This window comes from Salvelinus sp. IW2-2015, linkage group LG14, assembly GCF_002910315.2.
Source record: "Salvelinus sp. IW2-2015 linkage group LG14, ASM291031v2, whole genome shotgun sequence".
Taxonomy (NCBI): Eukaryota; Metazoa; Chordata; class Actinopteri; order Salmoniformes; family Salmonidae; genus Salvelinus; species Salvelinus sp. IW2-2015.
This window is the reverse complement of record NC_036854.1, coordinates 49891629-49949004: the sequence shown is the minus strand read 5'-3', so window position 1 is coordinate 49949004 and position 57376 is coordinate 49891629. Positions and strand designations below refer to the sequence as shown.

General features: G+C 41.9%; 1 protein-coding gene across 1 annotated transcript; it reads left to right on the top strand.

The window, feature by feature from the left end:
* Window positions 1–40296: 40296 nt before the first annotated feature.
* Window positions 40297–52806, top strand: LOC111972502 (5-hydroxytryptamine receptor 5A-like). Its single transcript, XM_023999501.2, has 2 exons — window positions 40297–41097; window positions 51941–52806. The coding sequence occupies exons 1-2, from the start codon at window positions 40372–40374 to the stop codon at window positions 52268–52270; spliced, it is 1056 nt and encodes a 351-aa protein (XP_023855269.1). The 5' UTR covers window positions 40297–40371; the 3' UTR covers window positions 52271–52806.
* Window positions 52807–57376: the final 4570 nt, after the last annotated feature.

Genomic DNA, 57376 nt, shown 5'->3' with positions numbered 1-57376 from the left:
ACCAGGCTCTCAACCCTGCACCTTAGAGGCTGCTGCCTATATAAGTAGACATGGAATCACTGGCCACTTTAATAATGGCACTAGTCACTTTAACCTTTTGTCAATAGGGGAGCTGTTAGCATTATTTTTTTTTTTACATTTCCAATTAAACTGCCTCGTACTCAATTCTTGATCGTACAATAGCATATTATTGTTATTATTGGATAGAAAACAGTCTATAGTTTCTATAGGAGTTGAAATTTTGTCTCTGAGTGGTACAGAACAATTTCTACAGCACTTTTCATGACAGGGTTCAGATTTCAGAAATTTTTACCTCTGATCTGGGTCTGTTTATAAGGCCACAGTGAATGCTATGAAGGAACCGACACTGCCTACGTCCTCTCTGGGTGTCTGTACGTCATCACGTTTTCAATGAAATCGATGGGACGTTCACAGCCTTATAAATGACAAAAATGTACAGAGACCCCTCTTTTCTCAATGTGCGCCTCAAGCGTGAAGGCCTCGGACTGTCTCGTTCCAAATCGTTTTCTAAACCAGGAATATTTCTGCCGGTTCATGTTTTCAGTCGTTATAGTTGTTTAAAAACATCATAATGTTGACGCATGTGACAAATAAAGTTTGATTTGACTGAAAAAAAAGTATATCTCAAGGCCATCAGACTGTTAAATAGCCATCACTAGCCGGCTACCACCTGGCTACTCAACCCTGCACCTTAGAGGCTGCTGCCCTATATAAGTAGACATGGAATCACTGGCCACTTTAATAATGGAACGCTAGTCACTTTAATAATGTTTACATACTGCTTTACTCATCTCATATGTCTATACTGTATTCTATTCTACTGTATTTTAGTCAATGCCACTCTGTATTTGCTCGTCCTAATATTTAAATATTTCTTTATTGCATAATTTTTCTTTTAGATTTGTGCATTGTTGTGAATTGTTAGATACTACTGCACTGGTGGAGCTAGGAACGCAAGCATCTCGCTACACCCGCAATAACATCAGCTAAATATGTGTATGTGACCAATAAAACTTGATATGATTTGAAAGACGAAAAGGAAAGCATTTTTAACAATAACAATATGAATGACACAGTAATGACTATGACATAATCAGTTGTTGTGGAATTCCCCTTTGCTTCACAATAGATCTTTGCTCCACTGCAGTCCCGTCGATGAGAATGGGGGCGTGCTCGGTCCTCCTTTTCCTGTAGTCCACAATCATCTCGTTTGTCTTGATCATGTTGAGTGAGAGGTTGTTGTCCTTACACCACACGGTCAGGTCTCTGACCTCCTCACTATAGGCTCTCTCATCGTTGTTGTTGATCAGGCCTGCCACTGTTGTGTTGTCTGCAAACTTAATGAACGTGCAGATATGGTTTACAACAGAACAGTAAATTGACATTGGTTTTCGAGAACTCAGATCAGCAGCCTTCCATGGTGTTATAAGGATGAATAGAAAGCGCTCTACAAGGTCAACATTCTGACCAAGTGTTGCATTCTGGTTGTTTTCCCAATCCCAGTCTGACAGCTGGTTAGGGTACACTCGTAGAATTAGTGGTGACTYGAGGAATCCTGGAGATCCTTAAGGAACCCCTGAAATTCCCCAAGGAACCATTGCTAGTCAATGGTTCATATTAGCACCTTCGGTTAGTTGAGGGGTTCGTGGAAGAACCTTTAATGTTTCAATGTAGTAAAGGGTTCATGGAGGAACCCTGGACTAGAGGCATGGCGTAGTTGGGGCGTGGCTTTTAGAGGAGCTCCTCCAAATAGGATCGGACCTCCATTATGGCATCTGCTGAGGGATTCCTTCGTGCTGCATCCCCWGTTGCTCTCTCGTTAAACAGCATCCAAACAGCAGACGTTTGTGGCACCACTGCTGGTGCTTCTGCTCCATCTGATCCCTCTTCTTCTTGTTGCCCTGGTGCCTGAGCCAGCTGACTGCTGGGGCTGTACATCCTTGCTGCTGATGTTATTTTTTGAAGAGCCTCATCAATCACTCTGGCATCACTGAAGGCTTACTTCTTAAACCTGGGGTCAAGTGCAGGGGTTTCTGATAGCACGTGATTATATTCCATTCTGTGGAACCTTCTGTCAATTGATGAACATAGGGTGTCCATCAACTCTGTCACATGTCCTGTGGTTACATTTTCTTCTCTCTGGTGGCTGGCTGTGATTCTCTGCAGACCCTTACACAGGAGTATCATTTTTGAGGCTGTCACATAGCTGAAAAGAGAGAACAGTAACTTATTAGTTCAGGTTCATGTGTGTCTACTGATACTACATTCTCATCTACTGCTCATATACATATATAATACTGGATTAAATAATGATGTAGTAATAACTGCTTACTGTACCTCTCGCCACTGATCTCCACAGTGATCTGCTCAAAGGGTTCCAGAAATCTGCACACACACCTCCTCCACCATCTCCCATTCCTCTTGGGTCAGAGCATCAACAGGTGCAGTGACAATGGCCAGGGTAGAGATGTTGGCATCCTTTGACTCAAGAAACCGCTTCAACATATAAAATGTTGAATTCCACCTTGTACTGCAGTCTTGTTTAGGCCTTAGTTCAGKCATCCCCATCTGGCGTTGTGTAGAGTTTTTCAGCACCTACTGTGCTCCTGTGGAAGGATTCCACAGCTGCTTTCACTTTSTCCACAGTGGGCTTYATCACCTTCAGAGCATCTCTTACAATCAGGTTGATTGTGTGGGCAAGACATGGATGATGGGTCCATTTTAAAATTTTCATGGMTTTGGTTATGTTAGCTGCATTGTCGCTAACGCAACAGACCACTTTTCCATCTACTTTCCATTCTCTGGCSACTCTCAACAGTTCCTCTGCCAAGTTCTCTGAGGTGTGTCTGTCGCTGTACTCAAAGCAGTCCAGAAGACAGYWAGRCATCGAAAAAATCTTCAATGAAGTGACATGTAACCGACATGTAAGAAGTGGTTACTSTTGATGTCYGGCAGTCAGTGGTAARGCAAGCTGCAGTAGCTTTTTGGACTCTTTCCCGCACTGAAGCCTGTTTGCTCTCGTACAGTTGTGGAATAAGTGATTTTGAAAGGGTTTTCCTGCTTGGAATTGTGTACATTGGATTTAGACTGTTGCTATAATTTCTTAAACCTCTGTCCTCCATGATCAAAAATGKCTGGAAATCGGTGGAAATCATTTTAGCCAACGAATTAGTTAATTCTGTTCTTGTAAATTTTTTGATTATTCATATYTWAAWWWWTWWATGTTTTTATAAATAGATTCGGCTCTTCTGATATGCGAGCCGGTGCCCAACGTTCACCTAGAAGAGCTGGCTCTTAGAGCCGACTCGTTCGCGAACGACCCGTCACTAATTGTGAACATAYGTTAATGTTGAACTCTGACAGTTTTGTACCGTGCTGAGGTGTATGAATTCCTCAATAGCCTATGCATATTCCWAACTTGGAATAGTTACCACTTTATTACTATATGTAATCAGTAATATTATATTGGAGTATGTCATACTCAAGACTAAACTTCACATGATGAGCATTAATGACATTTACTCTAATGGGTGGCCAAAGATAACTATCTGAAAGACATACCACCAATAAGCCACACATCCAATCTTCTGATAGGTTGCCACCTCCTACATTTTTTGAAGTTTAATCCAGGCACCTTTACTTCTAAGAGTGTAGACAGAGTTGTGTAGTGACAGTGGGGGGTGACCCACTGAGCACCACTACTCAAGTACATCAGACACTAGACATGGGGTCAACACGGCCAACACAGACACAGCGAAGCAGGTTTTGTCACTATTTTGACATGTGTGTCTCTCTGATAAAAAAGTATTCAGTGCTACATATTTGTACAGCATTGGCTGAATTTGGCACTCTACAGAGGGAGACTTGACTTGGAGTGCTTTGTATGGAATTGACCACCTGCCTATATACTCTAATTTCCCAAATTGTGTAGCTGCACTTTTGAACACTTRGGAAACGTCACCAATATTACACATTTTTGCAAACTTAGAAAGTAATGCTGTGGCCCGGGTGAATCAGCAAAATGCTGATCTTGAGAATGATCTTCAAATGTTCCTAAAAATGCTAATGTAATTTGACACAGATATAAAAGTCACCTGTGTTACCTGGACTTCGCTGTGATTGATGGCTCCCTCAACAGCTTTCTGGCACATAACCTTGGTGTATTAATTTCAGGAAGCTTTTTAGGGCGATACCTCGGGCTATTCACCCAAAAGAGTCAGGGGATCACCACAGGCAGAACAGATGAAATGAGGCAATTTCCTTAAGTCTAAAAGTCCTTCAACAATTCATTAACAATTTCAATTAGAAATTCTCTGTGAGGAATAATTACATTCTCGCTATAATATTAGCTATTCCAATTGATGTGTAAGGTAACCTTTTCAATTATTTGTACATATCTGGTAAGAACAGGCATAATGATTCACGCAGAAAGATTACATTACAGAGATGAGATGAAAATGTATGAACTGAGATGTAACGTTATCTGATTATTTTAGTTCGAAAGGGATATCCATTTTCTGTCATGGCCGCTCTCCATCTAAATGTTATAATATTACATTACAAAAAGTAAAGTCATCCTCAGATTACCCAACCCTGTTATGGATGTGAGGTAACTAAAAGCATTAAAAGCTTATATGGCATATGCAGACTAAAAAGCATTAAAAGCTTTTATGCCATTTCTCCAAGTCCAATTCATGAACATGAAAAACACACTGTGAACCACTTAAGGTTCYAGTCTAACATAATTCCCCTCAAGGACATCGATTATAATTGGATTTGGAATGGAGTCGAAAAGGCACTTAATACGGTCATTTGTGTTCAAGAGACAAGCCTTTGCTGGCAGACAAACAGTCCCTTTAACTTCAAGATCACACGACCACTAATAAAACGATACAAAACTACTGCAAGTTTTTTTTTGTTGATACGGTTCTTTTACACACAGCACTGTTTTTGATCTATTTTAAAACGTGTTAAATTTTATTTTCACATTCTTTTTCTTTTCAATTGAGTATATCACTCCTCTCTMAAGTCTGTATATTATGTGTGTCTGTATAAATGGTGTCTGTATCGATCCTGTGTAAATGGTGTTACCAGGGTATAAATCGAGACCTTGGAACWATAAGGTTCTATCTGACATTTTCATCAAAAATGAGTTAGTCACATATAATTGATCTTTAGATGGTTCTTCATATATCTGTGAAGTCWGATTTTTTTCAAAAAATGTTTAAGTACATTTTAACTGAAACAAAATTTTAACTAGAAAGTTCTATCTGCATAAATCCATTTGAGCTTTGCGCTACAGTACACTGTTCTATCTGCAATACAATCACAAGCCTGAGCGAATACAGACGGGCCAATCAGAACACRTCTTTGCCATCTCCGTCTAAGTATGGTCTAAGCTAGTCTAGCCAGAAATAATGGCACGCGGGAAAAAAGACAACACTGTTAGACATCTTAAAGGAAATGATGTTATCACATCTTTGCTCAGAGATGACAGTAGTATGTCTGATGACCATAATACATTTATTGACTTGTTCTGACTGTCTCTCTTTTTTTTAAATAGTGTTATTTTATGATGTATGTATTCAAATAGCTACAGTTTTCCTAAAAACCGAACATGTCTAATTCAGAAGTGTGAGAGAACCTCATGGCTGAACCCAGGTTGACATTTCAGAGACATAAGGTTCTATCTGCGATTGCACCCCCCCCCCCCACAAAATAAACTGATTTACAAATGTCTCAGTATTTTAATACTCTGCACTTCAGGTACCTTTAAGGTGAAGACTTTAATGGGTTAATGAAAGAAGAATTCACCCCAAAACAATTCTGAGATCTAGGATGTGAAAACGTTGATACTCAATATCTCAAAATTATGTTTTGCGCAGAGAGAACCTCATAGTCTCAAAATGTAGAATTAGCGGTGTTAGAGATGGGCAGACGAAGATGAGATATTGTCTCCACTGTACAGATCATTTGTTKTCAGAATTTTAAGTGGCATAATTGAACCTTCAGCCCTTGGACCAGAGTAAATGCAGATGCAGTGAGACTGTGCCAATTGCATAATGACTCTGCGAAGACATTTGAAGCACTGACCTGTATAATTTGTCAAAACACTGCRCATTTACTAATGCAAATAACACTTGACTAAATTAAAAAGACATTACTTGCGTATTTGGAGTGACATTTTCACACTGCTGAGGGAAATAAAAACAGCTTCCATCAGTAATGAAAGACATGACATTCCATACTGGCGAGAACGTAGGAGTGGGTGGTTTGATTACTGTGAGGTGTTAGGATGGATGGAAATAAAGCCCATGCCATCACTCTTTATACCTTGTATTGCTTCCTCATATGTTTCAGATKAAACATCCAACACTCCAGTTCAGATCACCGTATCTAGACCAGGTCTGAGTTTGGGGAAACCCGGTTCTAAACGATCAGCTGTGTGGGCAGCAKTGGAGGCTGGTGGGAGGAGCTCTAGTAGGAAGGCTCAATCTAATGGCTGGAATTACTGGAACGGAGTCAAAGGTGGTTTCCGTATGTTTAATCTGTTCGATAACATTCCATTTATTCCATTCCAGCCATTACAATGAGCCCGTCCTCTTRYAGCTCCTCCCACCAGCCTCCACGTGTGGGCAGCCACATTAAAAAGGCCTGGGGGACACATCCTATTACTGATCTAATTGACATAGATGTTCTTCTACCACATTCTATCCKCCCAAATCCTCTTGAGCCTCCCTCRTTCATTCCATACCGGGTTGACGCACGCTTGTGACATATGAAAGTCATATTTCCTGCTCCTCCTGTCAGTGAGAGGAGTTCACAGCGCCTCTGCGAGTCAGGACCCTWCATCTCAAGCACAATGACACCTCCATCTCCCTCCTACATACGTGTCGCATCTCAACACTCGCTGACCTRCATTCTACAAAGGAGCAGGAACGGGTGGCAACACGGCTGACTACAGACAAAAAGGTGGACCGACAAAATTATACGACTCCATTGCGCTGAAATTCAAACAACAATTTGTGTCAGCCGTACGTTTCACCTTGAAATATTTGAATCTAGTGCAACACCAGGATAATGAATATGTAACCTGGGTTGCTGTCTGCCTATGTAAAACCACAACCTATCCACATGACACCGAAAGAGTAGTATATTCAAATGTTGTGCTTCACCACTGCTGCATTTGAATAATATATCTATTATATATGCATTAAGTCTGTRGACATGGATATAAAGATATTAATGTAGTAGTGAAGTCCCTATTGTTCATATACACTGCATGATTTGAACTCATGTTGTCCACATACAGTATACAGCTACTGTTGGCTTTTCTCCATTTCCTACCAAGAGGCAATCTCATTCTCTCCACCAGACATGGTGCCTACTGCGTACTCAGCACATCACAGCTTACCACCTGGAGTGTGGATCAGGAGGATCCTCCCTAGGGGGGTACCATCCCCACAGAAAATAGCCTCTTTATGGGGATTCATTCCCTCTGCTGACGCCCTTTTCTCCATGCCCGTTCTCCATCAATGGCTGATTTTTCTCCTCTGCTTTTCTTCATGTTTCACCTTTYTTTTTTGCAGACAGGTCAGCAATTGGCCTGATTCATCCTGAGGATGTTTTGAACCATTGGGTTAGAAGACAGCCTTGGTTTTGATTTCCTATTGTGTAATATTCAAGTATCTGAACACTACATTCACTTTACCATGAATCAATACTGTGGCATGGCACATAAATAATGGCTCCACACTGTGTTTAATTCCTCTCATGACCACTCCAACCAGAGGTCTTTAATMATTTAAAATGTTTCTCAATGAGAATGGAGATGAGTGAGTGGCTGAGTCGTGTGTCAGCAACACTGTCAAGGTAAAGGCTGAACGAGCTTTTTATTAGTCGTTCAAAAACGTTTATTCGTCCTTCCAAATGGGTTCAAGCCACATTCCTTTCAGGAATTCATCGTGGTTCTTCATAATACACCATGATGCGTTGACAACTGGCTGTTGATTTGTTTATTTATGTGTCCTTTATACAGATAAGARAAATCTCTTACGCAAGAGAGATCGGTCCAGGTGAGTATAGCACCCATCTGAGAGTAGAAGTAGCCTTGAATGAGCTCCTGTTTCTGTAGTGTGAGGGAGCTCGATGGACAAGTACACCCCCTAAACGGGACGCTAGTCTATCGGAGGACCTTACCCCAATACATCTCCCTAATGCTACGTGTCAAGAAGAGAGCTATGACTCAACACGGGATCAAAACCCCCAACCTCCCCAATCACAGGACAGACACTCTGACCGCAAAGCCAATGAGTTGGTCAGAGATACACGTCTAATATTCTGGACCAAAAACATCACTGATAGTTCTGATAGTTATGGTGATAAGAGCGAAAGTATGGAATGAGGGGGATGGAGGGTAAGGTTAAAGAATAGATTTAACATGTTGTAGAGGGATGTTAAGACCTTGGGCCGGCGAGAGGCAGGGATAGGACTCTTAAGTAGTATGTTTTCTCTATCTGACGCTTGTTAGTGTCAGACAAGGGAGATACAGTGCATTCATGAAGTATTCAGTCCCCTTTTTTCGTGAATGTATTAAAAAAATATGTGTAAATATTACATAACTATTCAGACCCTTTACTCAGTACTTTGTTGACGCACCTTTAGCAGTGATTAAAGCCTTGAGTCTTCCTGGGTATGGCGCTACAAGCTTGGCACACCTGTATTTGGGAAGTTTCTCCCATTCTTCTCTACAAATCCTCTGTCAGGTTGGAGGGGGAGCGTCGCTGCACAGCTATTTTCAGGTCTCTCCAGAGATGTTTGATCGGGTTCAAGTCCGGGCTCTGGCTGGGCCACTCAAGGACATTCAGAGACTTGTCCCAAAGCCACTCCTCTGTTGTCTTGGCTGTGTGCTTAGGGTTGTTGTCCTGCTCAAAGGTGAACCTGCGCCCCAGTCTGAGGTCCTGAGCGCTCTGGAGCAGGTTTTTATCAAGGATCTCTCTGTACTTTTCTCTGTTCATCTTTCCCTTGACCATGACTAGTCTCCCAGGCCCTGGAGCTCTGTCAGAGTGACCATCGGGTTCTTGGTCACCTCACTGAGGCCCTTYTCCCCYGATTGCTCAGTTTGGCCGGGCCGCCAGCTATAGGAAGACTCTTGGTGGTCCTATCGTCTTCCATTTCAGATGGATTGAGGCCACTGTGTTCTTGGGGACCTTCAATGCCGCAGAYATTTGTTGGTGTCCTTCCCCAGATCTGTGCCTCGACACAATCCTGTCTCTGASCTCTACRACCAATTCCTTYGACCTCATGGATTGGTTTTTGCTCTGACRTGCAYCGTCAACTGTGGGACCTTATATAGACAGGTGTGTGCCTTCCCAAATCATGTCCAATCAATTGAATTTACCATAGGTGGACTCCAATCAAGTTGTAGACATATCTCAAGGATGATCAATGGAAACAGGAGTTACCTGAGCTCAATTTTGAGTTTCATAGCAAAGGGTCTTAATACTTATGTAAATAAAGTATTTCTGTTTTTCTATTTTTTATAAATTTGTAAATATTTCTAAAAACCTGGTTTTGCCTTGTAATTACGGGGTATTGTGTATAGATTGATGTATAGATTTCTTTTTTTAAATCATTTTTAGAGTAAGGCTGTATCTTTACAAAATGTGGGAAAAGTCAAGGGGTCTGAATACTTTCCGAATGCACTGTAGCTATGTGCTGGATAATCATGAAACAAAATGGACCTCCTGCCAAGTCCTACACATAGCAGTTTTGATAACTGCTAAGATTACCCCTTGCGAGAATAGGCCTAACATTGCATTCCCTATTTAGCTTACATCAACATTTAATGTTTACTTAAGATGACAATTTATTATCGTTAAAGTTTGCTTTTGCAATTTTAGCAAAGATAATCATTGGAATCTAAAAATGAATTACGTTGCACCTCATCCAGCTGACTCACAGCTATATGGTACACGTGATTATTAAGTAAACACTTACACAGACATTTTAAGTAGTCTACTTTAATTCTCTTATAACTCTGTCATCATAAGCGAGCCAAAATGATCTAAAATGTTTACTACTATGCATAAAGTCAGAATGAAATCAGGATGTTGCTAAAAATTCTGCTGTGCTGAGATCTCTTGTGCGTCACCTGCACTCKTAGAAAATATGTGTTATTTTTTAACACATCCGTGTGTCTAGTTAGGGACAACAAATGTTCTGTTGCTTTTAACACAATCACATTTTCAACACATTATGTGTCTGTCAGGACCCGGTTACAAACTCGGGTCTCCGGTGAGAGAAACAGTCACTTAGCACACTGAGCCACTAATAGTCGGCAGAACCCAGAAGATGAGGCAGACACAGCAGTACTTGAGACGGTGTTTTAATAAAGTAAAAAGGAAAGTACTTCAGCCAAAAATATAAATCCACAACGTCAAAAGTAATTCCAAGAGAAAAAAGGTATATCCTCCAAGTCACAAGGTAAATCCACAAAAGTGGTAAGTACAGCAGGGAAAAAACCTCAAAAGAAAAATCAAAAATAAATAAATGAGAACAAAAACAGAGTACCTCAAGAGAATCCAACTGGAGTAACAAAAGTTCACAGCATGGCTGGGGCTGGGTGCTAACATTCAAACACAGAGCAAAGAACTGAGGAAAACTAAGGGTTTAAATACATACAAGGGAAACGAGGCACAGGTGCAAATAATAACTGGAAATAAGGGAAAACAAAAGGGTCAAAAAAGCCCAATGGGGGCATCTAGTGACCAAAACCGGAACAATCCTGGCCAAATCCTGACAGTGTCAATTCCTGCAATTAACGTGTTAAAATCTGAAAACCATACAACACACCCTAGATGTGTTAGATTATCATCATGCATTTACGCTGTGGCCCCACACCCTGGCCGTCACATGCTGACCAAACCGGACGTGCACGTGCGTCCGCACGTTGATTTTGTTCATCCAAACCAGAARCAATCAGGACACGCAGATTGAAATATCAAAACAAACTCTGAACCAATGATATTAATTTGGGGACAGGTCTTAAAGCATTAAACATTTATGGCAATTTAGCTAGCTAGATTACTGTTGCTAGCTAATTTGTACTGGGATATAAACATTGTGTTGTTACTTTACCTAAAATGCACAAGGTCCACCACACCGACATYGTCTGTCCTTCTTTTGGGCTTTTTTCTTCTTCTTTGGACTTCATATGACGGTTGGCAACCAACTTTACGGTGCATTACTACAACCGACTGRAGTGTGGACCTCAGTTAGTCTTTCAATCACCCACGTGGGTATATGCTCCTAAAAACCAATGAGGAGATGGGAGAGGCCGAACTTGCAGCGCGTTGAGCATCACAAATAGAACCAATTTCTATTTTAGCGCCTGGCCACGCAGAAGCTCGCTGATGCGCCTGAGCAGCGTGGGTGCAATGATTGAATAACATGTACACTATGTGTACATTTATTTTGCAAYGTGAGCGGTGTGGTCAGCATGTTGCACTGACTGCCTGGAGTGAGCCTCAACCAGCAGGCGCAGTACGGAAGAAGAAACAGGTAAATGTACACTATCTCAATAAAGTGTCCATTTCAGGCTAATGCGGAATGGACACAGCAACATCCYAGCCCTGATCTATAAAAATATTATGCGTCTCAGTTTTCAAGAAGTTACAAGAATTTTTATCATAATCAWTATTATTATCATATTTCTCAGCATGCTCTACTGCAGGTTGATTTTTACATTTTTTTTATATATATGTATTTTTATAGGTACAGTGATTGACTAACTTTGCTACACAAAGATAAACAACATACATTTTTGTAAACCAATCCAATCAGTTAGTTGGATTTTCTGCACCCGTTACTGAAATGGTCGTTCCGGTTTAAATRGCATGGGTCGTCTCCTCACAATGCTCCTAACCCTGGTAATCAATCTGAAACTGTTGGATTCCCTAATACTGTCTGCAGGCCACAGGGAAGTACCACCAATGACCTCTGGGTGTAGAGCTTCCGTGTGTGTTTTCTTGCTCCTCAGGTTGTCTTTCTTCCCCTCTACAGATCCCAACACAGCACCAGCCCTGGTTCCTGTTCTCTCCCAGGCCCACTGTCCCAGACCCAGCACCAATCCCTGGTTTTCCAACCCTGCTACCAGCACGATTTCTAACCCGATCCCAACCCAGGATTTTTTCAGTCCCATCACCAACCCTGGACACAGCACCAACCAACCACAACTGCCACCTTCATCCAGCAACTGCCAKCTCAGACCCCACCTCTTCCMCTCTCCCAACACAAAGACACACACCCACTGTCAACCACTCCACCAGACCAACCATGACTGACTGACAAATTGACAGACTGATGATTGTTACATGTTAWTTGAACATATGTATTTGTTTTTTTGTGTTGTTTTATTTACTCTGGTTTCTCTTCATTATTCACAACCCTSCATGGTGGAGATTTTCTGGGATTTTATCACTTTATCTACTCTCTCTCCTCTATCCTTTTATTTGGACGGACCAGGAGGCATTAACAGTAACAGTGGCTTGACCATGGMTGGCGCTGCCTTTCTTGTCCAGCGGAAATGGCCGAGAAACACCTGAAAGAYTGGGGAAGACGGAAGGATAACAGTGGCTTGACCTCGGCCTGACCTGACTCCCCAGTCCACGGACCACCGGAACCTCTCAACATCCAGAACCAGCACCCGGCCAGATGCCTGAGGAGGMGACGACGGACTGCAGGTCTTAAGGCRAGTAGAGTGCTGCCGAAGCAAGCCTCACTCCCTCTACCCTTGGCTACCCTTCTTTTTTTCAATCTGCCCTCCTCAGGCCACCACCACAGACCAGACCAGACCAGCAGACCGCCAACCACCCGGAGCAGACGAGACAGCATCTGCGCCAGAACCAGAGGCGCGGAGGACAGACCAAAGACACCAACCTACATCTGGAGCGAGCAGACCACAGGAGTCCCCCCCATTGAACTATGGGTCACAGGCTTCCAGGTATGTCTGCCCGCTCTGAGGTTTGTCCTTCCTCCACCTGCATGACCGGAGCAGACCTAAAAATCTCCCCACCACCTGAACAAGACGACCGTGATGAACCCAGGAGCGATGCGTCGCTATGTCACGGTGAGRCCGAYGCTAAATCCCCAACRAGGAGGCTGCCGAAGACGAAGTCGCCAATCGCCAGGTAGCAGCAACAACCACCGCCAGGTCAAAGACAACATCTGGGCTGGGGAACGAAAATGGCTAGTAATGTTAAGACCGGACCCAACCGGAGTGGGCGGTTGGGTCCAACAACCTCCCCAACACCATCATGCTGGGAAACAAAGACGCACAACCCACCACCCAGATGTCTCAGAAACAGCCCCCACCCCTGTCACCTCCCAAGCCCCTAACCCTGCCGRCCCCTCCAACTTTGCACCCCCAACGAATCCCTTCCTTGCCACCTCCACTCCCTCCAAAGCCCTGGCCTTAGGGGAGACGATTTCAAGAGAGGCCATACAACCGGAAAACCCTCCCACCTCACAACTCCAGTCTGGACCAGGTCTGAAAATGTGCTACCTGACAAGCCAGGAGGTGCACTTCTCAGACCACAGGAAGCTGACCATGTCCGTAGATTGGGAAGGCCTCGTGAGAGTAGGTAGGTGGTCTTGGAGGATGAATACAGTACATATATTCTTCAGGACCCAGCAGTCAAGATCTCCTCCAGACGCTACCTGGAGTGGATAACTTTGAGAGAGCTCTGTGACCAACAGTGAGGACATCCTGGGAGTGGCCCATGACATCTACGGTAGGGATGTTCGACATCAAGCCTGCCAACGAAGCTCTCATGGCCACCTTCCTAGATGGGCTAGACAGAGTCACAGAGGGCGGAGAGAGTGAGATCCCCGACCAAAGCGCAGAGGAGCTCCCTGAACAAATATAAAGCACCAGGACAGGAYGGGATCCCAGGAGAGTTCTACCAGACCTTCTGGGACCTCCTCAATGATGACATGAAGGTGTTGAGAGCAGTATACAGTGAAAGAGTATGACAGAGTATGGTCTCTCTTATCCCCAAGAAAGGGGACCTCAAGAATCTCCGGAACTGGTGCCCTATTAACCTCCTCTCCGTCGACTATAAAATCATGACCAAGACCATAACCAAATGGTTCCAGACACACCTCTGAAGCTTGCTTCAGGGCTCGGGTATTTTCTGTATACCAGGGAGCTAGTTTCTTATGAGAAATGTTTTTTGTTTTCAGGGGTGTGCGACTGCGTCTAGGGTATTACGCAAATTGAAATTGAGTTCCTCAGGTGGTTAACCAATTTTTGTATTCTGACCTCCTTCGGTAGGTGAGGGAGTCTGGAAGGGAATCTAGGAATCTTTGGGTTGTCCGAGAATTTATAGCACGGATTTTGATTATCCTTGGTTTGGGTCTGAGCAGAATATTTGTTGCGATTGCAAACGTAATAAAATGGTGGTCCGATAGTCCAGGATTATGAGGAAAAACAATAAGATCCACAAAATATATTCTACGGGACAAAACTAGGTCTGTCAAAACTAGTATGACTGTGGCAGTAAGTAGGTCCGGAGACATGTTGGACAACTCCTACTGAGTCGATGATGTCTCCGAAAGCCTTTTAGAGTGGGTCTGTAATATTCACATGGAAAAGTCAAGTCACCAAACATTTGAATATTATCTGCCATGACTACAAGGTCTGATAGGAATTCAGGGAACTCAGTGAGGAATGCTGTATACGGCCCAGGAGGCCTGTAAACAGTAGCTATAAAAAGTGATTGAGTAGACTGTATAGATTTCATGACTCAAAAGACAAAAATGCAATCTTTTTTTTGTGTGTTGAAATTTGCTATCGTAAATGTTAGCAACACCTCCGCCTTTGCAGGATGCGCAGGGATATGGTCACTAGTGTAACCAGGAGGGGAGGCCTCATTTAACACAGTAAATTCATCAGGCTTAAAGCCATGTTTCTGTCAGGCCAATCACATCAACATTATGATCAGTGATTAGTTCATTGACTATAACTGACTTGGAAGTGAGGGATCTAACATTAAGTAGCACTATTTTGAGATGTGAGATTTCACGATCTCTTTCAATAATGACAGGAATGGAGGAGGTCTTTATTCCAGTGAGATTGCTAGAGGGAACACCGCCATGTTTAGTTTTGCCCAACCTAGATCGAGGCACAGACACGGTCTCAATGGGGATAGCTGAGCTGATTGTGCTAGTGGCAGACGCCACTAAGCTGGCAGGCTGGCTAACAACCTACTGCCTGGCCTGCTTCCTATCTCATTGTGGAGCTAGAGGAGTTAGAGCCCTCCAGCTAGGACAGTGTCCGTCACTCCTCAGCAGGCCAGGCTTGGTCCTGTTTGTGGATGAGTCCCAGAAAGAGGGCCAATTATCTACAAATTCTATCTTTTGGGAGGGGCAGAAAACTGTTTTCAACCAGCGATTGAGTTGTGAGACTCTGCTGTAGAGCTCATCACTCCCCCTAACTGGGAGGGGGCCAGAGACAGCTACTCGATGCCGACACATCTTTCTAGCTGATTTACACGCTGAAGCTATGTTGCGCTTGGTGACCTCTGACTGTTTCATCCTAACATCGTTGGTGCYGACGTGGATAACAATATCCCTATACTCTCTACACTCGCCAGTTTTAGCCTTAGCMAGCACCATCTTCAGATTAGCCTTAATGTTGGTAGCCCTGCCCCATGGTAAACAGTGTATGATCGCTGGATGATTATTTTAAGTCTAATACTGAGGGTAATGGAGTCGCCGATGACTAGGGTTTTCCATTTGTCAGAGCTAATGGTGGAAGGCTTCAGCGTCTCAGACCCCGTAACGGGTGGAGGAGAGACCAGAGAAGGCTCGGCCTCTGACTCCGACTCGTTGCTTAAYGGGGAACACCGGTTGAAGGTTTCTGTCGGCTGAATGAGCGACACCGGTTGAGCATTCCTACAGCATTTCCTTCCAGAAGAAATTAGAAAATTGTCCGGYTGCGAGGACTGTGCGGGGGGATTTATACTACGTTCTGTACTTATTGGTGGCACRGACTCTGTTTCATCCTTTCCTACACTGAAATTACCCTTGCCTAACGATTGCGTCTGAAACTGGGCTTGCAGCACAGCTATCCTCACCATAAGGTGATCGTTCTCCTGTATATTATGAGTACCGCGACTGCAATTAGAAGGCATAATGTTAATGTTACTACTTAGCTTCGGCTGGTGGAGGTCGTGTAGAACCATGTCCAGATAGTGTCAGGGGTGAAAAAGTTGAATGAAAAAAGTTGAACGGAAAAAATAAACGGTAATTAAACTGTCCACTTAGGAAGCAACACTGATTGACCAAAACATCAGCCAGGAAGCATAGGAACTGAGAAGTGGTCTGTGGTCACCACCTGCAGAACCACTCCTTTATTGGGGGTGTCTTGCTAATTGCCTATAATTTCCACCTTTTGTCTATTCCATTTGCACAACAGCATGTGAAATTTATTGTCAATCAGTGTTGCTTCCTAAGTGGACAGTTTGATTTCACAGAAGTGTGATTGACTTGGAGTTAYATTGTGTTGTTTAAGTGTTCCCTTTATTTTTTTGAGCAGTGTAGTTACGGATGACACATGTCACATTACTGTAGTCGTTTCCTGCAGTCAAATAACTGGTGGCCTCATGGATTTCATGATTTCATGATTTAAAAACATTATTTTTAATAACCAGCCCAAAATCGGGTGTTTCTCTGTCAAACGGTTGTGTTRTATTTCAGTCTTATGTGATGTACATCAAGTGTAATATTGGGATGCAAACTCGACATTGAATACATTTCAACTCTATATCTGACATGGTACAGGTGTCTTCTTTTTCTTAAGCCCATAACCATGTGTGTGAGGTATATGCTTTTGAMATTTGTTTTAGACTACCAAGAAACACTCGGTCTGATTCTGATTTAGCCCACTGCAGTAAAAGATGAACATAATCACTGTGTTGAAAAATGTACACAGATCATGTGTTAATGTGCCAAGACAGTGATTGTGTTAAAAGTAACACAATGTGTCATCCCTAACTAGACACTGTGTTAAAAAAAAAAAATAACACAACATATTTTCTAAGCGACTTAGGATCCGCAATGTGATTGGTCAATAATCTAACACATCAGGGTGGGTTGTATGGTTGTCAGCTTTTAACACATTTATTGCAKGAATTGGCACAAAATGTGTTGATAAATGTACACAAATCATGTTAAATGTAACACAACATTTGTCGTCCCTAACTAGACACATGGATGTGTTAAAAAAAGACCAAAGAGTGTGTAACTAGTCCAAAGTGGAGCCTCAGCACCCGCAGGGAAAGGAGTAGAATATATGGGCAATTACTTGCTGGAGGCCTTTTACAGCAATACCCTAGGTTCCTTGAAGCTGCATGATCCTGGAAGCCACTTACTGTAGGGCGTGTAATGCAGTGCTGTAGGGTAGAACGYAGAGATTGTGAAAGTGGTAACCGGGAACATAAATAGCAGAGTTTGGCCTAAGAGTCATCTCGTTCACCAGACAATTCCTCCCCAAGTCTAAGAGTGGCCAAAAAATATATATATCGTTGTATGTTAACACGTGATTGCTTGCGTGCTGCCAAGTGGATTGTAGAATTTCCATAAAGTGGGCAGTTGTTGAGAGAGACCAGGTGGTGGTGGCTGTCCATGGTGCTGATTTAACAAAGCCGTCTGCTTGTGGTGCTGAACAGACAGCAACGCTCTGACTGATGGCTTGCCTCCCGCGGCACATCCTATTTCCAGCGTGTTTTACTCACAGGGTCGCTCAACCATGTTCAACTCAAAGCTACGGTGTTTTACCGCCTTGAAAGCATGTGGATTGACAAGTACAYGGCATTGTCAAACCAAGTAACAATATAAGATACACTTTGAGTGCTTGATCAATAATCAAAACCTGATTATTCAAAACCTGATAACTTGTGATGTTAAGCTTTCAGTCCATATTGTATTTTGAAAGGTGAATGCTGGTAATGAATTACGTGGATTTAATTAAGCTAAGCACCCAGAGAGATTTAAACAATGTCCAGGACGGCGGGAGAGGTGTCCCGCTGGAGAAGCCTAATTTCGTTCAGTTGTAAGAAACTTGATTATAAATTACATTCACCCACGCGTGTTGAGACAAATGAAATTAAAATTGCTTTTTGTGCGAAAATAAATAAATAATGTAATGTGAGTTCTGGTGAGGGATGGATAAGGGGCCATAAGTGGTCACGTTTCCTTGGCATTTTCAAACTTCTAACCACCGTTCCTCTAAAGCACGATATAGGCTATTTATCTTACAAGATATACAGTTTATTGATCTCTGGATATTGGGAGGGAATAACTGGCAATGGAATGACATTGTGCACACATTATGCAATACARAAACACCCTTCCCAATGATAACCACCGTAGGCTTTAACATATAAGTAATACTGATTAAATGTTGTTGTTTTTTATATATTTTCTGATTGTGGACCACCGCTGTGATGGACTTATCTCCCCCTTTCTTTGGCTATGGTTCATTCCCGAAGCCGCTGTATCTATTCGTAGCTGCTATCATAAACACTCACTCTAGGTCCACACGAGGAGCAACAAAGTGAACACATGGAAAAGCAAAAGATTGAGCGAGAAGTCCGTTCTTTTTCCATGTAGGACTAGTTTCTCCTGAGATGTGGGGTAAGTCATATCTTCTATAGCCTACTGAATGCGTCTTTGGATATCTATTCTAACAAGATCACGCGCTTTTCACCAATCAAAAAATCTGATATTGTTAGTTTATATGATGGGAAACTTGTAGTCATTTTCAGAGGAAAATCTGGTTGGGCAGTTTGACTTTCTGTCGAATTAGTCTCGTTCTGTTTTACTGACCGTTACTGAGTGAGGCAAACGTCCGTTCAACAGTCTCGGGTTGACATTTGCAATTATGTTGTAGGCTACACTGGAAATAATACTGGCAGCACAGAAGCCAGTAAATTAATATAGCTTTACAGGAACTTTACTGAAACACAAACGTGCAGAATATTACTGTAACACCTGACTGACTACAGCAACATGGTGTATTTATAGAATTTGCAGTGCATTACTGGAAGCACAGTGGTTAGCAAACTGTTGCATATTCACAGTGCAGGCAGCTAGTGCAAACAATGAGCACTATTTCTGTGTTTAATATAGGTATTTCAGTAACTTTTGTAATCTGTATTTGACTGGCCTGAAGTACAATTCATGTATTTTGTAACATTTTAATTACAATAAATGGATTTAGTATTTTCAATTTTTTTAAACTTGCATTTATCYCCCCTGCCTAGGGYGGCAGGTAGCCTAGCGGTTAGAGTGTTGGGTCAGTAACCAAAAGGTGGCTAGATCGAATCCCGAGCTGAAAAGGTACAAATCTGTTGTTCTGCCCATGAAACAAGGCGGTTAACCCACTGTTCCTAGGCCGTCATTGTAAATAAGAAGTTGTTCTGAACTGACTTGTCTGGTTAAATAAAGTAGCTACAACAATATTCTTTGTAATGGTCACCATCTTTCTACTTGCTATGAGTGTGGTATTTTCTTGTTTATCTTCCTTACTTTAATGCACTGACTGTAAGTCGCTCTGGATAGGAGTGTCTGCTAAATTACCAAAATGGAAAGGTTAAAAGGAACACTTGCAAAGCACACTGTTGAGTGTTATTCTAATGAGCTCCGCCCCTAACAAGGCCATGTTTGAGGGCGGAGCTCATTAGAATAATACCCAGCAGAGTGCTTTCCAAGTCCTCATTTTTATATTTACATTTTGGTCAGTTTGCARACGTTCTTGTCCAGAGCGACTTACAGTCAGTGCATATCACATGTCATAGCGAGTGAAACATTTCTGTAACCGTTACTGAGAACATTGTTGTAGTTAATGATCCATTGGTATTCACCAAGTTTTTATTTGCAACGAAATACCTTTTCATGTAATTTGTTCCATATCTGGCTAGTGTCAAGTATGATACTATAACATTTACTGTAACTTGCCACCAGCTTCCTGTAAAATACTGTAATATCAGAGACAATGCTATTGTACGTATGTTGGAATTTTACAGTAATTCCATGGGTTTAGTGCAAGTAGGTTGGTTTCAAGTGTTTGAATAGCCCATGACATTTATGAATTTTCTATGTTTCATATCCCCTTGCATKTCTAGAAGCCTAGCTTCTAGAAAAGGCTTCCAAACCGTCTGTGATTATAATGCAAAACAGACCAAAAGGACTTGCAAAACACTCATTCAATAAAGGTCTGAGACTTGCTGTCACTCTGATCTGTCCCCTACAAACGTTTAATCATTAGTGAACTAGTACCACATTTCAGTTAAATTGGTACAGCATTCTCACTAACGGATGCAACAAATATAGCCACTACAAGGCACGCCTCTAAATATGCTAATGCACCAGATGCAACAATACCACGCACTCACTAGTTTTCAAAGGGATTTTAGTGCATTTTTAGTATACAAACAGCTCCCACCACACCCGTAACATAATATACCTCTACCATAGGCCAGTTAAACTGGCACAGCGCTTACATCAGGCCAACAGAACCAACTGAAAGCCAAGCCCCCACTAAGCCACACCTATAATATAATGTACCTCTACCATAGACCAGTTAAACTGGTACAACACTCCCACTTACAGCTGGCCAAAAATAACTAACTGAAAACCATGCACCCACTAAGCCATGCCTATACAATTTTTTACAATCGCTTACACACTAAAAGTGGTACTTGAGGCATGCTCAGTGAAACCATTAACTCATGTACCTAATCTTCAGACCAAGTCTGCAACACTGCAAGCCCATTATCTGCTTTACACTCAGTTTGCAATTGTAAAACACTTTTTTCAAAACACTAAACACAGTTCTCTAAATTAGACACATCATTCAAAACTAACAGGTCTTGTGTTTCGTTTGGAAAACACTGCCATTCCAAATGCCACACTCATTTACCGATTACGTACACCCAGTGAACACGTGTGAAAACACATATAGCTCATTTCTTCACCTAGAAATCAGAGCCTGAGCAGTATAAATAAGCTTCAGGTTGGCTTTCTTGGTTTGGACAACAATGGAGGCTAATGTTGGAGAGCGAGAGAGAGGAAGAGGAATGAGAGTAAGAGGGGGACAAGGAGTAGGAAGAGGAAGAGGACAAGGACATGGAAGAGGACAAGGAGGAGGACCAGAACAAGCCTATTTGTTTATCTTCTACTGTATTTGTTTTGTCTGTTACTGTTCATCCMGAAATCTGGATGAAAATGCAATGTTTTGAGAAAGAAATACATTGCATTGCTGTTTATAGTGTAAACATATACTGAATATGAATACATACCGTGTATATTTGTGCACAGACATGTACATGTGAGTGCTATGACAAACTGCCGTGGACTCCACTGCACACTGAACATGTGTAGTTGGGTGTGTATAAGATCATTTGATGGTTTGTGTGTAGAGTTTTGATGCAAAAACACCATTTTGAGAAGAGTTAAAAGGGTTTCGAATATAGTGTTTGGTTTTGCAAGAGATGTGTGACGTTTTACATGTTGTGTGTGTGTTTTGGGGTTTTGTGTGTAGAGTCTAGAGAAAAGGAGCCATAGTTTCAGAAATAATGTGTAAGCAATTGTCAAAAACTGTAATATAATTTCCAAGTGTGTCTTGCCTTTTTGAGTGAATTGTAGAGTTACCAGCAATTACTTTATTTGTTAGTGACAGAGACACGGTTGTTGAATTAGTTCTTTTTGAAGTCCTGTCGCAATCCCCATGTGAGCTCTTATGCAAATGTTATAATTCAACTCTGACAATGCAGTACATATTACATTTTGAGTCTTAGTCTTATACAGTGGCCTGAAACTCATTGTTTGCAGGCCACACCCGGCCTGAAAGTAGGGTTGCAAAATTCCAGTAACYTTCCCAAAATGTCCTGCTTATTTCGTCCATTTTTCAGGAAGTTTGAAAGTGGGATTTCTGGAAATCCTGGGAAATTTGGGAAAGTTGCCCGAATTTTGCAACTCTACCTGCAAGTCACAATATGTTGACTTGCAAAGTGAAGTGTAATGCCAATTGGAATCCAGCCAGTAGGATATCCAACAGTTGACATTTTTATTCACCTGCAGCCTGCATTCAGAATGACTGCCAGGGTTAGGAACATYGTGAGAGACTACAGTGGGTTCCGAAAGTATTCGTATCCCTTGACTTACTCCACATTCTGTTGTGTTACAGCCTGAATAAAAAATGGACACAATTCCCCATAATGACAGAGTCAATATATGTTTTTATTTATTTACATTTTTGCATATTTACTGAAATTGAAATACAGAAATATCAAATTTGTTGAAGTGTCTTTTTTGGTAAGTCTCTAAGAACWTTGCACACCTGGATTGTGCAATATTTTTTTATTTTTTTATTCTTCAAACTCTGTCAAGTTGATTGTTGATCATTACTAGACAGACATTTTCAAATATTGCCATAGATTTTCAAGCTGAATTAAGTCAAAAGTAACTAGGCCACTCAGGAAAATTCCTGGTAAGCAACTTGGTAAGTGTAGATTTGGCCTTGTGTTTTAGGTTATTGTCCTGCTGAAAGGTGAATTTGTCTCCCAGTGTCTGTTGGAAATCAGACTGAACCAGGTTTTCCTCTATGGATTTGCCTGTGCTTATAGCTGTATTCTATTTATTTTCTATCGTAAAAAAAAGTATCCTAGTCCTTGCCGATAACAAGCATACCCATAACATGATACAGCCACCACTATGCTTGAAAATATATAGTGGTACTCAGTGATGTGTTGGATTTGCCCCAAACATAATGCTTTTAATTCAGGATAAATTTAATTTCTTTGCCACATTTTTTGCAGTATTAGTGCCTTGTTGCAAACAGGATGCATGTTTTGGAATATTTGTATTCTCATTCACAACTTCGTCCTATTTACTCTGTCATTTAGGTTAGTATTGTGGAGTAACTACAATGTTGTTGATCTATCCTCAGTTTTCTCATATCACAACCATTAAACTCTGGAACTGTTTTAAAATCCCCATTGGCYTCATGGTGAAATCCCTGAGTGGTTTTCTACCTCTCCGGCAACTGAGTTAGAAAGGAAGCCTGTATCTTAGTGACTGGGCATCCAAAGCCTAATTAATAACTTCACCTGTGCTCAAAGGGATATTCAGCGTCTGCTTTTTTATTCTTCGCCAGGCATTGAAAAACCTCCCTGGTCTTTGTGTTTGAAATTCTTTACTCGATTGAGGGACCTTACAGATAATTGTATGTGTGGGGTACAGAGAAGGGGTAGTCATTAAAAAAACCATGCTCACCACTATTATTGAACACATTTGCTGAATCTTTTTTTTTACCCCCCTTTTTCGTGGTWTCCAATTGTTAGAAGTTACTGTCTTGTCTCATCACTGCAAATCCCGTACAGACTCGGGAGAGGCGAAGGTCGGGAGATATGCGTCCTCCAAAACACAACCCAACCTGCTTCTTAACACAGCGCACATCCAACCCGGAAGCCAGCTGCACTGTGTGTCAGAGGAAACACTGTACAACTAGCGACCTGGTCAGCATGCACTGCACCCAGCCCACCACAGGAGTCACTAGTGCACAATGAGACAAGGATATCCCTGCCGGCCAAACCCTCCCTAACCCAGACGACGTGAGGCCAATTGTACTCCGCCCCATGGGCCTCCCAGACCGGCCGGCTGCGACAGAGCCTGGGCTCGAACCCAGAGTCTCTGGGTCTCACAGCTAGCTAGACCACTGCGCCACCCGGGAGGCCCTCGTTTGCTGAATCTTTGAGCCATTTTCMCAAAACTCTAAACACAAAACTCTACAAATCTCTAGCTAAAGCAAACACTGCTTTAGCTCTTTCMAAAATGTTTTTTTGCATCAAACTGACACACATGCGTCATTTGAATAGCTCTGTCTACCAACCACTTATGTGCTCAACACAAAACACTACTATGTATATCCCATCAGTAGGTTTATGCATTTTCATTGTTACACTGTAGCCAGTTGTAAAAGATTGTTACAGTAATGTATACCTACTCWAATATACATAAACACACACAAATGCAATACAGTAACAAAAACATTGTCATTTATTTCCAAAATGCAGTCTTTTTGAACATTGTGTTTTGTATGTAACACTTTCCATACCCAACAGGAGAAAACCAGTAAAAACATTCAGTAAGATAAAGGGTTTTCTGTACAACAAGACAAAAGGAAAGTGTCTCATTCATTCAAAACTCTAAACACAAAAAKACCTGCAAAATGTAAGAGAAAAGACATTAGGCTGCATCCGGCCTCCTGTTTTGGTCTGGCCACAGCACCTCATCTACATCACAAGCGATGTTCTCCCTGGCTCAACAGCGGGGAAAGAATCTTCTGGAGTGACGGATCCAGACGCTGAAAGCCCCCACATCAACCTCACCACATCCATCCACCATTGCCTGGAGAAGAGGCATCCGTGCGAGGGGATGGCGGTCATACACCTTCCATCGCCATGCCGAAGAAAAACTCTTCAGTTGGGTTTAGGAATGGGAAATATGGTGGGAGGTATAGAACAATAAATTGTGGGTSGTCGATGAACCAGTTGTGGACCAGAGCAGCCCGGTGGAAACTCACRTTGTCCCAGATGACAACATACCTGGACTGCTTTGGTSCACCCCTCTGCTCGGCTGGATTGAGGATGCCGTGTAGTGTGTCCAGGAATGTGATGAGAATGGCGGTGTTGTAGGGACCAAGGTTGGCATGGTGATGGAGGACTCCTTGCTGGCTAACGGCTGCGCACATGGTGATATTCCCTCCACACTGTCCAGGGACTTTCACAATGGCACGGTGGCCAATAACGTTCCGTCCTGGTCTTTTGGCTAGGTTGAAGCCAGCCTCATCCATGTAAATATAAACATGCTGAATTGCAGCGGCATCCAGCTCCAAGACTCTCTGAAACAGACAACAAGACAGTATGTGACGTAGACCTAAAGCATTYAATATGGTGAGGCACAATAGACTGGATTACAGTACTGTGTCTACACAGTGCTGATATGATAGTAAATTCACAGTATAGTACTTACTTGCACATATTCATAGCGCTGTTCTTYAACCCTCTCTGGGTTTTGTTCAAATGCCGCCCTGTAGACCTGTTTCATCCGGATTCGGTTGCGCTGTAATACACGGTCCAATGTAGACAAGCCCACCTGGTGAATGTTATTGAATATTGTGTTGTCTGCAGTTATGTGGTTCTGGATTTCTCGTAGTCTAATGGTACTGTTTGCCACCACCATGTTCACAATAGCGGTCTCCTGTTCTGGTGTGAACAGCCGGTGTCTTCCACCATGGCCTGGCCGTATCTCAGTTCTGCAGAAGATCCACAAATATGATATGATTGGTTACAGTAAGCTAAAATAATCTATTTTCTTTCAATATGAAATGACATTACTGTAACATTGGCCAACAATCACTGAGTAACATAGGCCTACTGATATGTCGGACTGCAGTAAACACACATAAAGAGCATAGTGTAGATTGTAGGTAACTTACCTGTTCTCATTTCTGAATGTACGGATGATAGATGCAACCGTGTAGCGGCTCAGGTTGGGTTTTGAACTCTCTGCCCAGCCTCCCTCATACTCAATCCATGGTTGAGCACATGGTGAACCAATGTGGCCCTGATTTCATCTGAGATAACTGTCCTTCCTCGCCTCCTCTTCCTCCACTCCTTCACCTCTAGCTCTTGCTTCACCATTGACTTCCTTTTTCCTCCAAAACAGGAGAGCTCATCTGTGGCCTTTTCTAGTCCTAAAGCTCTGATTTCTTAAGTGAACAATTCAGCAACTAGTATTTACACCTGTGAGGAGTGGGTGTTGCCAATTGGTATATAGAGCTTGGCATTGTGATTGTCGTTGCTTTCCAAAGGGTCTAAAGATATTTCAATTTTGAATGTTGTGTCTAATGTAGAGAACTGTGTGTAGTGTTTTGCAAAAAGTGTGATAGAATTGAAAACTGAGTATAAAGCAGGAATTGTGCTTGCAATTTTGCAGAGTTGGTTTAGAGATTTGGTATATGAGTTTCAGGTTTCGGTGATTGCATTTCAAGTTCCAATTTTAGTGTGTAAACAATTGGGGAAAACAGTAAGCACATTTTTACTCCTAAACTTCTTTAGGTTTCCATAACAAAGGGGTTGAGTACTTAATGACTCAAGACATTTTAGCTTTGAATTTTTTATGAATAAAAAACCATTTCAATTTGACATTATGGGTAATGTGTGTAGATCAGTGACACAAACACTAATTTAAACCATTTTAAATTAAGGCTGTAACACAACTAAATAACTGAAATGTATGTTATTTATCTTTGTGTAGCATGAGATTAATCAATCGATGTGCATGCAAAACACAGATAAAAAAACGACTCTATAAACTCAACCTGTAGTAGAGCATGCTGGGAAATATGATGATGATAATGAATATGGTAAACATTTGCCTAACTAGCCTAACTTCTTGAAAAATTGTCTGAGACACATGATATTTTTTATAAAACAGGGCTAAAACGTAGCCATGTCCGCGCCGCATTAGCCTCAAATGGTCACCTCCAGTGGAGGCTGCAGAGGGGAGGACGGCTCAAAATAACAGCTGGAACGGAGCGAATGGAATGGCATCAAACCACATGGAAACCACATGAAAACCATGCCATTACCATGAGCCTGTCCTCTCCAATTAAGGTGCCAGCAATCTACTGTGGTCACTTCGTTCTTGTTTCGTATTCCTCCTGCTGGCTGGCTGAGGCTCGCTTCAGACTGTCAGTTTTTACTTCACTTTTCAGAGCACGAAGGCCAGGGTGTGGGGCCGCGGCATAGATGCAAGATGACTTCGGATCAGCAATGTGATTGGTCAATTATCCACGTTAAAATATACTAACATAAAACATACTATAGTATACTATTGTATAAATACTATAGTCCACAAAACACTACAGTATTATTTACTGTTGTGTTGTGGACATGACTGTATTATATAGGGGTCGGCAACAGGCGGGGAGTGATTTATTTTGCCCCCAAAGTTTTCGTAAAAAGTATAGAAATACAAAACTCACTTAAAAGACTAAAATCACCAGGAATCCAGCTAAAAATGAGTTTAATTTAGGAAATCTGTTCAGCAAGTATTCCCATGAATACAAAATGAGACATAGGCGATCGTGTCTCAAAGTAATCAAGGTATGAAATGATTGTTATATTTACTGTATTTACTGTAGTATTTTTGTGGACATGTAGTGTTATTTACTAAAGTGTTTYTGTYTTATTATCTTTGGCATAACGGTRGRGGCTTTCGCCATTGGAAAGTTACAATAGGTAGGCAGGCAGTCTGAACGGATAGTTGAACGCGTCTGCTCTTTTCTATGACCTGTAGCGACAACGAGGAACTTTGGGACTGGTAGGGCTTCCTGTCCTCTTCTAACCCTCTTCTTCGTGTATCGGTCTGGTGAAGGTMAGGTTTGGCAAGGTACAAGGTACAAGGTGGAGTTYTCCTTTATTTTTGTATTTTTTTCTCAWCTTGATTTTATTAAAACAAAATGTRATGGATTTAAAGTGCAATAACACCTGCGTTTAGGTTGTTAAAATGTCAGCTTCTATTGCAGTGCCTAWCAGCCGGAGTAAGAGTGGATAAAATCACAATAAAATGCATCAGAAATGCACTCTAAAAAAAATTTAAAAGTGGTTTTCTTCTGCAGAGTACCCTCAGGTGGTTCAGTGACTTCCTTCCCTGCCTCTCCAGGCACTCCAGGACCACCCTGTGGGGTGGTTACAGTTTAAGGTGCACTTACTTGGTTCTTTTGGTGTTTCTGGAGAAGAGGACGCACTGGGTTTTCAGGGGGTTGAGCTTGACCCGGTTCTCGATCTCTGTTCAGCTCCCCTGTAGCTTTTTTATAACATAGGCAAAGCTTTCGGAGGAGGACGAATAACAGAGATAATCTGCAAACTGGGCCACTTGTCCCTCTCTTTGGTAATAAACAGTGGAGGACTTGGGCCTCCCAATTGGCACAGCAGTCTAAGGCATCGGAGTGCTTGAGGCATCACTACAGATCCGGGTTCGATCCCGGGCTGTGTCGCAGGCGCCTAAGACCGGGAGACCCATGAGGCGGCGCACAATTGCCCTGGGTCATCAGGGTTAGGGGAGGATTTGGCCGACGGGATGTCCTTGTCCCATCGCGCTCTAGCAACTCCTGTGGCGGGCTGGGCGCATGCACGCTGACCCGGTCGCCAGTTGTACAGTGTTTCCTCTGACACATTGGTGCGGCTGGCTTCCCGGGTTAAGCGAGCAGTGTGTCAAGAAGCAGTGTGGCTTGGCAGGGTTGTGTTTCGGAGGACGCATGGCTCTCGACCTTCGCCWCTCCCAAGTMCGCACGGGAGTTGCAGCGATGAGACAAGACTGTAACTACCAATTGGATATCATGAAAAAGGGCTAAAAGTACTCTGTCGCTGAAAGACTGAGGGAGACTCAGCCTCTTCTGAGTGCAGAGAACCCCATGGACCAGAAGTGGGTATCTATTAGCTCAGTGCTTTATCAGGCCCACTCAATTGGCTTCAGAGGTAGGAAACATCAGGACTTGTTTCGATGAGAACTCTGACACCATCACAGCCTTACTGGACAATATGCATRAAGTGCACAGGGCTACTCTCAACAGCCCCACATCTGCTACCCTCCACCAGCAATGGCGTGCATCACGCAAGGAAGTGCAAACAATCTTGCATGCTCTGCAGAACGAATGGTGGATGAATAAGGCACAGGAAATCCACATTTATGCAGACAAAAATGAAATGCACAAATTCGGCACCTCAACTAAAAGCTATTCGGCCCTAGAAGTCGACCTCCATCACCCCCTGAAAACAGCTGATGGTCTGACTCTCTTGAGGACCAAAACAAGATCCTGATGAGGTGGGCTGACCACTTTGAAGCACTACTCAACAGCGTTCTCCTACAGACCACTGGAACAACTGCCTGTCCGTCCACCCATTCAAGACCTTGACCTCGACCAGATAGGTTACTTTTGCACCAGAACGATTCACCAGTGCATAACTGAGGTTTGGGACCGGGAGATCATCCCCCAACGGTGGAGGGATGAAAATATTGTCACCATCTTAAAAACAAGGGTGACAAAGTCTATCTGCAGTAACAGCCGGGGATATCCCTGGCGTTGCCGGCAAGGTCCTGGCTAAAATGATGCTACATAGGTTGGTTAACAACATCACAGACGAACTGCTGCTTCAGAAATAGCAGGAGTATGGTCAACATGATATTCACAGCAGGCAACTCCAGGAGAAGTGCCGTTAACAACATCAGGACCTTTTCATGGCCTTGTCGACCTCTCCAAGGCTTCGACACTGTGAGCAGGGAACTACTATGGGGATTCTACTCAAATTTGCTCTCCCTACAAATTTGTCAACATCCTTTGCCAGTTCCATGATGGGATGATGGCTCGGATGACCATAGAAGGTCAGGAGTCAGTGCCCTTGGAGTAAGCATCGGTGTGAGGCAGGGGTGTGTGCTGGCACCTGTACTCTTTAAACATTTCCTATGTGTCACCCAGCTTCTCCACAAGGAGCTTGAGGACACTTTGCGGGGTTGCGGTGGACTTCAGCTGGATGGAAACTATTCAACATCAGGAGTCTCCACAACCACCAAGGTTTTGACGGAGCGGGTTCTTGAGCTGCCGTATGCTGATGACTGTCTGAGGCCCTACTCCGGAAGACCTTCAGTCCGTCCTTGTAGCGGCTGTGAGGGTCTATAGCAGGATGGGACTGTCTATCAACACCACAGACAGAAGGTGGTCTGCCAATGGGATCCAGCCCTGCACACACACAATGCCGTCTTTACCATTGAACACAAATCATTGGCAATAGTCCCGTCCTTCAAATATCTGGGCACCTCCTCCTCAGAGGACTGCAGATTCGACCTCAAAATTCAAAATAGGATCAAGCAAGCGTCAGCTGTTCGGGAAATCAGAGCAGGGTCTTCCAAAAACATCTCCACCTCCACACCAAGAGTCGCCGTCTATAAAGGCCGTCTACATCACCACACTTCTTTACAGCTGTGAAGCCTGGGCCACTTACAGTCACCACAACAAGCAGCTCGAGCGAATCCACATAAGATGCCTGCAGCGCATCCTGGGAATCACCTGGTGTGACCGTGTGCCCCATACAGAACTACTTGCTAAGACCAACTGCAAGAGTAGGGAGGCCTTGGTCACCCAACACCAACTATGCTGGCTTAGGCATGTAATTAGAATGTTTCAGGAGCACKTCCTRCGGAAGATCCTGCATGGCCAGCTACATCTTGGCCGGGGGTCTGCAGGGAGGCAAATGAAGTGCTTCAAGGACCAGCTGAAAACGTCGCTGAAGAAGTGCAACATCAAACCCACAGCCCGGGAGGATGCTGCTGCCAACCGTTCCACCTGGCGGCAGTTCTGCCACAGCGGTGTACAGAGGTGGGAGGATGAGAGGAGCGCAAAGAAACAGCAAAAACAGCTCAGGAGACAAACAACCATGCCTGCCCCCGCCAACACAGACTGCATATGCCCCACCTGCAGTCACTGTTAACTCAGAAGTGGAAGTCATCATCAGATACGATGGTCTACCGTAACTTAACGTAACATATTGTTTATAAAAGTGATGGCTGTACAAATGTCAAAATAATCATTTCTATATCCCCATATCACACACTCACAAACTGAAAACATAATGTATGTAATTGTTTAGAAATACAGTATGTCTCAAATATCACTTTCATTTGGGATGCCGTTAAYATCAGAAGTGACTTTTCGTAGCAGGTTAGGATAACTTTCACAGCAGGTGAAGATAATGMATGTAGCAGGTTAGGAGAATTAGGTTAAGGTTAGGAAAATGGTTAACTAAAATGCTAAAATTCCCTTCAACTCGAATATGCAAGTTTTGACGTCACTTTGACATCCCTTCTAGACATGACCCATTTAGAATCGCGGCAAAGTTGCTTCTTTTTCAGTCACGTCTTTTGCCATGTTGGTGTGGGTCAATCAAAAACACCCAAATGATTGGTTAAAAAAAAAATAACTTCCCACAATGCAGGTGATAGCTGCATGGTGCAAATGGTGTGAAGCAGCTGCACCGACCTGAAGGCGACCAAACATAGGTTATTCAAATTTGAGAATACAATTTACGGGTGCCTAGTATTTTTTATTTAAGTGTGATGCGTGAAGGCCTATACTCATTGAAGCCAATTACAACAATGTTGACTGGCAACACTTATTGAGCAAACACAGGATGTTTTTTTTACTGTCGCTTTCTCTCRTTACTGTAGCCTATGSTATTTATTAAACTGTAGTATCAATCCACAATGAACTAGGATGAGAATATTCYGTGCCGCCAGCCGAACTGGAGTTGATGRCAACAGCAAAGACCGTCAATAACCTACAGAATTTGAGATGGGCACCATCCGAGCCAACTGGGGYAAGGAAACCTCTCGAGCCAGCTAGGGCGTGGAAGCCCGACGAGCTGGCTAGGCACCCCGGGTTCCATCGGCGGCGGCCCAGAGCCGATGTCACCACCAACCGGAACGCCAGTACTCCCMGATRCTTCGTATGTAGGCTGCTGCATTCTGTCACATGGATGACGCTGGAGAGACGAAGCAGGTACGGGGAGTAAAACATTTAATATAGAACGGACATGGAACAAGACAGTAACAGCGTCAGCAAACAAGTAACACAGACAAAAAACAATCAATGCAGCAGCGGGGAACAGAGCAAGGGAACTGACAAATATAGGGGAGGTAATTAACAGGTGATGAGTGAGTCCAGGTGAGTCCAATATCGCTAGTGACAAGGGAAGGCAGGAGTGCGAAATAGATGGCAGGAGTGCGTGATGCAGGGCAGTCTGGCGCCCTCAAGCGCCCTCAAGCGCCAGGCAAGGAAGAGATAAGAACGTTGCCAGCCATTATGGCAATGGAACATTTAGAACGAACGACTGGGTCGCGTTCATAGATACAGACCAAAAAGACTGAACGACTGGGTCGCGTTTCCAGCAACAATAGACCAGCAGGCTTGGTTAGCAACCCTAGATTTRTGTCGGGACTTTACCTTGTGGAAGGATGAAATAGAATGAATAAATTCATCAAAATAACATTTTGAATRAAAATATGTCRAYCATTATTTGAATATGTAAGTAAGCAATTAGGTTCAGAATGTACAGTGGCTTGAGAAACTATTCACCTCTTGACATTTTTCCTGTTTTGTTGCCTAACAACCTGGAATTAAAAATATGATTTTTGGGGGGTTGTATCATTTGATTTACACAACATGCCTAACACTGAAGATTATTGTGAAACAACAAAAATAACTTGAGTGTGCATAACTACCCCCATGTCTCTATAGTCTGGCACATCTAGCCACTGGGATTTTTGCCCATTCTTCAAGGCAAAATGCTCCAGCTCCTTCAAGATGGATGGGTTCCGCTGGTGCACAGTAATCTTTAAGTCATACCACAGATTCTCATATGGATTGAGGTCTTTGCTTTGACTAGGCCATTCCAAAACATTTAGATGTTTCATTAAACCACTCGAGTGTTGCTTATCAGTATGCTTAGGGTCATTGTCCTGCTGAAGGTGAACCTCTGTCCCAGTCTCTCAAATCTCTCTGTATTTAGCTCCATCCATCATTCCTTCAATTCTGACCAGTTCCCAGTCCCTGCCGATGAAAAACATCCCCACAGCATGATGCTGCCACACCATGCTTCAACTGTGGGGATTGTGTTCTCAGGGTGATGAAAGGTGTTGGGTTTGTGCCAGACATGGCGTTTTCCTTGATGGCCAAGAAGCTACATTTTAGTCTCATCTGACCAGAGTACCATCATCCATATGTTTGGGGAGTCTCCCACATGCCTTTTGGTGAACACCAAACGTGTTTGATTGTTTTTTTCTTTAAGCAATGTTTATTTTCTGGCCACTCTTTTGTAAATYCCAGCTCTGTGGAGTGTACGGCTTAAAGTGGACAGATACTCCAATCTCCGCTGTGGAGCTTTGCAGCTTCTTCAGGGTGCTTTGGTCTCTTTGTTGTCTTTCTGATTAATGCCCTCCTTGCCTGGTCCGTGAGTTTTGGTGGGCGGACCTCTCTTGGCAGGTTTGTTGTGGTGCCATATTCTTTCCTTTTTTAATAATGGATTTAATGGTGCTCTGTGGGATGTTCAATGTTTCGGATATTTTTTTATATCCCAACCCTGATCTGTACTTCTCCACAACCTTGTCCCTGACCTGTTTGGAGAGCTCCTTGGTCTTCATGGTGCCGCTTGCATGGTGGTGCCCCTTGCTTAGTGRTGTTGCAGACTCTGGGTCCTTTCAGAACAGGTGTATGTATACTGAGATCATGTGACAGATCATGTGACACTTAGATTGCACACAAGTGGACTTTATTTAACTAATTATGTGACTTCTGAAGGTAAATGGTTGCACCAGATCTTATTTAGGAGCTTCATAGCAAAGGGGGTGAATACATATGCATGCACAACTTTTCGTTTTTTTCTTTTTTTGAATTTTTTTAAACAAGTAATTTTTTTCATTTCACTTCACCGATTTGGACTACCTTGTGTATGTCCATTACATGAAATCCAAATAAAAACCTATTTAAACCTATCAGTTTTTTACTATTTTGTGAATGTTTTGTGCAAATAATATGTGTAATGTTGTATGCAAATGAAAGTTCTATMATTTATTTGTAATAGAACGTTATTGAAAATGATCAATACTGTGCATGGTTCTCACATTTTTTCAACTGTTTTGGTAGTGACTAGGGTTGAATATTTTCCTGGTATAAAAAAAAAAAAATCCATCCCGAGAATAAATCACTTTTCTCCTGGGTAACCCGGTATTTCCCACCAAAACCTGAAGTGTCATTCTAAAGCATTATRAAGGATATAAATATGTCTGGATTTGATTAGAGCTTTGATAAGCATGAACATTMCAAACCTGATGCTACCTGAACCCGATGAGCCATATATTCAATACATTTTATGAGCCCTACATTAATGACATTTAATGAGCCCAAGACCAAAAAGATAAGAAATGATTGTGCAGTTATCCAATACATAAATACCAAAACCTGACTGTTTGCCTACCTGTGTATGACCATTGCTTGCCTGTGACCACAATTCCTGCTTTCTGTGAGGGCGAAATAAACACCTGCCGCGCTCTGCACGTGAATCTACACCTTTTTCTCCCTGACTATTCATCACACAATTTGCACCACTTCTGTAGAATCACCCATATAGTATTACTCCCAAAGCAACTCTTAAATTATGGAACAGTAGCTAGGTTTCCACCCAATTGGAGACATATTTAAATGTGAATATTCAGTAATCCACATAAAAACAATAAGCGCATTTTCCCACCATAAATAGTACTTTTCTTTGTTTTTAGAAGATGCCACATAAAACAGCACAGAGGTCACAGACATAGAAACAAAATAAAAAATTAAGAAAAGATCCTATACGATACCAGGAACATCTGCAAAAAGACAGCAAGAGAAACTGGAAGAAAAAAATAGAAGGGAGAAGTGAAACTATCTCTGAGCTTGCAAAGCGAGACAAAGAAGCAAGAGAAGGCAATGGAAATGCAACCAATGGAATAGAAGACAGACTTTAAAGAGAACAGTTGCAATTGCGACCGACCTATCAGGCGACACCAGATGACTTAGCAAGAACATGAGGCCATCATACCTGCCCCTGGTGCATGCCCTGATACCCTTCCCCAACATCTGCAACAGGAATGAGAAGTTGAATACTTGCTGGAAGGAAAAAGGTTGAAGAGGTGTTTTCAAATACATAGAGATCTTTGCATGACAAATGTCAAACCTGATAAAGCTTAACGGAAAACTGAGAAATACAAAAAAAAGGTATGATCAACTGATGAAGAAAATGGAGAGACAATATTTCCCAAAAGCAAAGACAAAATAGAAAAGGATTTTCTTGTTTTAAAATGCCATCATTGCAGAGTTAAAGCAAGTGTCGAAAAATGTGCAGTGTCAAGGATCTTCAGCAAAAGCAATGAGGGCAAATGAAAACAGGCCAACAAGTATTCAATACTCCAGGAAAAAGCAGTGTAACATAATTAGCACAGCCACAGAAGAGAAAATCACTAGATTCTATGAGCGTGATGTCAACAGTAGAGCAACAACAGGGATAAAAGGACACACAAGAAAAAAAAGCAGAAGCGCTTCTTGAATGGCACAATTCAGAACCTTTATCAGAATTTTAAGAGGGAATATTCAGAGATTAAAATGTCCTACTATGAATTCTGAAAAATATGTTGTTTTTGGGTCGTCAAGCCAACAGTCCAGGATAGGGACACATGCCTCTGCAAAACCCACGCCAACCTTCAGTTCCTGGCGGACAGACTACAGCATCACAAAGTGATCAGCTGCAACAACAATGAGAACCTTATTGAGTCTTTGTGCTGTGAGAACCTGAAGAAAGAGTGCATGTACACAGAGTGCTCCCTTTGCCAAGCAACAGAGCTTAAAACATCTGACTTTGATGCTGGTGAGCAGACATGGTGGTTTGAGTGGGAAAACAAAGCTGAAGAGAGAGAAAAGGAAAAACAAAGGGGGAAACATGGATAAATTCACTGTACATTTGACAGTTAAAGAAAAGGTGTGTGGCAGATTGAGAGAATTAAAAGAGAATCTGTGGAAAGAGATMATCGTGCATATTTACTTTGCAGAGAACTCAGGGGTGCAACTTCCACTGGGGACGGGGGCGGGGGACATGCACCCCCCATTCTGAAATTGCATTTTTGTCCCTCCCAGTTGTATCATTGGAATGTGGTACAAAATGAGGCAACGGTGTGCTTTAGGACCATGCAGAYGCCTCCAAGCGRTCGGGTAGGCTGTTTTGAGTGTTTATCCGACTGCATAAAACAAATTATAATAATTATTTCCCCCTCACTTCTAAAACCAAAGTTGAGCCCCTGAGAGAACTACCTGTGTAAATACACCAGTGAAATCCAGGCAGTTCACGTTGGTGATTCTCACAAGCAGGTGACCCTCCACACCTGTTTTGGATATACCACAAATGATACAGTTTCACTTTGCTCACTGAGCTCTTCTATGCGGATGACCCCTCYGCAATCTGACCTCATCTCTCAAAAACACTGGCCTACTTCCTTGAGCTCTGCCCATCGGCTACTTTTCGAATCTTACTTTGTCTTAAATTAATTAAATGTTTGTTGTTCAAAATGTTTGCAATAAAATATTGTTTTCATATGGGGTTTTTTAACATCGATGTCAATTACACCACACCTTGTCATTTCCACCACACCCATATTYTTTTTAGGTAAATTTGTATATTGTGTATAATTACATTGATTGATTTGTTTTAGATAGGGAAATCATATGGTTATCATATTTTCACAAAAAAGTTGGGTGGTATGATAAATACATGTTTTCAGCTGTCACAAAGGCAAGTTTATACATTCAGGCGTTGTGTTGAAGTATTCATTTTAGGAAAACCTTTAAAAGAAATTACATGTTTTTTATTTAACTAAGCAAGTCAGTTAAGAACTTCTTATTTACAATGACAGCTTAGGAACTGTGGGTTTATTGCCTTGTTCAGGGGCAGAAGGACAGATTTTTATCTTGTCAGCTTGGGGATTTGATCTAGCAACCTTTCAGTTACTGGCCCAACACTCTAACCACTAACCACTACCTAACCACAACACTAACCACAATGCAAGTTAATGTACTAATGTATAAGACATTTGATATAAATTAATTGTACGATATTTCATTTTCAACAAAAATTTATGTGAGATGACAGAAATATATAAATTCCTGAATAGTACGATCGCAGCCATTATCAGATGTTATTTCTAGACAAATCAAAAACAAATAGAATACTGGTAACATGTTTTTTTCAATACATTTTAATTTCTGAAAGATTGCAGGGTCAAAGTGCCCGAAGTTGCAGAATCACCCATATACATAAGTATCATAAGTATCAAAAATAAATGTAATTGCTGAAATGTATTAAAGTATCAAAAGTAAAAGGAAATGTAGATATAATGTCAAATTCCTTATATTAATCAAAACAGATAATGTCTTTATTTTAATTTTTTTTAAATTGGGGGGGGGGGGGGGGGTAGATGGGTACACTCCAACACTCAGACACCATTTACAAACAAAGCATTTGTGTTTAGTGAGTCCGCAGATCATAGGCAATAGGGATGACCAGGGGGAAATTGGACAATTTTCCTATCCTGCTAAGCCTTCAAAATGTAACAAGTACTTTTGCGTGTCAGAGAAATTGTATGGAATGTAGTAAAGTAAAAGTAAATGTTGTCAAAATTATAAATAGTAAAGTACAGATACCCCAGAAAACGACTCAGTAGTACTTCAAAGTATGTTTGCTTAAATACTTTAACACAAAGGAAAGTATTTCATCTGTAGCCTTATAAACTGCACGCTTTCCCAATGAGTCAAAGTGGGAGGACCACACAACATGTCATTGCRTGACTCAAAGTTTACTTCTATATGATAGTTATTAGATCAATATTTTCGAAAATAAATCGTTTCTACCAACATTTCTCGCATAATTAATTAGACACCAAAAGGTCCCACCTTGTCTAGCTTATTTTGTTTTGGCGCGATTTGGAAAGTTTATCAAAATATTACGTATGAGTATGGGTTTGTTAAGAACCTATGCATATCACAATATTGGGGTAGCTATCCCTTTGTTATAGTACTTATATAGTATTATTCATTTGATATTAGGATAAGTGATATCCAGAAATATTAAAGGGAAAGTGAAATGACCTTAACATGATGAACTAGAATTGCATTTACTCCCGTAGGGTGGCCAAAAATAACTGAAAGCCACACCTGAAAATAACCTGATTACCCAAACATGGGTTCATTTCAACATAGATTGGGTTTTAATTCACTTCCATGCTGTTTTTTTTCCTTCTTCAAACAGTCATTCTGATTCCCATAAAAAATGGCCTTTTGAGTAAGGAAAATATCACCGATACTATTTTTGGGGTGATAGAAATGCTCAAAATTTGATTAAAAGTACTCTTTCTCTAATGGATTACTACCAGGAAGTTTGAAAAAACAGGCTGAGTGGGAGGGGAGCTCCTTTTTATGAGCTCATCTTGACTGAGAGCTCCTTGAAACGCCTGTGTCAAGAAACTGGGATGCATTGAGCAGTTTGGTGATACATAAAGCAACTCAAGCAACATTGAAATYGAATCAATGATGTAAAACATTTTTTTTTATACATTTCCCATTTGGAAAGTTTGTAAGGACAAAATTCACAGCAGCATTGACAGATGTGTTGACATGATGTGTTGACATGGCTGAAGCCCTAGCTAGCCAGCCCTTGCTACAGTAACACCAGACACAGATGAAAGGGGAAATATATAAGTATCATTCCCATAGATGAATAGTGTATTCTTTTAATTATATTTTCTGACAACTAGCTACAGTAAAATTCTGATATGATGACAACACCACCCCAATGGGTGTTGGTGGGCAGCTTCAATGTGGTGCTCTTATTCTTCTCACTTTGCTTGGTGAGGTAGATGGCTGCTATAACTTGATGACCCTTCACATACCTAATCATTTCCTTGGCTCTCTTGTAGAGTGTATCCATTGTTTTCAGTGCCATGATGTCCTTGAGGAGCAGATTCAATGCATGAGCAGCAAAGCCAATGGGTGTGATGTGAGGGTAGGTCTCTTCCACTTTAGACCAAGCAGCCTTCATGTTCGCAGCATTGTCTSTCACCACTGCAAATACCTTCTGTGGTCCAAGGTCATCTGCAATGTAGAGACCGGTGTGTCTGTTGTCCTAGGTGTCTGTGCTCTTGTAGAATACTGGTTGAGGGGTGGAGATTATGTAGTTAATTATTCCTTACCCATGAACATTCGACCACCCATCAGAGATGATCTCAATACAGTCTGCTTTCTCTATGATTTGCTTGACCTTCACTTGAACTCTGTTGAACTCTGTTGAACTCTGCATCCAGCAAATGAGTAGATAAAGCATGTCTGGTTGGAGGGGTGTATGTTGGGCGAAGAACATTCAGAAATCTCTTCCAATACACATTGCCTGTGAGCATCAGAGGTGAACCAGTTGCATACACAGCTCGAGCAAGACATTCATCAGCATTTCTCTTACTACGTTCCTCCATTGAGTCATAGCTGCTGCTATCGATAAGGTGTCTGATTCATCATTTTCACCTCAAATAGAAGTAGAGGGACTTTTGTCAGAGGTTGCTTGTTGTGAGCGCTGAGGGAACTATATGCACTTGGCCAGATGATTCTGCATCTTTGTTGCATTCTTCASATATGATTTGGCACAGTATTTGCAAATGTACACAGTTTTTCCTTCTACATTAGCTGCAGTGAAATGTCTCCACACATGGTATTTTCCTGTAAAGATTAGATTTTTTTGTTGTTAAAAAAACCAAATACAATTCCATGTACAGATAAATAGTTAAGCAGTTAAACAACTCCTTTGTAAGATAAATGTTTTAAAATTAAACATGTATGGAAACAGGTGAATTAACACTCCTCAGTTAGCAGGCTCAAGCAAGCTAAAACCCACATGGTAGCAAAAACKAACTAGCAGAAATTGTTAACAAGTTAGAAATGATTTAACACACTTTGCTGTAGGCTACTATTTACTAGTTAATCAACATCACATAAAATATATTCACCCCATCCAGTATTGTAATCAAAACTTACCAGAAAGCATGTAGTGTGGGCTCAATAGCATCTCATTAGTGTACAAGATCTTGAGAATCAGCTGTACATGTGATGGAAGAGTGCACTGCACATATGATGGAAGAATGCACTGTGCGTGCAGAGGATTGCAATTCTATTGAATTGGGGATAGTTTAACCAAAATATGCCACAAGACCTAGAATTGGCTTATGTGTATCCCACAAAAAAAAGGTTCACTGTTATAAGTTAACTTTTTTGATGAATTTAAACAAAATTGCCAAAATTCCCATGGAAAAATTCCAGAAATATTCCGAAAATTTACCGGAAAGTTTCCGACCCTTTGTAACCCTAGTTGGCGTAGACTGCATTCACRGTGAACGCTGCATATGTCGGTTCAATCGGAAATTACCTTCACATTTCTATCACGCAATTTGTAACTCTTCAGCGATACTGATTGAATAGAGCCCCTAATAAGCTTCTTCTTCTATCTCTCTCTACACTGCAGGATATCAGAAGCCTTCCCTGTGACAGACCTGTCTGGCCAAATTCAGCCAGCTGGGCTGTGTGACCGCTGCTGAACACTGTTGAACATGACTGAGCCCAACATGAGCCTAGTGACCACCAACATCAGCGGGGCCGGTAGCGACAACCTGGGGTATGGAGCAGGGAACTTCTACCGTCCGTTTTCGGTGTTCAGCGTGCTAACCCTCACCCTGCTAGCCATGCTGGTGGTGGCCACCTTTGTTTGGAACCTCCTGGTTCTCCTCACCATCCTGAGGGTGCGGACCTTCCACCGTGTGCCACACAACCTGGTGGCTTCCATGGCCATTTCGGACGTGATGGTGGCTGCCCTGGTCATGCCGCTGAGCCTGGTACACGAGCTCAACGGGCGGCTGTGGAAGCTGGGCCGCGTGCTCTGCCAAGTGTGGATCTCCTTCGACGTGCTCTGCTGCACGGCCAGCATCTGGAACGTGACCGCCATCGCCCTGGACCGCTATTGGTCCATCACCAGACACTTGGAGTACACGCTCAAGACTCGCAAGAGGATCTCCAATGTGATGATCGTACTCACCTGGCTGCTGTCCTCAGTCATCTCCCTGTCGCCACTGTTCGGCTGGGGGGAGACCTACTCGGAGGAGGGCATGGAGTGCCAGGTGAGCCAGGAGCCCTCCTACACTATCTTCTCCACCTTCGGAGCGTTCTACCTGCCGCTGTGCGTGGTGCTCTTCGTCTACTGGAAGATCTACAAGGCGGCCAAGTTCCGCATCGGCTCGCGCAAGACCAACACCATCACGCCTATGGCTGAGGTGATTGAGGTACTTTTGTTACCATAGTCTTACCCCGTGCCAGGCGGGTAAAACTGGTTAGAATTACATCAAAAATACTTTTTTCAAATTATTTCTTTTTCAACTAGTTTTGCCCGCTGCATGGTTGGTTGTTTCATGTGGGATCCACATGATGAACTACCAGTAGGATAGCATGGCATTAATAATCAGATGATTTCATTACCTTATTATTACTTAGACACACTCGTACAGCTCCTCTGGCATTTTTGACGGACATAATCAACCCTAATCAATGTTCAGATAATGGTTCAAACACAATCTGAATAATTATCTGAACATACCTCAATTATATCAGTGTCATTATAGCTTTCTCATATCTGCTCCTGAGGTGCATATCACATTGTTATCGACTGATGAGGATATGCTGTCGCTCTCATATCGGTTGCTGGGCAATTAGTAGCCAATCATGTCATCACCATAGCGCATTCTGAGCTGTGTTCTGATGGTGTTGTGATGGTGCTGCGGGATGTGTATCGTTCTCTAACGCTTGTGTGTACTGTATCTCACACTCAACGGAACAATTCACATGGAGGCGTGTACACATGTATGTTTGTTACATAGGCCCACACACATGCGCATCCACACACACAAATACACACACACACACACACACACACAAATACACACACACACAGAGGGTGAGAGATAATGTGTTCCCAATACAGACGGACATTTAATCCAGGGAAGAATCAAGAAGCAGTGGCAAGTGAAGAAGCGGCTGGTATTAATGGCTATACTGTAGGCACAGTGGCATATAAATACCCAGCGTGTTCAACAAGGCTAGGGGTCACTGTACCGTCCTCACCACGGCGGCTCTCTCTAATCAGCAAGGCCCCTGGCATAGACCAGACACCCAGGCTGCGTCACAAATGGCACCATATCCTTATGAAGTGCATTACTTTTGACCAGGGCCCTATAGCCTATAGCAATGTATTTATTTTGGTCCAATTAAAGGGATAGTTCACCCAAATTACATATTGGTTTCCTTACCCTTAAGCAGTCTATGAACTACAACATTGTCATTTTGTAATGTGGGTGGACTATCCCTTAAGGATGCCTTGTTTATATACACTGAGTGTACAAAACATCAGGAACACCTACCTAATATTGAGTTCCACCCCTTTTTGTCCTCAGAACAGCCTCAATTTGTCGGGGCATGGACTCTACAAGGTGTCGAAAGTGTTCCACAGGGATGCTGGCCCATCTAGACTCCAATGCTTCCCACAGTTGTGTCAAGTGGGCTGGATATCCTTTGGGTGGTTGACCATTCTTGATACACACAGGAAACTGTTGAGTGTGAAAAACCCAGCAGAGKTGCAGTTCTTGAAACACTCAAACTGGTGTGCCTGGTACCCCCGTTCAAAGGCACACATTTTTTGTTTTGCTCATTCACCCTCTGAATGGCACACATACACAATCCATGTCTCAATTGTCTCAATAAGGGATCATAGCTTTCACCTGGATTCACCTGGTCAGTCGATGTCATGGAAAGAGCAGGTGTTCCTAATGTTTGGTACACTCAGTATATAGGGGCTTAATTCCASTATTGTTTACAAAATTATTCTTTATTGCTTACATTTTAGCTTTGGAAAAATACATTTGAAATGGTTTCAGGCGGCTGATTAACACTTCCCAGCATGCTGTTTAGCAAGTACATTTTTTAAATTATTAGTTTGCACATTTTTTTATGTACTCTGATCTGTTAGTAGTTGGATTTATTGCACCYGTGATTGAGAGGATGGAGCCAGTTCATATAGCTTAGGTTGTCCAATCAATTTCATGCTCACTATCTTCTATAATCAGTCTGAATGGAAAAGGTGGGTGATGAATTATTCCAAATCTTGTAAATGTGCCATTTGGCTGGATATCAATTAAGCAATAATACATGAGAGGCCATGTGTTATGACATTTTTATCATGGCTGTGTGGTCATAGCCATGAGGCGAAACCGCCTCAAGTGTATTACASCTTTTATACAACAGGTTACCAGCATTAAAATCAAGATTATTTCACAAACCATCCATTTTTTTAACAAAAAATGATGCTACATTTACTGAGACTGKATGTYAAGTGACATTTTAGGCGTTCTCTGGTCGTTAGTTCTATTCGTATTGACTGCCATGGAAAGCAAAACTGCCCAAGCGCTGGTTGATAGTTCCAGAACCTTGGTTTCTAGGGAGGCTGTACATGGTTCTGAAAACAGTGCACGTCTGGTCTGTGCGTAGGAAAATKTAATAACRGATCAAAACATTGTATAGGGGCRCTGTCCATGGATCTGAAAACAGCACTGAAACATTGTAGCAAAGACATTGATACAACAGATCAGAATAGAAACCACAATGACAATTTTTTTTCATATAGTCACAGCATCGACAGCTATTTATTTATGATACTGAATTGCACATTTCCACGAGGCAGGGCTCATTCTCCTAGGTTCTCATAAATGCAGCCACAACGATGATTCTCTCCGTCTCTTTCCATTGGATTTTTGTGGTTCTTGGTTTCTTCATTTTTGTCTTTTATCACGAATGAGTCTGGCTTCAGTTTGTGATTTCCTTCATTGCGTCTTTGGCAAAAGTGCAACTGCAAATCAAACCACACCTTATTCAGTAGGTGGTGTATAAACTCCAGAGAATATTATCATTCTCCTGTTTTGAAACAGTTACCAGATCGATGTTTATACCCTTTTCTGACAGCCATTCCAGAAAGCACTTCACTGCCCAGTTGGTTTGTCTTGATGTAGCTAGCTTGTTCACTTTGCTTCTTTACTATGTTGTCTATACCAGTGCTAACATTACTGATTTCTGCATGTCTAACGTTAAAGCTAGGCTCAGGTTGCTGGTCAACTTGCTCTTCTTCTTGTTTAATTTATTTAATATCCTCCTCCTCTTCTTGTTGGCACCATTCATTAAACATTAGTGGATAAAACAAATCAAGAGTAACTTTAAAATCATCCATGACGAGTTACAGGTGCTAAGACTAGTAGTTGTAAAAGTAGTTGTGGTAGTGCGTTGCTAGGTAACAACGTAACGATTCCACTTTAAATGAACGTGGCCATGTGTATGTTGTCTCATTTATCATGGGCAGGAGAGGCTCTAACAATGGGAATTATAAACCACCCGTTGTATAATTGGAATTAAACATCAGCCTGAAGGTCATCATAATTTCATAAAATGGCCTGATGTGGTGTGCAAATAAAATTATTTCTTATTGCTGTGATATGGATATAACAGATAATCAAAGACGGAACTGCTGGTATTTCAACACACTTAAGAACACATAATTTTATGGAACCCTAGATAAAAGCTGAAAAAAGTGAATCCAACGACCTAGTCTTTGTCACTAATAAACACAATCATGGGTGAAAATTCTAACGTCTGTCCAAATACACACAATATTTGCATATATCCCAGTGTGCCTTCAGAGTGAACTTCATAATTACCACTGTGTTTTCTTGTGATAGACATGGTTGTTTCACTCAATTCCCCTTCACTAAGTGAGCGCCTAAGTTAATATTTTATCCATGAAATCAAACCCTTTATGACAATACATCACATATCATGTAAGGCTGTACCTCAACAGCCTAGTTTTACCATAACACACTGGTCTGAAAGTCTTGGTTTGTAGGCCACATTGGGCAAGTCACATTATGCTGGTTTGCAAAGGGATATGTAATTCCTATTGGAATCCAGCCCGAGTTAGGATATCCAACAACTGGGGCCGGTTGCACCAGTTGGTCATAAGTGGGTCATAACTCTACATCAGATGTTAAATGGGCTCTACGTTGGACCGAAAAATGATACCTGTTGCACCACCCGGGCGTAAGCTCTTCTACGCCTAGTAGAGAGCAGGCGTAGGGTTTTACATTAGGACTATCTTCATCATGATACACACAGAAAATAATAGCAATATTTAACAACTTCAACAGGCTTTTCACGTTGCCTATGAGCCAATAGCAAAACAATACACTTGATTTATGCTACGTTACAGCATGCTAAATGTGTCTGATCTGTGGTAGATTAGCAAACGAAGCCAGAGTTAAAATAACCAAATATACAGATTAACATTCAGTGAAGCAAAATCACATTCATTGGCCATCAGACAGGTCAAGGGCTTTTGGTTGGTAAATAGGCTAGGCTACTACACATGTAAATTACTAATTACCCACAACCTGCATTAAAAATGACTGCTAGGGCAGAGTTAATKGGACAAAGAAGACCCACTTAAACATTTAAACTGGAACAACCATCTCAGTAACGGGTTYAATAAATCCAACTACTAACGGATTGTATTAGTTTAGAAAAATKTATGTTATTTATCTTTGTATAGCATAAGATCAATTAATCAATGTACATGCAAATACATGGATATTGAAACAAACAATTTTAAAAATCTACCTGCAATAGAGCACACTGGGAAATATAATAATAATGGTAAGTCATGTCAGAAGCTAGTTGATTCATTACTTACCAACAACAGTTGCAAATTCCAATAAAACTACATCACGTTTTGAAGTTCACTTTTCTTSCTTTGTCTAACAACACCATCATAACTCTAGCGAATACGTTTTGTGGGTCAGAGTGCAGTATTTATTTCATTTCATAGCACAAACGTTTGTTAGCGTGTTTCTCTCACTGGTTTTAGCTCTGGATGAGTTGCCTAGCAACATGTGCCTCAGAGGGAGTCAGTCCGTGTTGCACTACATTCCCATGAATTGTGAATCTGTATGAACCGAGCAGCTAGCGTGACAGGTAAAATGGCTTTGAAAAATGTCAGCTAATAGGGAGAAGTACCTAACAAAATAACAGCATTATGGCATTCACTAATCATAAACTATTCACATATAATTGACATTTCGAGAACATTTGTGTACACATTTCTTACTTACTCAACCTTTAACTTTATACAGAGTAAGAATTACATTCAACTCTGGTTATTAACACCAACGGTTCTTTTACAGCACCGAGTGTTAWTTTWACTCCTGAATTAATAAAGCTCTCATTTATGGAGAAGGAATTTCACTCTACCTTTAGTATTTTTGCTTTATTTAGACATACACATATTATGAAAGGTGGAGACGGGAACTGAACCCTGTTCTGGGGAAAAGCRCACAGGGAGTGTTGCCAACATGCCCACAGCTCTGCAAGATCCTCTAATTTCTATCATGAATCTTGTTTCAAACTTTGCATTTAAGCACTTGACAACATGATGTGTAAATGTTACATTGAAAATAAATAAATGTGTAGTGAATGTGTTTTAGGTGTGTCCCTATCTCATAAAAAAAGGTTTGGTGATTTGTGTATTTGTTTTTAGAGCATGGAGCATTGTTTCCCACAATGTGCCAAACCATTCAGAGACATTATTTTTAACAGCTTTAGCTTATTCATGATATTCAATAATTGGATGAGTTTTTGGGGATAATGGTTTACATCTTTATGATTGTATGTTTTAATWTGAAAACCATCTTATTGTCTTRTTTTATATATTTAACRTTTTAAGATARTTCCCTTAATTCCTGAGAGTTTTCAGAATTCAGGAGACATTTTGAGGTTTACCAGGAATCCCTCTTAGTTCGTTATTAGGTAAAGTTGGTCTTTGAAATCTGCCATGAATTGACGTAATAGGGTTCAGTTTGGATTGAGTTGAAAGAAGGGAAGGAATTTAATTATGTGAATTGTTGTGGCAGAATATTGAATTGGGAATTGTATTTATTTTTTTCCTGACTTAGAATTGATGGAATGTATAGGGAGAGGGAATTGAATTTAAATTGAATTTGTGGAAATGACCCAAACCCTGGCCTCTACTCTCTCTCTGGCTATATTCAATAAGCAAACCCCTGCATACACTTTTAAGTTCCGCAGGTTCGTTAAGAGAATTGKCTGCTACAAAACAGCTCAAATGTATTGCGGCTATTTCACTGATTTGGAGATTGTTGAAAGTAGACTTCTTATAGACTGGTAGGTCATTGGAAAAWATCCTTCAGCTTCCGTATGTTTTATTAAATTATACCGCACTCAAACAATAGAAACTAATTGGCACCTAGCATGAATATTTATCACCATATACACCCTCAGTAAAAACTTCCTCTAGTTTTCACATAAATTAATTAGACAGTCAACTATCACCCTCTAGAACTGTGGTATTTCAGCTGAATTAGTTTAGTCAGTAACATTTTCTATGGAGAAAAGTTAAGCTGTTTTATCTGTGGTATGGTACTTTGTATACATGGGTGTTTGGATCAAGGTCAGCCCAGTTAACAGTGTGCACAAAAGGAGTCGTGAATATTAGCTGTGATAACATCTAAACACAAGGAAGCACGCAGGCCGCGATCGAAGCCCTACTGGAAATTCCACACAGCATTAACACATTCTAACATGTTCCATGGCATAACWTGATAACCTGTTTCCAATACATTTKAAATGTATTTAGGAAGAACAAACGCTAGCTTTTCAGGGGGTTGTGAATACAAACACAGGTTGAATACTTTTTTACGTGGTACAATGAAATTTGTTACTGTGTAATTATTGTACTTGCCACTTGTTTTTATCATGACTGTTTSCGGTAGGGTATCTCTGAGTGCACTTCAAGCGGGCTTACTTTCAACACATGTTTAAACGCAATCCCCAGCCCCCTGGAATGGCTCAGTGGAGTAGAACCACTGTGTTCTAATAGGAAATGATATGGATATGTAGACTACTGCTACTTGTATTAAGGAATACCTAGGATAGGATAAAGTAATCCTTCTAACCCCCACCCCCTTAAAAGAGTTAGATGCACTATTGTAAAGTGGTTGTTCCACTGGATATCATAAGGTGAATGCACCAATTTGTAAGTCGCTCTGGATAAGAGCGTCTGCTAAATGACTTAAATGTAAATGTAAATACTTGGTATACAAAAGGAATCAGCTATGTTTAATCCAGTTGAGACTATCAAACAACATCAAACAGGGTCGTTATTGCTTATGCCTTGTGCATTACCTTCGTTTGCATGTCTTAAAGAGATTCTCCTGTACTTTTGGTTACTTTATAGCCAGTAGTTCTGAAAGTAGCACTCACAGGCTAAATGTGGTCCACGGAAATTGCGTAATATGTCACATACAGTGCATTCGGAAAGTATTCAGACGCCTTGACCTTTTCAACATTTTGTTAAGCTACAGCTTTAATCTAAAATAGTTTTTTTTAAGTTAAAAAAGATCATCATCTACACATAATACCCCATAATGACAAAGCAAAAACAGGTTTTAAGAAATACTAGCAAATGTATTAAAAAATCAAAACTGAAATATCACATTGACATAAGTATTCAGACCCTTTACTCAGTCATTTGTTGAAGCACATTTGGCAGCAATTACAGCCTTGTGTCTTAGGTATGACGCTACAAGCTTGGCACACCTGTATTTGGGTGTTTCTCCAATTCTTCTCTACAGATCCTCTCAAGCTCTGTCAGGTTGGACGAGGAGCGTTGCTGCACAGCTATTTTCAGGTTTCTCCAGAGATGTTGGATGTGCGATTCGGTTTGTTGATTTGTGTAATGGTTTTTAAAGCATTGAGCAATGTGCCAAACCATATGAGAAGAAGAAAAAATGAAACAGCTTTAGCTTATCAATGATATTCAATAATTGGATGAGTTTCTTGGGATAATGTTTTACATCTTTATGATTGTATGTTTTAATATGAAAAGCATGTTATTGCATTTTTTATATATTTAAAATTTTAAGCTAATTCCTGAGATTTTTCAGAATTCAGGAGACATTTCGAGGTTTACCAGGAATTTAGATTGGGTGTTCCGGGCTCTGGCTGGGACACTCAAAGACATTCAGAGACTTGTCCCGAAGCCAATCCTGCGTTGTCTTGGCTGTGTACTTAGGGTCGTTGTCCTGTTGGAATGTGAACCTTCGCCCCAGTCTGAGGTCCTGAACAGACTGGAGCAGGTTTTCCTCAAGGATCGCTCTGTACTTTTCTCTGTTCATCTTTCCCTCGATCCTGACTAGTCTCCCAGTCCCTGCCACTGAAAAACATCCCCATAGCATGATGCCGCCACAACCATGCTTCACCGCAGGGATGGTGCCAGGTTTCCTCCAGATTCAGAGAATCTTGTTCCTCATGGTCTGAGAGTCTTTAGGTGCCTTTTGGCAAACTCAATGTGCCATTTGCCACTACCATAAAGGCCTGATTGGTGGATGCTGCAGTGATGGTTGTCCTTCTAGAAGGTTCTCCCATTGCCACAGAGAAACTCTGAGCTCTCTCAGATTGACCATTGGGTTCTTGGTCACCTCCCTGATCAAGGCCCTTCTCTCCCAGCTGCTCAATTTTGGCCGGGCAGCCAGCTCTAGGAAGAGTCTTGGTGGTTCCAAACTTCTTCCATTTAAGAATGATGGAGGTAACTGTGTTCTTGGGGACCTTCAATGCTGCAGAATTGTTTTGGTACCCTTCCCCAGATCTGTGCCTTGACACAATCCTGTTTCGGAGCTCTGCAGACAATTCCTTCAACCTCATGGCTTGGTTTTTCCTCTGACATGCACTGTCAATTGTGGGACCTTATATAGACAGGTGTGTGACTTTCCAAATTATGTCCAATCAATTGAATTTACCACATGTGGACTCCAAACAAGTTGTAGAAACATCTCAAGGACGATCAATGGAAACAGGATGCACTCTGAGCTCAATTTCGAGTGTCATAGTATAGGGTCTGAATACTTATGTAAATAAGGTATTTCTGTTTTTTTTTATACATTTGCTAAATATCTAAAAACCATTATGGGGTATTGTGTGTAGATTTCTGAGGATAAAAATAAAAAAAAGTGATCCATTTCAGAATAAGACTGTAACGTAACAAAATGTGAAAAAAGTATAGGGGTCTGAATACTTTCCGAAGGCACTGTATGTGCAAATATGTGCACCACGTTATTGCTCTCTCTTTCTCTCTCTTCTGTGTCCACTGAATTATTGGGCCCGCCCTGCAACCTCATTGGATAATGCTGGGCAGGCTTCTTGATAGCTGTCACTGAAATTTGAGGGACTGAAGCTCATTGGCTATAACTCGAATTGCTAGGAGACTGGCCCACGTGGGGGGAAATGTTGTGGCACATCTTCAAGAAAACAATCGCTTTCAAAACTAGGGATTTCGTGGGTAATTGAGGTAAAACAGTCATTCTTCTCATTCTCCAGCCCAATGTAGGAGGTTTCAAAAATATTTTCKTTGTCGCCAAAGTACCCGAGCATGTCTTTAAATTCCACAAACATGTAGTTAAGTCACTTAGGGTCTGATTTTTAGCTACCTTTTTGTCTGAAAATTACATTTCACATTTCACCACTAAGAAAACCTTAATCTATTGACAGGAGTCAGGCTTTCATATATCACAGTCCCAGATATCTGTACTTAAAGTATTACATCCATATACACTGTCAAAGAGGCAATCTTGGATTCAAACAACAACAAAGTGGACACTTGTTTTGGTAAACAACTGAGTGATGGGACTAGAGAAATGTAACCAATATCAAATTCATAGACAGATCTATGGATGCAAGGACTACCATTAATGAGATAAAAAAGTACATAATGTATCTTGTGTTGTGATGTGGTAAGACAGTTGAACTAAGTTTGTGAGGCATTTATAAATTATATTCTTCAAGAATCAATGGCTATATTTCATCAAAGCACACAAATTGATCTAACAATCCCAGATTCCCCTTCAAACTGCAAACCCTTTTWCCACAGTACCTCAGGGTTCAATATGCTCTACCCTTCAATTTGGCATCAGCAACTTCCCCCTAGACACTATGCTTTTAACCCCTATCCTCTGCTGCAAATGGAATACCTCTCTCCATTTGTCTCCCTGGCATCCCGGCCCTTATTGATTTCTGTAAGAATTAACGTCAACTAATTCTGACTAAGCTCTTTATACATCTCTATACTTCAGTCTTAGAGCGCCTGGTGTTGTTGTTGCTGCCAATAGGCTGCCGGCCTACCTGCCACTCTAGTTTTAATAGACCAGGGACTGCGTCCCTATTTAGTGCACTACTTTTGACCATGGGCCATTTGGGACGTGCAACCCAGGTGTGATCTGCTGGGAGGAAAGTTTAGGTTTGTCAACAGCTCGTGCATGATGACCTGCAGCGGTCAGGTGTAGAGACAAACACTATTTCATCAGGCTCCTTATAACAGGGCGGGTGCCTGGAGAGGAGAGATTGACGGAAAGATTGAAGGATGGTGTTTTCATTCCATTTATTCTGTGTGAGGCTGATGGCTTTTGATTTGATTTGATTAGGATCCCCATTAGCGGACGCCAATGGCGACAGCTCGTCTTACTGGGCTCCGACATAGAACGAAAACACATTACAGACAGAAGACTTTACATACGGACAACAAGTAGGTCACATGGGGGAGAGGCGTTGTGCCATGAGGTGTTGCTTTATTTGTTTTTTGAAACCAGGTTTGCTGCTTSAATTCTGGCGGGGCTTGTAGTTCATGACCTGTAGCGTGGCTGATTGATTCATCAGACACTATTTTGCTTGTTTTTGAGTGATACGTTTATTGACTTGCGCACAAGGTTCAACTAGCTGACTAGTTGCTCAATTAACTAATTCATTGGCTGGTTCTTTTACTGATGAGTATCAATTGGTTGACTGTTTGATTGACTAAGTGACTAATTGACTGAGAACAAAACAATTTATGGCTTATGTAAAATGAACAAATGTAAAACTGAACGCCTGCAATTAATAACAGATTGATTGGTCGGTTCTTTAATTTCTTAATTTCTTAATTGGTTGACTGATTGGATTGACTAACTGATTGGCTGACTGTTTGATTGACAGGTGGAGGCATCGCGGCAGCCCCAGATGGTGTTTACTGTGCGCCACGCTACRGTGACCTTTCAGATGGACGGCGACACGTGGCGCGAGCAGAAGGAGAAGAAGGCGGCGCTGATGGTGGGCATACTGATCGGCGTCTTTGTCCTCTGCTGGATCCCCTTCTTCCTCACGGAGCTCATCATCCCGCTGTGCCACTGCGACATTCCGCCCATCTGGAAGAGCATCTTCCTGTGGCTGGGCTACTCCAACTCCTTCTTCAACCCGCTAATATACACAGCCTTCAACAAGAACTACAACAACGCCCTGAAGAACCTGTTCTCCCGCCAACACTGAGGCCGGGGATGAGGGCTGGAGGACGAGGGCTGGAGGACAAAACTGACAGTGTAAAACAACGGTTAAAATCAGCAGGTCCTATCGTCTCTGACCACAGAACATTGGCCAAAATTTTCGTTWCATTTGACACTGAGGCTGGGGCAGAGACTAAGGCTGAGACCACAGGAGGTTGGCGGCACCTTATTAATTGAGGAGGACGAGCTTGTGGTTAATGGCTGGAGCAGAATAAGTGGAATGGTATCAAATACATCAAACAAATGGTTTCCACGTGTTTGATGCCCTTCCATTCGTGCCATTCCAGCCATTATTATGAGCCATCCYCCCCTCAGCAGCCTCCTGTGGCTGAGACTAAGGCTGGGGATAAGGCAGATGCAGAGAATGGGGCTGAGGCTCAGGCTCAAGCTGAACCACACGAACAGCCACTCCACCAGGAGGCTAGCTCTATCAGAGCTAGAGAGCAAATCTGACAAACCAGCACAGGCTCTTTTAGCGTCTCCTTTCCCAACTCTGCGTCAACCAAGTTCTTGCAAATCAGCTTGTTGAAAGACTTTCAGAACTTTTATGATRTTTTTGCATCAAATCAAGTTTTATTTGTCACATGAGCCGAATACAACAGGTGTAGACTTCACCATTAAATGCTTACTTTCAATCCCTTAACCAACAATGCAGTTCAAGAAATAGACTAAATAAAATATTTACTAAATATACAAAAGTTKTAAAAAATCTAAGCTATCAAAAAGTTAATTTACATAACAATAATGAGGCTATATACAGGGGGTACCGGTACCGAGCCAATGTGCTACAGGTTAGTTGAGGTCATTTGTAAGGTGACTATGCATAGATAACAAACAGCGAGTAGAGCAGTGTAAAAACAAAAAGGGGGGGGGGGGGGTCAATGTAAATAGTCTGGGTGGCCATTTGTTTAGTTGTTCAGCAGTCTTATGGCTTTGGTTGTAGAAGCTGTTAAGGAGCCTTTTGGTCCTAGACTTCGCACCGCAGAACAGTCTATGACTTGGGTAACTGTCTTTGACAATCTTTCTCTGATACTGCCTAGTATATAGGTCCTGGATGTAAGGAAGCTGGGCAGTACGCACTACCCTCTGTAGCGCCTTATGGTTGGATGCCGAGCAGTTGCCATACCAGTCAACCGGTCAGGATGCTCTCGATGGTGCAGCTGTAGAACTTTTTGAGTATATGGGACMCATTCCAAATCTTCTCATTYTCMTGAGGGGAAAAGTTGTCATGCCCTCTTCACAACTGTCTTGGTGTGTTTGGACCATGATAGTTTGTTGGTGATGTGGACACCAAGGAACTTAAAACTCTCAACCCGCTCCACTWCAGTCCCGTTGATGTTAATGTTGCCTGTTCGGCCCTCCTTTTCCTATAGTCCACGATCAGCTCCTTTGTCTTGCTCACATTGAGAGAGAGGGTGGTGTTCTGGATCCACACCGCCAGGTCTCTGACCTCCTCCCTATAGGCCGTCTCATCATTGTCAGTGATCAGGACTACCACTGTTGTGTCGTCAGCAAACTTAATGTTGGTGTTGGAATCGTGCTTGGCCACGCAGTATTTTATTTTTCACCTTTTTTTAACCAGGCAAGTCAGTTAAGAACAAAATCTTATTTTCAATGACGGCCTAGAAACAGTGGGTTAATTATCTTGTTAATTATCTTGTTCAGGGGCAGAGCGACAGATTTGTACCTTGTCAGCTCGGGGATTCAAACTTGCAACGTTTCGGTTACTAGCCCAACGCTCTAACCACTAAGCTACCCTGCCGCAGTTGTGGGTGAACAGAGAGTACAGCAGGGGACTATGCATGCACCCCAGAGGGGCCCCCCTGTTGAGAGATCAGTGTGGCAGATGTGTTGTTGCCTATCCATACCACCTGGGGGTGGTCCATCAGGAAGTCCAGGATCGAATTGCAGACGGAGGTGTTTAGTCCCAGGGTTCTTAGCTTTGTGATGAGTTTTGAGGGCACTATGGTGTTGAACGCTGAGCTGTAGTCAACGAACAGCATTCTCACGTAGGTGTTCCTTTTGTTCAGGTGGGAAAGGGCAGGGCGGAGTGCTATAGAGGTTGCGTCCACTGTGGATCTGTTGGGCCGGTATGCGAATTGTAGTGGGTCTAGGGTTTCTGGGATGATGGGGTTGATGTGAACCATGACCAGCCTTTTTACCTCATTCATGCTGGTAGAAATGAGGTAAAACAGATTTAAATGTTCCTGCATTAAAGTCCCCGGCCACTAGGAGCGCCACTTCTGTGTGAGCATTATCTTGTTTGCCAATGGCATTACATAGCTCATTGAGTGCGGTCTTAGTGCCTACATCGGTTTGTGGTGGTAAATAGACATCTACAAAAACCACAATTGGTTAGGAGCCCGTTTAACAGCAGCCATCTCCTCCGACGCCATTCTCCAGCCTTCATTGTTTTTTCGCAGGTATATAACCAACAAAACTGTGGACTACATTGTAAAAGTAACAATCTAGGGACTACATGACAATYCGTGGATTTAACAACCATCAATTCACTCTGAAGCTTTTTAACAACCATTGATTCACCACATGAATAAAAAAGATTGTTGTCCTCAAACTGAAGTTATCAAACATAACTGTGATCATCTTGCAATTGACTACACCATTATGAGAAAGTACAGATTTAGATTGCTGTATCCAAATAAGATAATACTGTATCAAAATTAAATAAATGCATGAAAATGAAAAAGGGGGTGTTCATAATCTTTACTCGTTTGAGACTATATATTGTGTTTCAACACAATATTGTTTTGAACTCTCGCTTTGGACTGATGCCTGACTGAGGATTCTACTCAATGCACCATCAATGAGCGCTGATGAAGATTTCATAAAAAGTGCATTACAGTGGCTTGGAAATACAATGACATTCAGAAGGAGGCAAATAATTAGTAGGAAAACCCTTTGTCGTCATTTTGACGTCGCCAGATTGACTTTAGATGCAGTGCAACGTTAATTAGTTAACGAAGATTGAAGGGAGGACGCCAGATTTTAGCTAGCTAACGTTAGCATTGCTAGCTATGCTTGACAAACTTTGCTAGCTARCGACAACATTGTCGTCTGTCTAAAGTAAATTTGACAACATGATAATGCTGGCAAAGTTGTTTCCTACAAAATATTTGACTACTTTAGCAATGTATTTCTAGGCACCATAGTGTAATTTAGACTGAACAGTATTTAGCCTCCGGTAGAAGGTGGCTTGAGAACATTCATAACAATGGTATGACACCACAGAGGTGCAACCTATGAAAAGAAGTGAGTAAAAAAAGGWTTCTTCATATTATAGAGATATCTATTCTGGATCTCTACATAGGATATTGATTATGACAGTCATTGTACTCTGTCGTCTTTGATCCTATACTTCACCGATGAATTGGTTGAGCTAGTTTCCTTTTAATAGGTGTGAGTGAGCCATTGTTGTTGGAGAGAGGGAAGCAAACGTCTCAGGGCTCCACACATTGCCCCGGGATGGCTGATAATTCACTTACCACATCTCATCTCCGGCTCCGCTCTGATCCCCAGTTGAAAATGCAAAACACCTCAGTCAGCCGAGTGAGCCATCCCAGCTACAACAGATTCTCATAGTATGGGGACGGGTTACCGTAAAATTTAGCTGCATGGTTGGTTGTCACGATCGTCTTGCTGTGAGAGAGAGACCAAGCGCAGCGTGTGCAAAATACATCTTCTCTTATTTTAAGAAGAGAGAAAAAAACAAACAAGAAACGAACAACTAATCACGAACAAAACAAAATAACAAAACTGACGACCGTGAAGCTAATAATACAGATAGTGTGAACACAAACACTACACATAGACAATTACCCACAAAACAGCTAAAGCCCATGGCTGCCTTAAATATGGCTCCCAACAGAGACAACAATAACCAGCTGTCTCTGATTGAGAACCAATTCAGGCAACCATAGACTTTCCTAGACATCTATACTAAACACTAACCCATCTACTCACTTAACACCCTAAACCATACAACACCCTAGACAATACAAAAACACACAAAGACAACCCACCCCAACTCACCCCCTGACCAACTAAATAAAGAAAAGAAAATAGGCAACAAAGGTCTACAGGAACGTACATAAACCCCCCCCTTTAAGGTACAACGAGTCCCAGGGCGTTGACCATCGGCCCCAGCCTGAGTCTCTTCGAGGCAGACCATGACCTCTGCACATTATTATCTATCATTGTGGAGTCTGAGTGGTCAGGCATTATGAGTTCAGGACCATTCCACACCTTGAGAAGAGATTTTCATGGTTGCCTCGCATACCCCAGAGAACAGAATACGACACAAGTTGCCTTTTACATGCGCAAGCTTAATTAGTAATCGTCCCCTAGTGGCGGTCTGGGTGGCAACTCGTATATAAAATATCAATATGTTAAATTAATTCTAATGAAAGCAGCTAATATTTCTGATAGCGACCCTATTATTGTAGATGAGCGCTGGGGTCTATTTTCAGATGCCATTCACCCAGTTCACATGTAACAAGCGATAGGTTTAGGCTAGTGCATTTAACTTCAAAGTTCTCTATGTAGCCTACAATAATGTTGCAGTTGTGTAGTGTTTGTTGTCAACACTATCTGTATTTATTAGCTTCACGGGTCCGTCAGTTTCTGTTATTTGTTTGTTCGTGCATTAGTTGTTTGTTTTCTTTGTTTGTTTTTCTCTCTTCTATAAGATAAGCAGAAGATGTATTTTGTGCCAGTCTGCACGCTGCGCCTATGGTTGGCGCTCTTGGCCTCTCGCCCAGCAAAGACGATCGTGACACACCCCCATGCAGCCTAATACTAACCCGTCCCCATACTATGAGAATCTGTTGTAGCTGGGATGGCTCACTCGGCTGACTGGTGTTTTTGCATTTTCAACTTGGGATCAGAGCGGAGCCGGAGAGATGAGATGTGGTAAGTGATTCAGCCATCCGGGGGGAATGTGTGGAGTGAGACGTTCGCGTTCCTCTCACAACAAAATGGCTCACTAACCTAAATTAGAAAGGAATACTAGCAACCGAATTTGGTCGACAGTATAGCGATCAAGACGACAAGATAATACATACACAGAACGCGC